Raw genomic sequence first — 60,948 nt, 5'->3', positions numbered from 1 at the left:
TGATCTGGAGGCCGAGCTGAATACGACCATTGCTGAGAGGACTGCGTATGAGGATTACATCCGTGTGCGCGGGGGAATGACCATATCAGATGCTCAGAGTCGAGTTGACGAACTGTGGGAGGAATATAATGTACTCCGGAGGAACAATGCGCTGGAGAGCTCGGCTTGCCAACAAGCCGTGACATCATTGCGGCGCTGGGCTTCTCGGTACAACATTGTTCTTTCTCGGCGCCCCTCCATAGAAAGATTCCTTCGGCATATCGCGCCAACAGATGCTCGCACTCCAGATCAAACCTCTGGTTCCCTTGTTCAAAATCCTACTCCCAGCCAACAACGAACTCCGGAACAGCCGGAAACGTCAAGACGAGAACGGGCTCAGGAGCAACCGGAATCGTCAAGACAGGGACGGACTGAAATTCGCCGAGGAGTTGTGACTATGAGCGAGCAAGATCAGCAGATGCTTATTGCAGAGACTCTTCATCGCCGAGGTGTTAGGACTTCTCGAGCTCGGGGAAGAGGCGTTGGGTCGAGGATAGCATCTCGTCGACCTGCTTATTCTTCATCTGCTCGGAACAACCGAAATCGGCTTCCAGAGGATTTTGCAGATAGGTGGCTTAACTTCAGCAACCCTGGACAGTAGAATAGTCCTTTGTAATAGCGTAACGCCATTTTGTAGGGTAGCGGAGTTGTGTGCCGAACAAGATTTGAAAATGAAATTTTGTTTTTGTTTTCGCTTCTAACACTGTGTATTTACAGCTTAGCGAAAAAATTTCATCGTACTTGTCCTCGGTCTTATGAAGTAAACTTCTTTGACCGGACTTGTCTTTGGTCTGATGAAATAAACATCTTTGACCGGACTCGTCTTTGGTCTGATGAAATAAACATCTTTGACCGGACTCGTCTTTGGTCTGATGAAATAAACATCTTTGACCGGACTCGTCTTTGGTCTGATGAAATAAACATCTTTGACCGGACTCGTCTTTGGTCTGATGAAATAAACATCTTTGACCGGACTCGTCTTTGGTCTGATGAAATAAACATCTTTGACCGGACTCGTCTTTGGTCTGATGAAATAAACATCTTTGACCGGACTCGTCTTTGTGTTCTAATTTGGCGATTTTCGTCGCCGGGATCGAACTTTCCCTTGTCCTAATTCGGCGAGTTTTATCGCGTGGATCGGACTTTCCCAGTTAACCGAAGTGGTCTTATGCAGTAAACCTCTTTGACTAGACATGGTCGTCCTCGGTCTTATGAGGTAAACTGCTTTGACCGAACTTGGTCGTCCTAATTCGGCGAGTTTTATCGCGTGGATTGGACTTTCCCTTGTCCTAATTCAGGCAAGTTTTATCGCGAGAATCGGACTTTTGTTGCAGTTCGTTTCAGACGAAGTGCTTGATTCTTAAGCAGAATTGTGGTCTTGTATCCTCTTTAGAAGCTTTGACACACAATCGTGGGCTTGTTGCAGCTCGTTTCAGACGAACTGCTTGTTTAAGCTGAATTGTGGTCTTGTATCCTCTTTAGAAGCTTTGACACACAATCGTGGGCTTGTTGCAGCTCGTTTCAGACGAACTGCTTGTTTAAGCTGAATTGTGGTCTTGTATCCTCTTTAGAAGCTTTGACACACAATCGTGGGCTTGTTGCAGCTCGTTTCAGACGAACTGCTTGTTTAAGCTGAATTGTGGTCTTGTATCCTCTTTAGAAGCTTTGACGCACAATCGTTGGCTTGTATGTTCTAAAAAGGGGATCAGCCTTTGAAGAACGAGATACCTCAGTTTTATTTGTAAGAGACGACACTCACATAGACAGACACAACGCACGTAGAGACAAGAACAAGTAAAAAACAAAGAAAACACATAAGACTGACTGACCGGACTGTCTCTTACAAATGGAACTTCTTGAGGTTGGAAACGTACCATGTTCGGGGTACTTGTGCTCCTGACGCGTGAGTCAATTTTTAAGACCCTTTGCCGAGGACTTCTGACACCCGATATGGACCTTCCTATGTGGGCTCGAGTTCGCCCAGCTTTTCTGCTCGGCTTACTTCGTTGTTTCTCAAGACGAGATCTCCCACTTGAAATTGCAGCTTCTTCACCCTTTGGTTGTAATACCGGGCTACTTGCTCCTTGTACTTGGCTGCTTTTATGCAGGCCAATTCTCTTCTTTCTTCGGCCAGATGTAGTTCGGCTCCGGTGTGACTTCGGTCATTTCGCCGGCCTCTGATTCCGGCTGCTGTGATTGCTATGCTTGATGGTGCCGAACTGATTGCTCGGCACTTTTAAGCGCAATCTGCGAACACACTTGCTCTTTTTCGATCACCTCGGATGACCGCTATCTCTCCTTTAGTGGAGAAGGTGTTCGGCGAGGATGCCTCTGATCGCTATGACCGGGCTTCTTTTTGTCTTCTCTAGATGAGCTGTCTAAAGACCGTTTTCGACGGTCTGCCTCATCGGCACGAGAAAACTTGTCCGCAAGGTCCCACATCTCTTGAGCTGTTTGCGGACCGCACTCCACGAGCTTTCTGTAGAGAGCTCCGGGCAGGATTCCATTTTGGAATGCCGAAATGACAAGTAGATCATTGAGATTATCTACCTGTAGGCATTCCTTATGGAATCTCGTCAGGAAGTCGCTGATCTTTTCGTCGCGACCTTGACGTATGGAAAGCAGCTGGGCCGAAGTATTTCGGGCTTCCGCTTTCTGAAAGAACCTCCTGTGGAAAGCATCCATCAGATCTCGGTAGGATCTAATGCTGCCTTGAGGAAGGCTGTCGAACCACCTTCTGGCGTTCCCGATGAGCAGCTCGGGGAACAGCTTGCACATATGGACCTCATTGAGACCTTGGTTCGCCATATTATACTGATAGCGTCCCAGGAAGTCATGAGGATCCACGAGTCCGTCATAGGTTATCGACGGAGTTCGGTAGTTCTGTGGAAGGGGAGTTCGGGTAATATCGTCCGAGAACGGAGTCCTCAATACTCCGTACATGGCGAACCCGACATTTCTTCGGTATGGAGGAGATGGAGTTCTCCTGTGATTCCGGTACCGAGGATTCTTTCTTCTGGAAGACATGACACTACTGCGGTAGTGACTGTCTCGTATGGAGGGAGAGGGAGAATCTGCCGTTTTTGTCCCCGGCTGCTTTTGGCTTTTTTGCAGGAAGGTTAAGAATTCCTCCTGCTTTTCCGCCAAAAACAGCTTGACAGCCTCGTTCAAATCGGGCTGCTGGGAAGACTCGGTGTGACGGCTTTTGGAGCGGCTTGTTCCTCCACCATGAGAACTGGTGGTGGATTTATCCCTAGGCTGTTTTCCCGACCTATGGGATGGATTGGCTTCCTCCTGGTTCTCACGGGCAGGAATACGGGTACTCTGCGATCTGGTATGCATTTTTTGGGTGGAAAAAATGGATCAAAAATTCGCTTTATCACAAATTTTGTTCTCTGTTTCCCACAGACGGCGCCAGTGATGATTCCGCGAATTTTTGATGATGATAAATGCTCGTAAAAATAAATTACGACACAGAGAATTTTACGTGGTTCGATTTACTGAGGTAAATCTACGTCCACGGGGAGAAATGGGGGCAGGTTTGTATTGCTTGATCTGCCAATTACAGCTTACAACACAGACTTGCTATATGATTATTTCTCTAGAGAGATTCTAACCCTTTTCTACCAGATCTAAGTTCTATTTATACATTGGACTAAGATCGTGGCTTACATCATCACCCTAGGTCGTGGATGTCGTGTAGGTCATGGCCTAAGATCGTGGCCTGAGTTGACGCCACGTGGTAGTGGGTGTGTTGGAAGTTGTGGAAATCCTGCATGGGTCCACTAACTCCTTGTTCGGTCGAATACTGAGACCGAACTGCTTTGGTTGCCGATCTGAGAGTAGAGCTTGATGCCGACCTGAGAGCAGAGCTTGATTGGTTGGCTTTTACCGAGCTGTAGGCTGAGGCCGAACTCTTTGGTAATGCCGAACTCCTCCGAACTCTTTGGTAATGCCGAACTCATACTCTTCCTTGGGCTTGTTTAGTTCGTACCCCATCACATAGATTCCTTAATTTTCTGGAAAAAAAAAAGTAGTAGTATGAAACTGGTAATCTTCATCGGATTGCTGCTAATGCATCACCACTTAGGTCTCTCAATGCAGGAGGATCCTTCTCTGAGGAATCACAGAAGGCTTAAAGGTTCGGTGCGGGCCCCGCCGCCGCCAGCCGCCTCCAAATCGTCTCGTCAGGGCGCGCCACTCGCTCCATTACCGCGGTTGGTAACTCCTCCTCCTCCTCCTCCACCGCCGCCGCTTCCACCACCGCCGCCGCCGTCCCCGTGCCTGAATTATTAAGTGTAATTTCTTTCACCGACACCAATGTATTGTTTTTTTTAATAATGAAATTTGCAATTTTTTTTACTTTTTTTCACTTTTTCTATAGCATTTTGTGATTCTAATTGACTCACACTACTAATTTTTATTACTACTACTGTATTCCTTCCCCCGTCCTACTTTAGAGGAGCATTTTTAAGTTCGACATGAAATTTTATATTTTGTGAATAAAGTGGAAAAAATTAAGTGCGAGGAATTAAAAAAGTAGAGTTTGATGTTTTTATATTTAGAAATATGTCATTTAGGACATCCAACAAAGAAAATGTGTTATTTAGAATGGGACTAAGAGAATAGTATATTTCTTATTTTAAAAAATTGAACTTTACAATTCACTAAATCATTAATTATATCAATAATCTACTCACTTTTTCTTTCTATCTCTTTTCTACTTTTATCAATTATGTATGCTCATATTATTTCAAAATATGTTATTTATGAGATAGAGAAGGGAGTACTATTAAAAGTTATATTCATATTTCATTAACTTTGACCCAATAGTTAAGTCTACACTTAACGTTACTCTTATTTCTTTTGTTTACATAATAGCTCAAATTAAAAGTTAGTTAGCCTTTTCAATATCTGAAAATTATTTTTGGTTGCTTATCATTTGTTTTGATGGCATATGCATTAGGAATTTTAAGCTTGGGCTATCAACAAAGTAATTCAGATATATTTGTAGCTCAAGCTCGATCTAAAGTCATCATTAGATCAAGTTTCACAATAAAATATAATGTTAAATCATTCGATTAAATTAAACTCGTAACTAAAATTAAAATCTTGAGAGTTCATTTTACATTTTCCAAATACAGTATGCTATTACTAGTATTTTTTTATAACCACGTTTTGAAAATCATATTGCTATATAATTTAAATCTTTAAATAAAATTCAGCTTCAAGGGAAGTGAAGAAGAGGAAGAAGAACTACCTTGTATCGTAATTCTACAAGATGGCATGATCGAGTATTTTATACTCGTTACTATATTCTTTCGATCGGATATGAATCAAGCAAAATCAATTGCCTTCGGATATCCCAAAGTTCCAACCCATCTTAGTAAAAAATAGATTGGTCTATTCTACTTTATATCGGGAAAATTGCAAAAAAGTTACTATGAAGTTTGGTCAAATTCTGGTCTATCCTTTAAACTTATCGACAGAAAAAACTATGAATTTTGGATTTGTTTAAGTAAACGACCCTAAATGGGGTACGCCAAACTTACCGGTGAGAATGTACGCCAGACTAAGAACTGTCGAAAATACCAGCCATGCTCGTAGTGCTGATAAATGGGGTACGGCAATTGCAAAAAGGATACACGCGAAGCCAGCAATTGCAATGCAGTGTGGCAGCTTCATACCAGACTCTTCTTGGAAGAGCGCGTAAAGAGCCGGCATATGATGTCAACGGAATCAACAGATCAGCTCAAGCCTTCGTCTATTCTGTTGGTCTTCTATCGAAACGGAACAAGAGTGGAAAAGCAAGTTACCTTAAGGGCACTGCCGGCTAAAATTGTTGGAAAAAGGGACGTCATTAATATGCCGCCCAACATTCATTGTGGGTGGTGAGTCCCCAAGTCTTGTAGAATACCAAGTGAAGTATAGTCCCTAAGTTGTGTAAAGTTCCAATTACATTTATTGGTGTACTAGATCCTTCTATTTCACCCTATAAATACTAGGGTGAATGAACTTTTGAAGATATAAGAAAAACATACAAGAAATATTCTCTTTCTACTTCCTATTCTCTATATGCCTTACCAACTTATCTATATCTCTCTCGATAACCATCTTTAAGATGGTATCAGAGCAGGAAATCAACAAAAAGCCTCAAATGGAGGTCAACCAAATACATACTCTCGAGCTATTGATCGAGACAATCTCAAATCTAATTGATTTGTACAAAACCAACCCAAATCAAAACCAAAAATGCTACCGAACGAAGAACCTCGGTGTGAAATCCAATCCTACTGCAGCATCAGCCACAAGCCCTTGCCTTCCTCAGAAAACCCCAAATCCCAATCAAGTCCAGCGAGTCTGCGAAACTGCTGCTCCGAGGAAGACCAGCGGCGTCTGCGAATCTGCAGCATCGGCGAATCTGCTGCTCCGAAGAAGACCAGCGAGTCTGCGAATCTGCAGCATCGGCGAATCTGCTGCTCCTAAGACCAGCGGCGAATCTGCCACTGAGTCTGCCAGTTTAGATGTTGGATTTACCGAGAGAGGCCAGTTTGGCACACTTGCAAGAGTACTTCAGTCAAATCCTCCTCCAAAAGCTGTTAAAGTTACTATGTCAAAGAGAATCCCCTTGGCTGGAGAGGAGCTTGCTGCCTATGAAGAAGAGCAAAACCTAAAAAGAAAAGAAGAAGCTCTTAAAGCTACTCTAATCAAGGAAGAGGAATCAAGAGCTACTCTTGGAGCAGAACAAGCTTTGGGTGATCCAATGATTATTGATGCTAAAATCAAACAGATGCAGGCATGTTCAGCGTCGCCAGCGGAGGGTGAAGGAGCGTCGCCAGCGGAGGTTTTGCGGTGGAAAATGAGGAAGAAGCAGAGGAGGCGCGAGGCCAACGCACCGACGGACAGCGCCTATCCACCTTCCTCGATGGAACCGTCGGACTCCCGCTGGCTCTTCTGCCGGTCAGCAAGTCCGGCACCGTCCTCAGCCTCGGAAGCATGTCGTCCTCAGCGTCCCTACCGTGAAATGACGACGCCTTCTCCGACAAGCGCCTATCCATCGAAGAGCATCGACGGCGGCGGCGGCTTTGCGATGAGAAACGGGGAAGAAGCGAAGGAAATTGAAGGGGAGGCGGAAATCAGAAAGGGGGCGTCTATGGCTGAATGGAGGAGAGGATGTGTTAATCAATCCCTCAATTTGCAAAAAGGCCCCCCCAGCTTGTTAGTATCCCAAAAAACACCCCATCCAAAAAATACCTCCAACAATCCCCCCCAGTCAAAGCCTTTATTTCAAACTAAGCCCCATTTGACCAAGAAATCCCAAAACCCACCCCAATCTGTCCCAAGTTCCAGAAAGACACCCCAAACTTTTGAAAAATCCAGAAATACCCACCCCAATTTCGAATTTCAGCCTTCTATCTCTTGTTCAAACTCATACCAAGCTCTAGCGTACTCATCATCCGCAAACTTAGGACCCAAAGACTACCACTGGATTTTTGATTGTGGGGCAACCGACACAATGTCTTTTGATGCATCAGACTTCCTCAATATTTCTCAATCCACAAAAAGTTTTGTCCAAACAGCTAGTGGGGAGTTAGCACAAGTAGAGGGGGCGGGAACTGTCACTATCTCACCAACTCTTCGCCTCTCGAACTGTCTTTATGTTCCTTCATTGTCCCACAAACTTTTGTCTGTTAGTCATGTAACAAGAGATCTCAACTGCAAATTGCTAATGCAACCTCATTTTTGTATGTTACAGGATATCAAGACGGGGACGATAGTTGGGCGTGGCACTGAGCGACATGGATTGTACTACGTGGATGAGATAGCCCAACAGAGTACTGCGATGCTAACTCACGGACTAACCGACAGACAGATTTGGCTCTTGCATCGCCGGTTAGGGCACCCATCCATAAGTTATCTTCGTTTGATCTTTCCTGAGTTAGTTTCTTCTACGCATGTTTTGAATTGTGAAACTTGTGTTTTAGCAAAAAGTCACAGACATTCTTTCAAATTAAACAACACTAGAGAAAAATCACCTTTTGCTTTGGTTCACTCTGATGTGTGGGGCCCTGCTCCGGTTACTGGAGGACAAGGCTTTCGATATTTTTTGTTGTTTATTGATGATTTTTCGCGTATGACTTGGATTTATTTTTTGAAAACAAAATCAGAAGTTTTCGAGAAATTTACTGAGTTCTATCGTCTTGTCCAAACCCAGTATAACTCTAGAATTCAAATCCTTAGATCGGATAACGGGAGGGAATATGTGAACTCTAGAATGAAAACCTTCTTCACCGAAAAAGGCCTTGTCCACCAAACATCGTGTGCGTATACACCAGAACAGAATGGGGTAGCCGAATGAAAAAACCGATACATTCTGGAGATCACCCGTGCACTCCTAATCGAATCCCACATTCCTAAATCCTTTTGGCCAGAAGCTATTGCAACAGCCGTTTACCTCCTCAATCGTCTTCCAACAGGAATCCTAAACTTCAAAACCCCCCTAGAGGTCTTCTCTTCCCAACACTCGATACCTTCATCTCTCAACCTCGAACCCAAAATTTTCGGTTGTTCCGTATTTGTTCACATACCCAAACATGATCGTGACAAATTCTCACCATGTGCAGTAAAATGTGTCTTCTTGGGTTATGGGAAAAATCAGAAAGGGTATAGGTGTTATGACCCGTCAACTGATCGCATGTACGTAACTATGAACTGCGACTTTGTTGAGAGTGAGTACTTCTATAGCCAATCTAGTGGTCAGGGGGAGAGTGAGAATCCAAGCAGTGACGCACTAAATTGGCTACCTCTGTGGGGAGAAACTATTCAGGGGGAGGATACTCAGGGGGAAAACAACCAAATTACCCTACCAAACCAAAATCCTGTTGTAGACAACGGTCCAACAGAGGAAGTTAGCAGTACCACTGGGCAGTCAAATCCACAGGAACAGAACATGCCGCTTCAGGACACTGCCAAGCTATCTGACCAGTCCTTGAATCCTGAGGTAAATGCTTCTGATCCCAATATCGGTACCCTACTTGAAACCACTGACAGTGACAGGGAAAACAGAAGTGGTACAAATGAGCCACCAACGGAACAAGAGAGAGAGCACGGCAGATTGCCCCAAAGAAGTACAAGGGGCATTCCTCCTCGAAGATATTCGCCAGACTGGAAAGGGCGGAAATCTAGATACATTATTGCCAATCTCACCCAGGGACACCTTACCGAAATGGCTAGGGCGTTCGAAGCTGCACTTTATGAAGAAGAAGAGATTCCGCAGTCCTTCGAAGAGGCAATGAAACACAAGCACTGGAGGGAAGCCATGAAGAAGGAGATTGATGCCTTGATAAAAAATGAAACGTGGGAAAAGTGTACTCTACCTCCGGGAAAGAAACCAGTAGGATGTCGGTGGATCTTCACCATAAAGAGGCATGCAGATGGTTCAATCGAGAGATACAAGGCAAGATTGGTTGCTAAGGGATATACTCAGGTGTATGGAGTAGACTACGAAGAAACTTTCTCCCCTGTCGCCAAACTAAATACAGTAAGAGCACTTCTATCGGTAGCTGCATGTAAGGAATGGCCATTATACCAGTTTGATGTTACAAATGCCTTCCTCCATGGAGAACTTGAGAAAGACAAAGAAGTCTACATGGAGGTCCCCCCAGGTTTTTGTGAAGAATTTGGAAAAGGACAGGTGTGCAGACTGAGGAAGACTCTCTATGGGTTAAAGCAATCCCCCAGAGTGTGGTTTGGAAGATTTTGTCAGGCAATGTTCAAACATGGCTTCAAACAGAGCCATTCAGATCACACGCTATTCCTAAAGAAGAGGAACGATAAAATGACATGTCTAATAATCTATGTTGACGACATGATCATAACAGGAGATGATGCCGAGAAGATCCAAAATCTAAAGGAGAATCTTTTCAAGGAGTTTGAAATGAAGGACTTGGGAGCTTTAAAGTACTTCCTAGGAATTGAAGTATTGAGATCTGATGAATCCGCGAATTTCTGATGTTTGTAAATGCTGGTAGAGAATAAAGACTACGACACAGAGATTTACGTGGTTCGATTTACTGAAGTAAATCTACGTCCACGGGAAGAAGGGAGGGCAAGATTGTATTGCTTGATCTGGGATTACAGCTTACAACATAGACTTGCTATATGATGTTTTATCTCTAGAGAGCTTAACCCTTTTCTATCTGATCTAAGTTCTATTTATACATTGAACTAAGATCGTGGCTTGCATCACCACTAATGATGGTTGTGGATGTCGTGGAGGTCATGGAGGTCCTGCATGTAGCGTAGGTCATGGCCTACGATCGTGGCCTGAGTTGACACCACGTGGTAGTGGGTGTGTTGGAAGTTGTGGAAATCCTGTATGGGTCCACTAACTCCTTGTTCGGTCGAATACTGAGACCGAACTGCTTTGGTTGCCGATCTGAGAGTAGAGCTTGATGCCGACCTGAGAGCAGAGCTTGATTGGTTGGCTTTTACCGAGCTGTAGGCTGAGGCCGAACTCTTACTGAGACCGAACTGCTTTGGTTGCCGATCTGAGAGTAGAGCTTGATGCCGACCTGAGAGCAGAGTTTGATTGGTTGGCTTACACCGAGCTGTAGGCTGGGGCCGAACTCTTTGGTTGTGCCGAACTGAACTCTTTAGTCATGCCGGACTGATACTCTTTAGTCATGCCGAACTGATACTCTTTCTTGGGCTTTAGGCTGATGGGCCGTCATTGCTGTTGGGCTTGTTTAGTACGCACCCCATCACTACCCCCCCCGAAGGGCGAAGTGAATCACTTCGGCGAAGTGAGTCACTTCGGCATTCTGGATAAAGGCAAGGGGGAGGCTGAGAAGGAGGCTGCCGCCGTGGCTGCCCAGGGGGAGGCTCTCCGTGTTTACACGGAGAAACTCTTTTTGAGCAGCCAGTTCTCGGCCTTTGTCGGTAGTCTGGTAAGGCTAATTACCGATAAGGGCGAGCAGGGGGCCGACGTCGTGCTGCCTCTGTACAGCCGAGAGATAGCAGCTCGGCTTCAGAATCTGCCGCTCCTTGAGGAGCTCGCTTCATCCTCGGTCCTGCTTTCTGCAGACCGAGTCCGGAGTTGTCGAGCTGATCGGGACGAGAACCTGGAGGCTATCTTTGCCTCCGTGGGACCCGTTTCACCCGCTTCGACTTACAACGGAGAGGGTGAGGCCGAGCCGCTGGAGCTGGAGGCCGAAGTCGAGCGGGCCGGGCATCCGGAGAAGGAAGCCGATCAGGAGGCGGAGGCGAGGCCGGCAGGATGCGAGGCCGAGGCTGAGGTAGCTCAGGAGAAAGAAGCTGAACCAGACCGAGGATCCGGAGACGAAGCTGGCGGAGTATGATTTCGTCTCCCTTCTCTTAGTCTAGTTTCTTCCTTGTAAAATGGCCTTGAAGCCCTCCTAGTGTAAAAAATTTTCCTTGTGAATGAAAAATTCTCTACACTTGTCTTCGTATAGCTTTTCGTACTCGCCTTTATTCCTGTTGTATTTTACTATCTGCTCGGTACAGCTGCCGAACTAATATAGCTGCTTTGTACTCAAGGAGACGGAGATACTTCACTGGAAACGGCTGTACTCTTCGGCTTTAGACGAAGCTGAGAAAAGAGCTATAGCCGATCAGACGAAGAATGACGAGCTTCTGGCTCGTTTAGTGAAGCTGGAGGCCGATAATAAGGACTTAGAGTCCGATAAGAAGGATCTGGAGGCCGAGCTGAATACGACCATTGCTGAGAGGACTGCGTACGAGGATTACATCCGTGTGCGCGGGGGAGTGACCATATCAGATGTTCAGAGTCGAGTTGACGAACTGTGGGAGGAATATCATGTACTCCGGAGGAACAATGCGCTGGAGAGCTCGGCTTGCCAACAAGTTGTGAAATCATTACGGCGCTGGGCTTCTCGGTACGACATCATTCTTTCCCGGCGTCCCGCAATCGAGAGATTCCTTAGGCATTTCCCGCCAACAGATGCTCGCACTCCAGATCAAGCCTCTGGTTCCCTTGTTCAAAATCCTACTCCAAGTCAACAACGAACTCCGGAACAGCCGGAAACGTCAAGACGAGAACGGGCTCAGGAGCAACCGGAATCGTCAAGACAGGGACGGACTGAAATTCGCCGAGGAGTTGTGACTATGAGCGAGCAAGATCAGCAGATGCTTATTGCAGAGACTCTTCATCGCCGAGGGGTTAGAGCTTCTGGGGCTCGCGGAAGAGGTGTTGGGTCGAGGATAGCATCTCGTCGACCTGCTTATTCTTCATCTGCTCGGAACAACCGAACTCGGCTTCCAGAGGATTTTGCAGATAGGTGGCTTAACTTCAGCAACCCTGGACAGTAGAATAGTCCTTTGTAATAGCGTAACGCCATTTTGTAGGGTAGCTGAGTTGTATGCCGAACAAGATTTGAAAAATGAAATTTTGTTTTCGCTTCTAACACTGTATTTACAGCTTAGCGAAAAAATTTCATCGTACTTGTCCTCGGTCTTATGAAGTAAACTTCTTTGACCGGACTTGGTCCTTGGTCTTATGAAGTAAACTTCTTTGACCGGACATGGTCCTTGGTCTGATGAAATAAACATCTTTGACCGGACTCGTCTTTGGTCTGATGAAATAAACATCTTTGACCGGACTCGTCTTTGGTCTGATGAAATAAACATCTTTGACCGGACTCGTCTTTGGTCTGATGAAATAAACATCTTTGACCGGACTCGTCTTTGGTCTGATGAAATAAACATCTTTGACCGGACTCGTCTTTGGTCTGATGAAATAAACATCTTTGACCGGACTCGTCTTTGGTCTGATGAAATAAACATCTTTGACCGGACTCGTGTTTGGTCTGATGAAATAAACATCTTTGACCGGACTCGTCTTTGGTCTGATGAAATAAACATCTTTGACCGGACTCGTCTTTGGTCTGATGAAATAAACATCTTTGACCGGACTCGTCTTTGGTCTGATGAAATAAACATCTTTGACCGGACTTGGTTTGTGTTCTAATTTGGCGATTTTTGTCGCCGGGATCGAACTTTCCCTTGTCCTAATTCGGCGAGTTTTATCGCGTGGATCGGACTTTCCCAGTTAACCGAAGTGGTCTTATGCAGTAAACCTCTTTGACTAGACATGGTCGTCCTCGGTCTTATGAGGTAAACTTCTTTGACCGAACTTGGTCGTCCTAATTCGGCGAGGTTTATCGCGTGGATCGGACTTTCCCTTATTGCAGTTCGTTTCAGACGAAGTGCTTATTTCTTAAGCCGAATTGTGGTCTTGTATCTTCCTGAGAAGCTTGGACTCACAATCGTTGGCTTATTGCAGTTCGTTTCAGACGAAGTGCTTGTTAAGCTGAATTGTGGTCTTGTATCCTCCTTGGAAGCTTGGACTCACAGTCGTTGGCTTGTTGCAGTTCGTTTCAGACGGACTGCTTGTTAAGCTGAATTGTGGTCTTGTATCCTCTTTAGAAGCTGACTCACAATCGTTGGCTTATTGCAGTTCGTTTCAGACGAACTGCTTGTTTAAGCTGAATTGTGGTCTTGTATCCTCTTTAGAAGCTTTGACTCACAATCGTTGGCTCGTATATGTTCTAAGAAGGGGATCAGCCTTCGAAGAACAAGATACCTCAGTAACATTTGTAAGAGACGACACGCACATAGACAGACAAAACGCACAGATAAAACGCACAGAGACAAACAAAGACCAAGCAAACCAAAGAAAGCACATTGACCGAACAGGACTCAAGACTGACTGACCGGACTGTCTCTTACAAATGGAACTTTTTGAGGTTGGAAACGTACCATGTTCGGGGTACTTGTGCTCCTGACACGTGAGTCAATTTGTAAGACCCTTTGCCGAGGACTTCTGACACCCGATATGGACCTTCCCATGTGGGTTCGAGTTCGCCCAGCTTTTCTGCTCGGCTTACTTCGTTGTTTCTCAAGACGAGATCTCCCACTTGAAATTGCAGCTTCTTCACCCTTTGGTTGTAATACCGGGCTACTTGCTCCTTGTACTTGGCTGCTTTTATGCAGGCCAATTCTCTTCTTTCTTCGGCAAGATCTAGTTTGGCTCTCAGTCCGTCATCATTTATTTCTGAGGAGAAATTTAGAGTTCGGGGACTGGGTACGCCGATCTCAACCGGAATCACGGCTTCAGTGCCGTACACCATGGAGTTCGGCTCCGGTGTGACTTCGGTCATTTCGCCTGCCTCTGACTCCTCCTGCTTTGATTGCTATGCTTGATGGTGCCGATCTGATTGCTCGGCACTTTTAAGCGCAATCTGCCGTCTTGCTCTTTTTTGATCACCTCGGATGACCGCTCTCCCTCCTTTAGTGGGGAAGGAGTTCGGCGAGGAAGCCTCTGATCGCTATGATCGGGCTTCTTTTTGTCTTCTCTAGATGAGCTGTCTAAAGACCGTTTTCGACGGTCTGCCTCATCGGCACGAGAAAACTGGTCCGCAATGTCCCACATCTCTTGAGCTGTTTGCGGACTGCATTCCACGAGCTTTCTGTAGAGAGCTCCGGGCAGGATTCCATTTTGGAATGCCGAAATGACAAGTAGATCATTGAGATCATCTACTTGTAGGCATTCCTTGTGGAATCTCGTCATAAAGTCGCTGATCTTTTCGTCGCGACCTTGACGTATAGAAAGCAGCTGAGCCGAAGTGATTCGGGCTTCCGCTTTCTGAAAGAACCTCCTGTGGAAGGCATCCATTAGATCTCGGTAAGATCTAATGCTTCTTTGGGGGAGGCTATCGAACCACCTTCTTGCGTTCCCGATGAGCAGCTCGGGAAACAGCTTGCACATGTGGACCTCGTTGAGACCCTGGTTCGCCATGTTATATTGATAGCGTCCCAAGAAATCATGAGGATCCACGAGTCCGTCATAGGTTATCGACGGAGTTCGGTAGTTCTGTGGTAGGGGAGTTCGGGTAATATCGTCCGAGAACGGAGTCCTCAATGCTCCGTACGTGGCGAACCCGACATTTCTTCGGTATGGAGGAGATGGAGTTCTCCTGTGATTCCGGTACCGAGGATTCTTTCTCCTGGAAGACATGACACTACTGCGGTAGTGACTGTCTCGTATGGAGGGAGAGGGAGAATCCGCCGTTTTCGTCTCCGGCTGCTTTTGGCTTTTTTGCAGGAAGGTTAAGAATTCCTCCTGCTTTTCAGCCAAAAACAGCTTGACAGCCTCGTTCAAATCGGGCTGCTGGGAAGACTTGGTGTGACGGCTTTTGGAGCGGCTAGTTCCTTCACCGTGAGAACAGGAGGTAGTCTCCCGAGGCTGTTTCCCAGAGCTGCGGGCTGGACTAGCTTCCTCCTGGTTATCGCGAACGGTGTTACGGGTGTTACGTGATCTGGTACGCATTTTTGGGGTGGAAAAGGGTCAAAAATTCGCTTTATCACAAATTTGGTTCTCTGTTTCCCACAGACGGCGCCAGTGATGAATCCGCGAATTTCTGATGTTTGTAAATGCTGGTAGAGAATAAAGACTACGACACAGAGATTTACGTGGTTCGATTTACTGAAGTAAATCTACGTCCACGGGAAGAAGGGAGGGCAAGATTGTATTGCTTGATCTGGGATTACAGCTTACAACACAGACTTGCTATATGATGTTTTATCTCTAGAGAGCTTAACCCTTTTCTATCTGATCTAAGTTCTATTTATACATTGAACTAAGATCGTGGCTTGCATCACCACTAATGATGGTTGTGGATGTCGTGGAGGTCATGGAGGTCCTGCATGTAGCGTAGGTCATGGCCTACGATCGTGGCCTGAGTTGACACCACGTGGTAGTGGGTGTGTTGGAAGTTGTGGAAATCCTGTATGGGTCCACTAACTCCTTGTTCGGTCGAATACTGAGACCGAACTGCTTTGGTTGCCGATCTGAGAGTAGAGCTTGATGCCGACCTGAGAGCAGAGCTTGATTGGTTGGCTTTTACCGAGCTGTAGGCTGAGGCCGAACTCTTACTGAGACCGAACTGCTTTGGTTGCCGATCTGAGAGTAGAGCTTGATGCCGACCTGAGAGCAGAGTTTGATTGGTTGGCTTACACCGAGCTGTAGGCTGGGGCCGAACTCTTTGGTTGTGCCGAACTGAACTCTTTAGTCATGCCGGACTGATACTCTTTAGTCATGCCGAACTGATACTCTTTCTTGGGCTTTAGGCTGATGGGCCGTCATTGCTGTTGGGCTTGTTTAGTACGCACCCCATCACTACATGCAGGACCTCCATGACCTCCACGACATCCACAACCATCATTAGTGGTGATGCAAGCCACGATCTTAGTTTAATGTATAAATAGAACTTAGATCAGATAGAAAAGGGTTAAGCTCTCTAGAGATAAAACATCATATAGCAAGTCTGTGTTGTAAGCTGTAATCCCAGATCAAGCAATACAATCTTGCCCTCCCTTCTTCCCGTGGACGTAGATTTACTTCAGTAAATCGAACCACGTAAATCTCTGTGTCGTAGTCTTTATTCTCTACCAGCATTTACAAACATCAGAAATTCGCGGATTCATCAAGATCCAAGCACGGAATATTCCTAAGGCAGAAGAAGTATGTTCTTGACATGTTAGCAGAAACGGGCCTACTGGACTGCAAACCTGCTGAAACGCCAATGGTACCCAACCATGGATTGAAGATTGTGGATGGAGCTAAGCCTACAGACCGTGAAAGATATCAACGGTTAGTAGGTAAACTTATCTATCTCTCTCATACTAGACCCGACATCACATATGCAGTTGGAGTGGTCAGTCAATTCATGCATCAGCCTCAGGAAGACCACATGGATGCTGTCCTGAGAATTGTGAGATATTTAAAGGGAACAGTCGGTTATGGGGTATTCTTAGAAAAAAAGAAAGACTTGGAAATTGATGGATACACCGATGCAGATTGGGCAAGCAATCCAGTCGATAGAAAATCCACTGGAGGATATTTTACCTTTGTTGGAGGAAACCTAGTCACTTGGAGAAGCAAGAAGCAAAAGGTTGTAGCATTATCAAGCGCAGAAGCAGAATTTCGAGGGATCAGAAGTGGCCTGATGGAGATACTTTGGCTTAGGAGGTTGTTAACAGAAATTGGCTTCCCACCAACACGAAAAAGTCAGCTTTTCTGTGACAATAAAGCTGCAATTAGCATTTCAGAAAATCCCGTGCAGCATGACAGGACTAAACATGTTGAGGTCGATCGTCACTTTATCAAAGAGAAACTTGAAAGTGGGATTATCGAGTTCCCATTTGTCCGATCCGAGGAACAACTGGCAGACATTCTCACCAAGGCGCTGAGTCCTACAAAATTCAAAGAATTCATTGGCAAGTTAAGTATCGGGGATACCGTTACTCAACTTGAGGGGGAGTGTTGGAAAAAGGGACGTCATTAATATGCCGCCCAACATTCATTGTGGGTGGTGAGTCCCCAAGTCTTGTAGAATACCAAGTGAAGTATAGTCCCTAAGTTGTGTAAAGTTCCAATTACATTTATTGGTGTACTAGATCCTTCTATTTCACCCTATAAATACTAGGGTGAATGAACTTTTGAAGATATAAGAAAAACATACAAGAAATATTCTCTTTCTACTTCCTATTCTCTATATGCCTTACCAACTTATCTATATCTCTCTCGATAACCATCTTTAAGAGATGTATCCGACATTGATCATGAAGAGATTAACATACTGCTGCGCCCACGTAATAGTATAGGCTTCGTCACCTACACCACAGAAACCTATCTTAGCAAAACAACACCTTCGTCTCTTCGAAATATGCTCATTATTTGCTCTTACCGTAGATGAATCCTGCAAGGTCTCTATATCTAATATGCCTCTTTCCTCCATATTCGTGAAGCTTGGCTACCAACATATTCGCATACGAAGATATCGCTGTCGCTAAAATTAGTCCTACCACACCACCAATCCAACCCAACGGAACCATAATCGTGCCAGAATATCCCAGCACGGTAGGCACTGTTTATCCCCGTTGTAAGCACAACCTGTAACCATGAATCTACACGCGAAATATGAAAAATAAGCCGGAAATGAATAGATAACCGGACGAGCAACTATAATCAAATCTGGCTCAATCACATCAAAGATCACTCTACAGGATGATGATCTAAGGGATCCCCCAAACAAACTGCCCTCATATGCATAAACCAAACCATAAGCAGACAACAAAATTCGGAAAATCAAAAGATCTTGAGCCAAATTGCTAATAGAACTGCATTTCTTATGATCAAAGCATAGACAAATAACCATCAAGGATATCAATCACTCACCCCGTTTCATAAAAGTATAAACAACTTGAGATTAGTCCGACCACACCATCAATCTAACCCAACTGAACCATGATTGTGACAGAATATCCCAACACGCAGTCCCTGTCTACGCGCGCAACATGAAAAACAAGCCGGGAATGAATATGTCACCGGACTTTTTCACTACTGAAGCAACTTAAGTTCAAATTTGGATTCAAACATATGAAAGTATCACTCTGTAAGATGATGATCATATGGAATCCCCCAATCAAACTGCCCTCAGATGCATAAACCAAACTAGAACTCGAAAAGCGAAATTCGGAAATGAAAAGCTCTTCAGCCAAATTGCTAACAGAATAACATTTCTTATGATCAAAGCATAGACTAAAAATCAAAGTACTACACAACGAAATCAATCACTCAATCCAATTCACAAAAGGCATAAACAGCTTGAAAAAAACGGATAACATATCAATTTCATAAACAATAAATAGAATAATTCCACAGATTTGAATACGAATTAACACTATGCACACATCAAATTCAAGAAGTAGAAGATAATACAACAATTGCACACATCAAATTCATGAAGTAGGAGATAATATAACAGTGTAAGGAGCTAAAATCGAGAAACCTTGGCTAATTTGATGGGCAGTATCGGAAATCTCAACAATCACAGAATCCTTAGAAGAGCCAGAGCGGCTCAAAGCGGACCACCATTACCTCGTCTCGCAAAAGCGCCGATGTAATACCACCGTCGTCCGCCGCCGAGCCGGAATTGAGGCGCAATCCACCTTCAAAATCAGCATCAAACACCATATCCACAAAGGCACACAGTGAGAGTGGAAACAAGCAGGAGCAATGATTACAGTATGATTAAATGTCAGAACTCGTCACACTTCAACGCAATTTGGTGATTTCATAGATACGAATTGACGTTTTATTTCTTGATTTTTTTATTAACTGAAAAAAGGAAATTAGCAGTAATCTCAAATCTGAATAACTACGATTGTTTAGTTTAATTTGTTTTTTACTGTTGCTGCATTTAAAAATATATATAGTTTATTTAATTTTTGAAAACAAAATTGTTGAAGTAGATGATCCGTATTTGTCTGAGTTTTATGGGTAGTGATAAATTAACAAAAACAGTATATACAAAATAGGATATTTTAGGTATTTTAAATTGTAATAAATTTATAATGATTCATGAAATTAATACATTACATATTTACCCTTACATGATCATTTAGGAAATTAATAAATTTACAAGTACAAACTTAGGAAAAAATTATTTATTTCTTACTCAGTGTATCTAGACACTAATATGTAATCTATATCTGTCACGCCCGCATTTTCTAAGGATAGAAAACACGGTTGATCGCGACTAGGGGAGGATTAAAGAAGCGGGGAAGAAAGGGGAAAACAACACAACTCGACCATAACTTGAAACAACTGGGAATAGCTCGAATAAAATCAGAGTATCTCAACAATCAACAACTCAAAAATGAATACTACCTTAACGATACAAGAACTCAAAAGAAAAGACAACTACTTAGCGGAAGCATTTGAGAGAAGGAATATGCCACGTGTGATGACATGACACATTCTAAACACTTAATTTCTTCAACGGTCTTGCTCAACACCCACCGCACCCGTCACGCTCAACCTGCAATTTTTAAAAGAAAAGCAGGGCTGAGTACTTGATGCACTCAGTGGACTCATGCCGAAATCATTTTATAAAAAAGTATTTATCATGCCACCATTGAGTGACCTCGGGTTTAACTTTGAAAATGCCCGAGACACTAAAATCATTTCCATAGTAAAACTCGTGACTGCAGTCATTTTCCCATAGATGTCTACCATATCTGATCCATTGATGACAAGGAACGTGGCCACATTCCAAGTCACTAGACCGGCCGACCCAAAAGACGGCTCACGATCTCCATAGGTGTACACTAGCCTGAATAGGGACTCACTCCCTAGACAGACCCGAATTCGATTATCCATTGATGGCAAAAGCCACATCAGATAGGTTCCATAGAATAAAACAAAACACGGCATGACAAATATTCATATCATTTTCACATAAAAATATACTTAGGGCATAGCCCTTATTTAAAAAGAAAGCCCAGCTCCAGTTCTTAATCTGAAATGATTTCCTTTCCCTTGATTATCGCGTCTCGCTTGCAAGGAATCACCTTTAGCATTTAAATAACACATAAATCATACACAATGAATCAAGTAAATAAATAAGATGCATGCACCCTAATTAAAATCGTTTATCTCGTTTCTCGTTTTTCGATTATTCGGCGGCCGCCTAAAGTTCCTCTGTTGGCTCCTCGTATTTCCACCACGAATTATATTTATTTCGGACTTAGGATAAAATTATTCATTCGTCGAAATATTCCGGAATTAATTAAATAGTTCGTCATTATTAATTATCGGTCCAAAGATTTATTTAAAAGCCCAAGACTTAATTGTTTCCCACCTTATATTTTCAAATTAAAAATTTAAAGCCCCAAACCAAAAATATAAGGGAGCCCAACTAACAAAACATCCAATTTACTAATGTGGCCAAACTAGCTTTTAAAAACAAAAGGGCAGGCCCAAGAAATCCCTTTTTTTACACGTATACTCCCTCCCTAATGGCCCCACATACACCAACAACAATTTATCCACCTTACTGCAAAAGTAACAAAACATATCAACTCTCCTTCTCTAAACAAAACGTCGGCTTCCCTCCCTCTCTCTCTCTACTGTATTCTTCTCCAACTTGCAGCTACTGACGAAACGAAGTTCCAATTTCACCTCCCTCGCTTTCGATTTTTCTCACATGAAAACGAAAACTCCCAATTAAAGAGAATGCCCCAAAACAGAAACCGTTGAATCTCCGATTCACTCCACGCCGCCAGCCGCCGCTGCTGTCGCGTACCCACCGTCGCCGTCGCTGATTCGTCGCTGCCGTTGTCCAGCCTTCGCCGCATCAGTAGCTCCGACGCCGCTGCACAAAGCCGCCGGCTACTGCTCGACGGAGTTAACGGCGCTGCTATAGCTTCGCCAGCCGCTGCGGTCCGCCGGGTCAGGCTGCTGCCGCCGCCGGGAGCCGCTGCTCCGTCGGTGGTCGTGCAGCCCCGAAACCACCCCGACGATAAGTTCTAACAATTGTGTGTTCAATCAACATTAACTTTTCTTGCGTTTTAAAGCTTGTAAGGTTAGAGGGGAGTTTGATTGGTGGTGTAGGATGATATGTTGTGAAAAAAAAATGGTAAAAAAATTTCAGGCTTTAGAAATTATACCTTCGTGAGTAGGACTTGGTTGTGGAGTTCACAAAAGGGAGGTCCTTTGAACACGAGAGTTTCGATTTCTGTTTATAGCAATCTGATGTTAGATTCTGAAATAGGAGTAATTTAGGTACAAATCGATGGGAGAATTGTTTACCTCGAATTGAAATTGAGCAGAATGGGTCTTGGTTCTTCTTGCTTGCGGAGAGCGTGTAGAATAGGGAAGATAAATTGAATTGGAGATTTAAAATAGAGGGATGAGTGGTTTGGATGTGAGAGAGATTTGGGGAGAGAGGGGAACTGTTTGTCCAACGTGGGGAAGGAGAGAAATTTCGAATTCTTACTTTTTTTTTTAATTAAATTGAATTTGTTTAATATTTAATTGCAGATCACGGAGGAGAAAAATCTCTATAGAATCTTTATTTAATATTTCGGCTTCTTAAAAAAATAAATTTCATAGGCTCTCAAAATAAAACGGAACGATAGTTGGCTAAAAAAATTTCGACAGTAATCCAAAAACAACTTAAAGGAATAGGGAAAAGTCGGGCGTTACAATATCTCCACTAAAAAATTAAATCGATCTACTTGTATAATCTATATCTTCACTAAAAAATTATGAAAAAACACTAAATAGAGAGTATATAAATAGTTAAAAACAAGTTAAAATCTTAATAGTTATTCATGTCTAATTATTTTATTTTTAAATAAATTTTAAGATGGTAAATTATAAAAGTGAATACATGTATACTTAATTTCTCATTATTAGTATCACATAATATTTGATGATCATTAAGTCAATTTCATTGTATACACTACATCGTCACGTAAAAATCATGAAACAAAAATTAAATATGAAATATAATAGTGAAAAATAAATTAAAATTGATAATAGTCATTCGCGTCCAATTATTTTATTTTTAAGTAAATTTTAAGATTATAAATTATAAAAATGACTACAAGTATATATATTTAATTTGTCAGTGTTAGTATCACTCAACTAATTAGTGATCACTAATTCGATTTCATTTTATACTCTACATATTCCTCACGCAAAAACCATGAAATGAACTTAGATGTGATATACTCCATGATAGTGAAAAAAACAAATTAAATTGACAATAGTCACTCACGTCCAATCATTTTATTTTTAAATAAATCTTAAGATTGTAAATTATAAAAATGACTACTTGTATATGTACTTGATTTCCCATTGCTATTATCATCAAACTAATTGATAATTATTAAGTCGATTTAATTGTGTACTCTACTTTTTCACAAAAAAAATATGAAATGAAATTGTATACTCTATGACATAATATAGTATAAAAAACAAATTAAATTGATAATAGTCATTCACGTCCAATTATTTTTAAAAAAATAAGTATGATGATTGTTCATGGTAAAGATGACTACATGTATGTATACTCTATTTCACAATACTGGTATATTACCCAATTAATTGTCTATCTTGAAGTTGATTTCATTATATACTCTACATATTCGTGCATAAATCATGAAATGAAATTAAATATGATATATAACAGTGAAAAACAAATTAAATTGATAATAATCATTCACATCTAATTATTTTAATTTTAAAAAATCTTACTATTGTAAATTATAAGAAGAACTACATGTGTTATATAGTAGTACTTTATTTCTCAGCGCCAATTCGATAAAATCGATTGATGATCATTAAGTCGATTACATTGTGTATTCAACATCTTCATGCCAAAATCATCAAACAAAATTAAGTATGATAATATATAATGGTGAAAACTAAATTAAATTGATAATAGTCATGCACATCTAATTATTTTATTATTAATTAATTTTTAAGATGGAAATTATACATGTATATATACTTTATTTCTTAATACTATCACTCAAATAATTGATGATTATTGAATCGATTTTTTTGTATACTCTACATCTTCACATATAAGTCTGAAAATAAATTAGATATGATATATAACGGATAAAAAATAAATTAAAATTAAAATTTTCATATCTAATTATTTAATTTTTAAATAATTATTTTATTTTATATAATTTTTATAATTGTAAATTAAAAAAATGAGTACATGTATATATATAATTTCTCTTTGCCATGGAATAGCTTATTGATGATTGTTAATTCGATTTTCTTGCATCCTCTATATTTTCCCGTGAAAATCATGAAAAAAATTTGATATAATATAATATAAGTAAAAAAGCTAAATTAAAATGATAATAGTTAGAAACAAATTTTAGAAATTTAACGGTATCATTCCATTGTTAAATGATAATACTCTCTCCTCTCCAAAGAATATGCACTTTGGGTTCGACACGGGTTTTAATGTAAATTTGGTAAATTAAGAGAGAGGTAGAGAGAAAATGTAATTAAAATATTGTTAGTGGAGAATGAGTCTCACACAGTAGCGCGTATCTACATAAGAACAAGGGAGTACAGCTGTACCCCCAAAATGTTCTGGATTAATATAAAATGTAGTCTTGCATTTTCAAAATCTATTAATAGCTCAGTGGTAAATATGCAATATTTTTGCATGGAGGCCTAGGTTCGAATCCTCGCCACATGCGCTACTTCTTTGAACATCTATTTGTATTAGTAATTAATGCATAATTCTTCTTTTCTTTTCAACTCAATTTGTTAAACTTCTATTTAGTTTTCTTAAATACTTAATTTTTAATTGATGTTCTCTCATGCTCTTTTCAAATTGAAATTTTTTTTATTCGTATTTACTTTTAAATAATTATTTAACTTCCATTTGTATTAATTCAATACATAATGCTCTTTTTCAACTCAATTTGTTGCACTCCTATTTTTCTTAAATACTTTATTTTTAATAGATATTCTCTTCATGCATCTCTCCAAACTTTTTCTAGAATTTGTATTAATTCAATATGAACTAACATGCTCTTTTCAAAAAAAATTTTATTTGTAGTATTTAGTTTCCAATAATTACTTTATTTTTAATAGATGTTTATGAAATTAAGTAGCGTTAGTAAAAATTTAAAAAATTAACCTCTATGTAAAATATTCCGAACAAAGCATCGATATTTATATTTCTAGTGAATAATTTATTTATTTTATTTAATATGAAGTTTTTCGATGAAAAAAGAAATTGTATTTGAAAAGTACAGAAAATTTGTGAAAGCAAAATAAAGTGAATATAAAGAATTAGCCGAATTTTGAAACTTTACAACGTTGTAATTATTTTTCGTACCCTCATATCAGAATTCCTGGATCCGTCACTCCCACCTCATTAGAGAGAAAATGCTTTCCAAAATTAGAAAATACATATTACTGTGAGACGGACTAAAAAGGAAATAGTGCATATTCTTGTGGAATGGATATAGTATTAGTTAGATAGAAATTTTAGAAAGTCAAAGAAGTTCAATTTATGAAATTTACTTCTATTTTTAAACGATATAATATTAGTCAGACTGAAAATTTAAAGAGTCAAGAACTTCAATTTATGAAAATTTCCCAAATAATGGAACGTTTTTATTGCCATGATTGTTTATAACTTCATACCGTATATAATTGCTGTAATTTAGTAGTGTTTGACTTTACAAATATAATAAAAGGGTAATTTAGTATAAAAATAATAGTTAATAAAAAAACCGGTTCAAACAAAATTCGGTTTAAAATTTAAAGGCATTTTGTATATACAAATTTTGTTAATTTATCTTTACTCGAGTTTTATTTGCAGTAAATTGCGTCTATTTTTTTGCATGTTATATACACGTATTTTGATAAAAATAGATCATACAAAGATCAAGGATCATTTTATATATTATGCTATTAATGGGCTATTGATTTTGATAAATAAATTAAGAAAGTTGTGGTTAGTGTATAACATGACAGACTATTAAATTCGATTATTTTTATATAAAAAAAGACTTTCTTTTGAAATAGAACATTTATAGTGGGGCAATTCAATATATATTAACGTATCGTATACCCGTACAAGTGATGTAAGCTTTATTAAAATACAATACAATGGTGTGATGAATTTTATTGGTCATTTCATTAGATTATTTTATTCAAGTTAAAATAAATTATAACGTTTGTCTCGTATTCCGAGCTAAGCTTCCTAAATCTTAATCGTAACATCATTTTCCCTAAAAATTTAATTTTACTAAATTTAAAAGAAAATAGGTAATGGAATTTAAATCCTATATTTATATATTAAGTTTATGATAAAATATAAGATTTATTAATTAAAATAGTAAAAACAAAGTGCGAATTTAGTGGTGGATATTTCAAGAATCCTTTTATAAAAACTCTTGATTTTATATGTTGATTTTTAAAAACATACATGTTTCAATATTTCTTTGCCAGTATGTTTGATTTGGTGTCCCACTAGAGATTTGAGGATCTGGTATATTATTAAATAATCTCTACCTATCATATTATTTAAAACAACGGTGCACCACCAATTTTCCCCTCATGTCATCAACCACAAATATCTTCACAAATCACAATCATGGAGTTGAGAATCTTTTATTTGTTTACAATACATTTTCTCTTTTATTGGGAAAGGTTGTTTCTAATAAAGAGAGTTTATAATGATTCTTGTTAAAACACATGTAGTATTATCAAACAATTGTGCACATTTGAACCTTGCTACTCAATTATTAAAAATTGAGTCATTAGGCACCTGAGTTTTAAAAGGTTGTGTGACATATATGGAACCATATTAAAATTAGTGTTCAACAATCAATAAAAATTAAGATGCCTATTTTCCCAGAAACATGAAATACTTTGTCAGCTTAAGAGGACAGAAGAAGACACATCTCATTAGTTATTCCAGGTTCAACAACAAACTTTATACTCCCTCCGTCCCAAGTTATTAGACTCGTATACCACTTTGGGATGTCCCAACATACTTGAGCTATTTCTATTTATGGTAAAAATCTAATTTATTACCAACTTCACTTACACCACTAAACAACACCTCCTAAATTCTTGTGCCAAAAGAAATGAGTCTAATATCTTGGGATGGATGGAGTACTAGTTATCATGTCCAAACAACGAGGAGCGAAATCTTGACTACGAGACAAGAAGCACGAATAGAGCACTCTTTGTGTGTATCCTTATTGTGTCGAAACAGCAATTTTCATTAGCCAATTCACACAGATACTACCTTAGTCAGAGAAAACGGATGCGAAAACTGGCTGGTCGACGCTGTGGTAGTAAGTAAGCCACTTTTGCAATTGTTCTAACATTAAAAATTCCCTAACCAAATCTGCATTTAACTTTGGACATAATATGTACAATTGATTAGTAATGTCTACTTCCTGATTAAGAGTAAGCAAGCCGCCATTCAAACTGCGCTAGTGTGTTCAAGAATTCACAGAAGCACATTCGCTAACAGATGCAGAACACGATTCTATGTGTCCATATACTTATAAGGCGCTGGAAATCACACCTTACTCTATGTTCGGACCTGGGCTTCTGTAAACACGGTTTTATACTGTTATACCATATTCAAAGTTTACCAACATATACTCAGATTCTATGCTTCTAGTGAACAGGACATCTTCCTAAGGGATGCATTACTAAAGCTCATCACTGCCTCCCGCTTCTCTTATCATTTGGTCTCGAAGATACGACGACTACCAAATACCTAGCTCACAAATTCAAGCCAACACTTCATAGTTAATCTCTCATTCTAATTATACAGATATCATCAGCTTAAACCAAGCAATAAAGGCAAGTAACAATCCAAAATATGCACAACCCAAACTGCTCCATTCCATGGTTCAAGACAGCCAGAAACTACATAATCCATCACATTATATACTATTACAAAACATAAAATAAAGCAAGCACATATCAAACTCTACTTCTTAGCATCAGGTGTGCCATCTCCAACAACAACATTGATCTTTTCATACCTGAAATCACCCGAATGCACAGTGCATTTCCCCGGGATAGTCAGCACAGTCTCCGAGCCATTCTCGAACAATGCCCACAGGAACATCACAACCAGTGCCAGCAAAGCCCCACATCCTGTCAAGAAAACCAATCCAGAAATAAAACCAAGAGCACAAATCTTTCTCTTCTGTGCCAGCTTCTCCCTCGAAAATGCCCTCGGATTCAATGGCTGTGAATGCAGCCACTGCGGAACCTCCCTAGTCCTGAAGTTCCATGAATACACACTGCTAGTCTGCATTGAGTTTCCAGTAGACGAACTCAATCCAACAACAACCTCTTCACTTCTCCACATTTCACCCAAATCAACCTTATAAACCAACAGAGGACTGTAAGGCCTAGCAATTCCAAATTTGCTCAACCTAACCTCAATCCTCTTCGAGCTCGAATCGTAATCAATCCAAGAATGCAGCTTCACTCCACTCTTCAAATCCAAGCCAATCGACGAGACATTGCTCGTCTTCACCGAAGCGAGGCTTCCGATGTCAAGACCGACGTGGTTCGCGTTCAAATCCCCCACATTTTCATCAACCGATGTGTCGAATTCGACCCCGAGAAACCGATTTTCCTTCGAAAGACCGAAACGTTCTCCGGAAAATGTGGACTGGAAGGTTCTGGGCGCGATCAGAAAGGCCAATCCATCGCCATTGTGAGGCGAGATTGAGAATGTGAAATCAGTGGAGAACGAAACGGGCCTTTTCGATTTCGAGGTCGGACTCGAGAGCCTAATGGGCCTTTTATGGACGATCAAACCGGCGCTGGGAGAGGAAATTGTGGGGTCGGTAAGGCGAATGAAGGAGCTGTTGTTAGTGAGCTTGGCGTCGCCGATGAGGACGAGATTCGAACCGAGATGTGGCTTGTGGGGGATGGAGAGAGAGAGCTGGATAGCTGAAAGCAGCGTGGAAATGAAAATCAGAGAGAGTAGTGGATGAATCGAGCAGGAAGGGGTCGGCAATGGGCGGAATTCGAACATTTTTCCTACAGCGGAGAGGAATTAGGGTTTGGGTTGAATTTGGGGGAAAATGAGTACTCAATCACTTTGCATTTGGAAGATAGTAGAAAGAAGGTAGATATAGATTTTGTGTTGCATTTACAAATCCCTCATTTATTATTTCCCTAATTCCCGATTAAATTTCACCTTGACTCAACATAAATTTTACTCTCTTGTCCCACAAAGATTGTCCTATTTTTTCATTTTCGAACCACATCCACTATAACCAATAGATCAAGTTCGGAGTCATAGCGATATAAATAAAAAAATCAATACTAATCATTTGAAAAAAAATAGTAGTAGTAGAAAAAAATAATAAAAATATACTATATCATATTTTTATATATTATTTTAGAGACATTTTCCCGTGCGTGCTTGCAATTGGCCTCTAAATTTTTACAGAAGGAGACAATAGGGTGACGGATAAAAATAAAAAATGTAAAATGAGATTAATAATGAACATCCCAAAATGATAGTAATATAAGATATTTAGTGGCAGTAGGAGTGGTAATTTCATAAATTCATTAGTTTAGTTATTTATATTGTCATATTTTCTACCGAATTCTTTTATATATCTCATTTGGTTACTTAAATATTTTCTCCATTATAACGTCATATTAAATGTTGTTTATCTATCCATGTAACGACACATTTAATGTGTTGAAGGAATGTTTTGGACCACCGTTTTCGATAGTCATTCCTGTCGATTTTCAATTAGAGTAGTGATTTAGGCCACCCGCGTGATTTTCAATTAGAGTAGTGATTTAGGCCACCCGCAACGCGTCACGCGGGTGGCCCGTAATCCGTCACGCCGGGACGAGACGGCGGCATGACGCGATGCAGCGCCCCGCCTCGTCCCCAGCTCGCCGAGCGTTCCGTCCCGCCGAGACGGAAACTCTGGCGGAGGCAGCTCCGGCGGGTTCGACATCAACGCGTTCGGCGACTGGGGGGCATGTACAATGTCCTGGGTGGTGGTTCCGGTTCGTCGACGTCGGTGGGTACCAACCACCCCATTTTGATGTGGATGTATACGCCCGTCCATCCGCCCCCAGGTATTCGCAGGGATTATCCTAGATTCGGGAGGATTATTCCGTTGAACCCACTCCGGAAGAAGGCCTAGGCGGTGGAAGCTCCAGGGCGGAGGCGGACGAGGATCTAGGCCGGCATCCGTACAGCCCCAAAGAAACGCTGGCGGTGTACAACGCCTGGATTAGCGTCACGTACGATCCCATCGTCGGGAATCAACAATCCCGGAAGTGCTTCTGGGAAAAGGTCACCGAGGCCTACCACGAGATAAAGCCGAAGGGGTCCCGCCGCTGCACATATAAGATGCTCCGCGCTCACTTTGACCGAGTCGACAGAGAGGTCAAAAATTTTGCGCCATCTACAAGAGTGAAGCGGCTCATTACCAAAGCGGAGCCACGGGAGCCGACATTCTGAGGTCGGCTTTGCGAGTCTATTTCGACGACACCGCCAAACAATTCAAACATGTCGATGTTTGGGAGGTCGTCAAAGACGACGAAAGGTGGGCCGACGGTGTCCGGTCCAGCTCGGGCTCGACCTCGAAGCGCACGAAGCACACGACGGGTGGCCAATACTCGTCTAGTGAGGGCGGTTCGGGCAGCTCCGCACAAGAGTTTGCCTCGCAGGAGGTTGAGGGCACGGCAGACGATGCCGGGGGGTCCTCACGTGGGCGCCGTCGGCCGCAAGGGAGAAATGCGGCAAAGGCGGCTAGAGGGAGGAGGGGCCGAGCCGAATCAAGTCAGGCGGGGCTCGGGCTCGGGGCACCCTCGAACTCCCTAACGTCTATGTACATGACCGCCACGACGCCTCCCCAATACCAAGCCTATCTTGCCGGAATTGAGTTTATGGCAAGACAACTTGATATTCCGCCTCTAGGTGGCTTCAGTGCACCTCCACCGCCTTCGGGGGATGATTCGCCGGCGGATTAGTTTTTTTTATTTTCTATAAAATTATATTTTAAATTATGTAATTTTTATTTTTTTAGGATTTTAATTATGTGTTTTTTTAAAAAAATTTGAAGTTGCATTTTTATTTTATGTTGTAATTTTATTTTATTTAATAAAGTGTGTTTTTATTAATTGGATTTGGTTGGAAATAAAAATAAAAAATGAAATTGAATGAATATTAATTTAAGAGACGGTTAAGGGTCGGATAAGAGATGGAGGGTTGCAGGTTCCGTCCCTTAGTTAAGAGATGAAGTAAAAAAGTACAGTGGGGTCCATGAATAGTAATTTAAGCGACATATAAGAGACAGCGTTGCAGATGGCCTTAGAGCCATAATGTCTCCATGCCATAATACCCCTATGATTTTTTGCCATAACTATTTTTTAAATTGAGACTATTTTAACCTACCATTAATAATGCCATGACTATTATTATTGTTTCCAAAAAATATGATTGTATTTCATAATTTTAGGAATTGTTTAATACTATGAAAATAATTGGATGAGACTACTACTCACGTTTTACATTACTATTTTATTGTATCATATATCAACTATTTGAGATTTAAAATTAAGAATATAAATAATCATTAACTCATTCTATTAATATTATCTATATTTAAAGAGTTAGGAAGAAAAATACTAAAATGGCTTTAAAATTTTAACAACATATGATTAAATGATCTGAGTTGTAATATTAAAAAATTAAAAATTTAAAGAAAATAAAATTTTTGAAATGTGAAAAATTAAAATTAAAATTATGAAAATTTTAAAATCAAAACCGCAAACTCATCAAGTATTAATACTCCATATCATATACGATCAATTTTAATTTCTTGCATGATATAGCGAACTGAGCTAAGAATTATACTACATATTTATACTAGAAAAAAAAGTATTAACTCTATAACTTATAAATATTAAATAGACTTTTAAGAACATGTGATTTTTTTTTATCGATGTCTGATTTTCTAAAAATTAAGAATTTAAATAAATTAATATTTTAGAACATGAAGTATTAGAATCAAATCCGCATACTCAATCAATCTGTATGATTATCAAATTTTAATTTGTTGCATAATATTGTGAATGAGCCAGTATTTTGTAAAAAAAGAGAGAAAACTTTAAGTATATACCTTCATAATATTAAATAAATGAGTTAAGAATATGTGATTATTTTTTATTGAGATTGGATGCAATGTTTCAAAAATTAAGATTTTAAAAGAAATTAAAAATTTTAAAAGTAAAGAATTTAAATTATAAAATTCTTAAAATAAAAGCACTAAACTAATTAGTAATATTATATATTAAAATTTTAATTTATTGCATAGTGAGTGGAGCCAAGAAGTCTATTTTATTTATCGATAACCGATTATAGTATTAAAAAAATAAAATAAAGAAATTGAAATTTAGAAAATTAAAGAATTGAAATAAAAATTATTAAATTAGTAAAATTAAATTTTAAAACAAAATTCAAATCAAAATTATGAAATTCATAAAACTAAAATCATAAACTTAACTAATGATTTAAGAACATGTAATATCGATCTTCAATTATTTTGATGAAAAAAAAATTATGAGCAGCATGTAATTTTTAATTTATCTCATTTTTCATGTATATCTTCAATTAATTTATTATTAAATGTTTGGCTATTTTGTATTTATATTTTTAATATAAGTATAGGTTTTATTAATAATATTAAACCAAATATCAGTTAATTTAAGTTATCATCATTTGCGAATCCTATGTGAATCACTATTAACTTTTAAATAAATTTAGATTTGTTGTAACTAATTAGTTAATTGAGGGAATATTAGAAGTATGTCATAACTCATAATTATAGGGATAGCAAATCTTATTCACTTTGATTAGAAGATGTAACGGTTATAGGAACAAGAATGTACATATACAAACCATAAATTTAATAAGAAATTAAATACAGTATAATAAAAAATTACCATTTAACCCTCATTATGGCATTGCCATTATGTCTCCAAAACATTTTTCTTCCATTTAATAGTAAGATATTAATGCTTTTTAAATGGCTTTTAGTACTAAGTAATATTTTGTCTTTGATTCATGAATCTGTGATTGATGGAGTACGTACTAAGCAAGCCCAACAGCAGTAAAGCCCATCAGCCTAAAGCCCAAGAAAGAGTATCAGTTCGGCATGACTAAAGAGTATCAGTCCGGCATGACTAAAGAATTCAGTTCGGCACAACCAAAGAGTTCGGCCCCAGCCTACAGCTCGGTAAAAGCCAACCAATCAAACTCTGCTCTCAGGTCGGCATCAAGCTCTACTCTCAGATCGGCAAAAGCTGCTCGGCAATAATTCAGCAGTTCGGTCTCAGTATTCGACCGAACTAGGAGATAGTGGACTCATGCAGGATTTCCACCTCCACTACACCCACGATCTATTTAGTGGTGTCAAGCAGTCATTAACTCATGCAGGATAGTGGACCCATGCAAGATCGCCACGATCTCCACGACATCCACTACCTAGTAAATGGTGCTGCATGCCACGATCTTGGTTCAATGTATAAATAGAACCTAGATCAGATAGATAGGGTTAAGTTCTAAAGAAGCTCTCTAGACATAAAAGATCATATAGCAAGTTTGTATTGTAAGCTGTAGAAAACAGATCAAGCAATACAACTCTGCCCTCTTTTCTTCCCGTGGACGTAGATTTACCTCAGTAAATCGAACCACGTAAATCTCTGTGTCGTGATCTGCATTTTCCTGCATTCATCACCATCAGAAATTCGCCGATCCATCACTGGCGCCGTCTGTGGGAAACAGAGAACCAAATTTGTGATAAAGCGAATTTTTGACCCTTTTTCCACCCCAAAAAAATGCATACCAGATCACATAACACCCATAATACCGTTCGTGATAACCGTGAGGAAGCTAGTCCAGCTCGCAGGTCTGAAAAACGGCCTCGGGAGACATCTACCTCCGGTTCTCGCGAAGAAGGAACAAGCCACTCCAGGAGAGATCGCACCGAGTCTTCCCAGCAGCCCGATTTAAATGAAGCTGTCAAGCTGTTCTTGGCCGAGAAGCAGGAGGAGTTCTTAACCTTCCTGCAGAAGAGCCAACAACCGGAGAAGACAACGGCGGATTCTCCCTCCTCATCCAGACATGAAAGTCACTACCGCAGTAGTGACGTGTCTTCCAGGAGAAAGAATCCTCAACCCCGACATGTTCCTGTTCCTCCTCGGTACCGGAACCACAGGAGAACTCCATCTCCTCCGTACCGAAGAGATGTCGGGTTCGCCATGTACGGAGCATTAAAGACTCCGTTCTCGGACGATATCACCCGAACTCCTTTGCCGCGGAACTACCGGACACCGTCAATGACTTATGACGGGCTAGTGGATCCTCATGACTTCTTGGGATGCTATCAATATAATATGGCGAACCAGGGTCTCAATGAGGTCCATATGTGCAAGCTGTTCCCCGAGCTGCTCATCGGGAACGCCAGAAGGTGGTTCGACAGCCTTCCTCAAGGCAGCATTAGATCCTACCGAGATCTAATGGATGCTTTCCACAGGAGGTTCTTTCAGAAAGCGGAAGCCCGAATTACTTCGGCTCAGCTGCTTTCTATACGTCAAGGTCGCGACGAAAAGATCAGCGACTTCCTGATGAGATTCCATAAGGAATGCCTACAAGTAGATAATCTCAATGATCTACTTGTCATTTCGGCATTCCAAAATGGAATCCTGCCCGGAGCTCTCTACAGAAAGCTCGTGGAGTGCGGTCCGCAAACAGCTCAAGAAATGTGGGACATTGCGGACCAGTTTTCCCGTGCGGATGAGGCAGACCGTCGAAAACGGTCTTTAGACAGCTCATCCCGAGAAGAGAAAAAGAAGCCCGATCAAAGCGGCCAGGTGCTTCCTCGCCGAACTCCTTTTGAAAGAATTCAAAGGGCACCGGTACAAGGCAGATTGGGGCCACGTCTCAATCCTAAGAAGCCGCCCGCTCAGTTCGTACCATTAAACAAGTCAAGAGCGGAAATTTTCGAACTACATTCCGATATGTTCGAAAAACCAAAGCGGATGACGAAATCAGCCGCGCGGCGACCTCAGGATCAATATTGCTCCTTTCATCAAGCCCACGGTCACGATACCGAGGAGTGCCGAAATTTGGCTGCAGGTATTGATGTTCTTGTGAAAACAGGAACGTTAAAAAAATACCAAAGCAAGCAGCCGAAAAAGAACAAAAGGCAGAGAGGTGCGAACTGCAATCCTCAGGATCCGAAAAGGCATGAGGATCCCGAAGACGACGACGAGCCGCAATATGATGGAGTAATCCAGACTATTGATGCTCTCCCTGCCGGGAAGACTAAGTCGTCCCTAAAAGCAGAACGCAGAGGTTCCAATCAAGAGGAGCCAACACATAAAAGGCTGAAGAAAGACGAAGTGATTACATTTTCAGATGCCGATCCCGTCCCAGCCATCTCTCCTCACCAAGACGCTATTGTCATTCAAGCCGGAGTGGCAAACAAACTGATCCACAGAGTATTTGTGGATACAGGAGCGTCAGTCAGCATTCTTTTTAAAGAATGTTTCGATAAAATGGAAGTGGATCCACCTCGGCTCAGTCCGGCTCCACTTCCTCTGAAAAGTTTCGCCCAGGAGGACACCCGCCCTGAAGGTATTATCAGCCTTCCGATCACGGTGGGGAAAGCGCCTACAAGCTCCAATACGATGATCGAGTTCTTTGTGGTGAAAGCTCGGTCCCCGTACAACATCATCCTGGGGAGAGACTGGCTCAACACAGTTCGGGCCGTTTGCTCTACTTATCACCTCACCATCAAGATCCCCACTAAAGGTGGGATAGCGATCATCCGAGGTGATCAAAAGAGAGCAAAAGAATGTCTGCAGATTGCGCTTAAAAGTGCCGAGCAATCAGTTCGGCACCATCAAGCATAGCAATCACAGCAACCGGAGTCAGAGGCAAGCGAGATGACCGAAGTCACTTCAGAGCCGAACTCAATGACCGTTCAGTTATACGAAGATGATCCATCCAGAACGGTCAAAATCGGCTTCGCAGGAACGCCTCTACTCCGGGAAAAGACCATTCAGCTCCTCAAGGAGTACAAAGATGTCTTTGCATGGTCTCCGTTGGACATGACCGGAGTGCCCCCCGAGGTAATCACTCATCGGTTAAATATTGATCCTTCAATCCGGCCAGTAAAACAGAAGCAAAGACTCTTTGCGGCAGAAAGAAGCCAAGTCATCCATGACGAAGTCCGCCAATTACTAAAAGCGGATGTACTATTCGAGGTGAAATATCCTTCTTGGGTGGCCAATCCTGTGATGATCAAGAAAAAAGAAGGAGGATGGCGGATGTGCATAGATTTTACCGATCTAAACAAGCACTGTCCTAAAGATTGCTATCCCCTTCCGAATATAGATAAAAAAGTAGAAGCTTTGATCGGCTTCGAAATTTTCTGTTTTCTTGATTTATACAAAGGATATCACCAAGTGTTGATGGATGAGAGTGACGCTCCGAAAACAGCTTTCATTACCGATTTCGGCATTTTCGCTTATAAAAAGATGTCATTCGGTTTAAAGAATGCCGGAGCCACTTATCAAAGGATGGTAGACAAGCTTTTTCGGCACCTAATCGGAAAACAGGTTGAAGTGTATGTCGACGACATAGTTGTCAAAAGCAAAAGCACTTCGGAGTACGAAGACAACCTCAAATCCACTCTCGACGTGCTCCGAAAAGCCAACCTCAAACTCAACCCCCAAAAATGTACCTTTTTGGTAGATTCGGGAAAATTTCTGGGTTGTTGGGTTTCAAAGGACGGACTCAAGGCAAATCCCTCAAAAGTTCAAGTTATTCAGAACATGGCGATGCCGAAGTCCATACACGATGTGCAAAGACTAACTGGATGTCTAGCCGCATTGAATAGATTCCTTTCCCAAGCAGCCGAAAAGCAACTGCCGTTCTTCAAAGTGTTAAAAAAGGCACCAAAGTTTGAGTGGGGAGCCGAGCAGAAAAAGGCTTTTGACGAGCTCAAAAGTTATTTAGCCGAGCTTCCAATTCTCTCTGCTCCAACAGATGCCGAAGTGATTTTCTTATACTTAGCGGCATCCGATCAAACCATTAGCGCGGTGCTTGTACGAGAAGAAGGCCTAAAGCAGTTTCCCATCTACTTTACAAGCCGAGCATTAAGAGGTCCAGAAACAAGGTATCAACCTCTGGAAAAAATTGCTCTGGCGTTAGTAAATGCAGCAAGGAGACTGCGGCCATACTTCTATGCTCACAAGGTATGCGTCTTAACCGATCTGCCTCTTCGGCAAGTTTTGACCAAGCCAGAAGCATCAGGCAGAATCGCCAAATGGGCCATAGAGCTGGGAGAACACTCAATCGAGTACCTACCTCGAAAAGCCATCAAGGGACAAGCCTTGGCAGATTTTCTTGCAGAAGCAAAGTTCGATCAAGCAATTCCTGTTATTGCCGAACAGAAGAATTCTGAAAATGCCGAACTAGCACAGCCCTTGGAATCCGAAGTAGAGCCGCCGGACTGCTGGAGCGGATTCGTAGATGGAGCTTCAAACAAGATGGGAAGTGGAGCTGGTATTTTACTTGTCGCTCCCGACGGACACGAGGTAACCTACTCACTTCGGTTCCTATTCCCCACTACTAATAATGAAGCCGAGTACGAAGCCCTCCTGGCCGGACTCCAGTTAGCGCAAAGTCTGCTCGTCAAATCTCTCAAAGTCCATTGTGATTCACAAGTCATAGTAAATCACATGTTGGGTACAAGTGAAGCTCGTGACGAGAGAATGAAGAAGTATTTGGACAAAGCGCAAAGCATCAGCCGAAGTTTCTCCTATTTTCGGATAATCCGCATTCCCAGAGCGGAAAATGGCCGAGCAGATACCTTAAGTAAGTTGGCCTCAGATCCGAGCTCAAAGGCGGAAGAATTAATGCATCGAAGCATTGATGAAGCCGAGGTACATTCAGTATCCAGCTCGCCGAACTGGATGACGCCGATCTTGCAGTATCTGGATCAAGGACAATTGCCCGAGGATAAGAGAGAAGCTCGGAAGATCACGTGCCGAGCACTTCGGTACGAACTTCATGAAGGAGTCCTCTTTAGAAAGTCTTACCTCCAGCCGTTATTGCGGTGCGTAGGACCAGAAGAGACGAACTACATCCTCAGAGAAGTTCATGAAGGATCGTGCGGTAGCCACATCGGAGCCAGAGCTTTAGCTAAAAAAGTTCTGAGATGGGGATATTATTGGCCAACCATGGTACAAGAGGCAGTGCAGCTCGTCAAGAAGTGTACGAAGTGCCAAATTCATGCAAATGTCCCAAGGATGCCGCAGACCGATCTATACACTATGCAAAGCCCTTGGCCTTTCATGCAATGGGGCATAGACATAGTGGGACCACTTCCTCAAGCTCCTCGGCAAATGAAATTCCTTATCGTTGCCGTGGACTACTTCACGAAGTGGGTGGAGGCTGAACCATTAGCTACGATAACGAGCTCAAAGGCATTGGACTTCGTCTGGAAGAACATAGTGTGCCGATTTGGCATACCCCACATCCTCATTTCGGATAACGGGACTCAGTTCACCGACAAGACGTTCAAGAATTGGTGCCAAGAGCTGAATATTCAACAGCGGTTCACTTCGGTCTCTCATCCACAAGCAAACGGACAAACGGAGGTAACAAATCGTATCCTGGTGAAAGGGTTAAAAGCTCGGTTAGAACAAGCCAAAGGACAATGGGTAGAAAATCTCCCTCAAGTCCTATGGTCCTACCGAACTACACCCACAACCTCCAACGGTGAAACTCCGTACAGTCTTGTGTACGGCACTGAAGCCGTGATTCCGGTGGAGATCGGCATACCCAGTCCCCGAACTCTAAATTTCTCAGCAGAAATGAATGACGACGGACTGAGAGCCGAGCTAGATCTTGCCGAAGAAAGAAGAGAATTGGCATGCATAAAAGCAGCCAAGTACAAGGAGCAAGTAGCCCGGTATTACAACCAAAGGGTGAAGAAGCTGCAATTTCAAGTGGGAGATCTCGTCTTGAGAAACAACGAAGTAAGCCGAGCAGAAAAGCTGGGCAAGCTCGAACCCACATGGGAAGGTCCGTATCGGGTGTCAGAAGTCCTCGGCAAAGGGTCTTACAAATTGGCTTACATGTCAGGAGAACAGGTACCCCGAACATGGCACATTTCCAACCTCAAGAAGTTCCATTTGTAAGAGACAGTCCGGTCAGTCAGTCTTGAGTCCTGTTCGGTCAATGTGCTTTCTTTGGTTTGCTTGGTCTTTGTTTGTCTATGTGCGTTTTGTCTATGTGCGTTTTGTCTATGTGCGTTTTGTCTGTCTATGTGCGTGTCGTCTCTTACAAATGTTACTGAGGTATCTTGTTCTTCGAAGGCTGATCCCCTTCTTAGAACATATACAAGCCAACGATTGTGAGTCAAAGCTTCTAAAGAGGATACAAGACCACAATTCAGCTTAAACAAGCAGTTCGTCTGAAACGAACTGCAATAAGCCAACGATTGTGAAGTCCAAGCTTCTAAAGAGGATACAAGACCACAATTCAGCTTAAGAATCAAGCACTTCGTCTGAAACGAACTGCAACAAAAGTCCGATTCACGCGATAAAACTTGCCTGAATTAGGACAAGGGAAAGTCCGATCCACGCGATAAAACTCGCCGAATTAGGACAAGGGAAAGTCCGATCCCCAAATTAGGACAACGGAAAGTCCGATCCGAGCGATAAAACTCGCCAAATTAGGACACAAACCAAGTCCGGTCAAAGAAGAATTTACTTCATAAGACCGAGGACAAACATCAACTTACCCCGTACCTTTATCCAGAATGCCGAAGTGATTCACTTCGCTTTCCGGGGGGGGTAGTGATGGAGTACGTACTAAGCAAGCCCAACAGCAGTAAAGCCCATCAGCCTAAAGCCCAAGAAAGAGTATCAGTTCGGCATGACTAAAGAGTATCAGTCCGGCATGACTAAAGAATTCAGTTCGGCACAACCAAAGAGTTCGGCCCCAGCCTACAGCTCGGTAAAAGCCAACCAATCAAACTCTGCTCTCAGGTCGGCATCAAGCTCTACTCTCAGATCGGCAAAAGCTGCTCGGCAATAATTCAGCAGTTCGGTCTCAGTATTCGACCGAACTAGGAGATAGTGGACTCATGCAGGATTTCCACCTCCACTACACCCACGATCTATTTAGTGGTGTCAAGCAGTCATTAACTCATGCAGGATAGTGGACCCATGCAAGATCGCCACGATCTCCACGACATCCACTACCTAGTAAATGGTGCTGCATGCCACGATCTTGGTTCAATGTATAAATAGAACCTAGATCAGATAGATAGGGTTAAGTTCTAAAGAAGCTCTCTAGACATAAAAGATCATATAGCAAGTTTGTATTGTAAGCTGTAGAAAACAGATCAAGCAATACAACTCTGCCCTCTTTTCTTCCCGTGGACGTAGATTTACCTCAGTAAATCGAACCACGTAAATCTCTGTGTCGTGATCTGCATTTTCCTGCATTCATCACCATCAGAAATTCGCCGATCCATCAGTGATATTCTTTAATCAGCATATATTATACGCATAGACTCGTGTGAAAATCTGTAGTCTGAACTTGAAGTTAATTTTTTTGTCTCACTTATCCAAAAACCACATAATTAGATATCCAATAAATTTCGCCACGAAAAAAGTTCAGCATTTAAATATTTTTTATAATTAAGACTAGTGAATTGGGCCAAAATTCAAGCTATCAGGATTTTAAAGCCTATAAACAGAGATGATGGGTCCAATTTGTTGGCTTATCTGACCCTATTTTAAAATAAAAAAAAATATCGTTTTATGTACTTATTTAGAACAACTATCTAGCTTAGTCTCAAATCTCAATTTCTCTTATTCTGGTCATTTCGTTTGACGTTATTTGAATCATCTCTTTTAAATATGAAATTAACTAATCGATATTAAATGTGTTATTTTTATTATAAAAAAAAATGACTCAAAAATGATAGGACAATTTGAAATAGAATACTACTCAAATAACTTGAAATAAATTAAAAGCCCCCCTTTTTATACAAATTTTTTGATACAAAAGAAATGTGTAAAGCCAAAATTTAGCAAGCACAATTTAGAACAGAAACAATGACATAAAATAATGAAATGATCATAAAAACAAAAACAAGTATAACGGATGAGGATGAGGATGACCGTGAAAAACAGAAGTAAGAGCATCTGCAATGGCGGATGTCCCGGCGGACGTCAGACCGGGCATCCGCGCGGGACGTTCGCCATTGGATCGGGAGAGGCGGACACGGACGTCCCGTTGCGGATGTGAGGTATCCACGGCCTTCCAGCGACGTCCGTCGTGACGTCCGCCATTGTGGTGCCACGATGGACATCCCAACGAACGTCATGATTTTCGAATTTATTTATTTATTTTTTAAACTCTATATATACGGCTCGTTGCAAACTCTATATATACAACGAGACCCCGTTTGGCTAGCGGCAAACTATACAGATTCAAGGATAACATGTACTTTGTTTGAATCGTTTTTTGGTTTGGGATGTTTTTTTTTGGTGAACTATGTATTTTTTTTAATTTAAATATGTATGTTTTTTTTAAAAAAAATGGTTGCATTTTTTCCGCATTCGTGTCGAAATTTTAATTTCGTAAATTGCATATTTGTGAATCTGTGAATTTTTATTATTGTGGATGTCCGTCGGGATGTCCTTGGGGATGTCCGCCATTGTGCAGTGGGATGCCCTTATGACATGTCAGTGCAGTGGGAGGTCCTTATGACGCGGCAGGAGGTGTTTTTGGGAAGTCCACCGGGACATCCGCACCATTAAAGGGCAGTACAGTACACATCTTGACTTTATTCGCCGTCATCATATGCCAGAGAAATCGGATAAACTCAGTTAAAAAGAAATAGAAAACACATGAAGGTAAGTTAGTAACACAATAACTAAATCAATTCTCTAAGTCGAGCTTGTTTTTAATCAATCTCTTCAGAACAATTTAAATCATTTAAAATTCTTATATTCTCTTAGAAAGTTGGTGTAAGTAAATAAATCATAGCATTATTATTTATAGAAGTCATATATATATATAAAGGTAAGAAAATTTGAAAATTGGATAAATAAGATTTTGAATTGTTGCTAGACAGAATATATATAAGGCCACATAATTTTGCTACAGATAGTGTTTTTCATATGTCCTTTACAAATATAAAGTGTAGTCCAAGAGGGAAACATTTGGCCTACATATTTTCCTATTTTGAAACCAGTGTTTCTTGTCCAAAATTCTTTCATTTCAACTGACAAAACCATCATCCCTTATTATCTCGACTATCATCAATTATTCGTACCTTTGCCCTAGAACAAATTAGCTCATTCAACAGAATAAAATATTAATATCCTAATTAATTAAAACTAATATATATAAACATTGTACCTATTTAAGTCTTGACAATAAAAAAACACCGTGAAATCAGTGTATATATAAAAGCAAACGTTTTAACCAAAACCACAACAGAGAAAAATTAGCAAAAATAGCAAGACAAACACAAAGGATTAAGTTAAAAGAACTTCCCTTTTTTCACAGGTTCTCACCCAATGGAACATGAAAATCTAAATTTCATTTACAGCTAGGCAGCTGTATTATACATATATGCATAACATAACATAATCATTTTCCTTCACTGTTTTTTCATTTACTAAAATATTAAAGCCAGATAGTAATAATCATATATCCCTTAACTTTTCTTATTTTAGAGATATGTGGTGAAAAAAACACTGTTCCATTAATAGTAAGCAAATTAATTAACCAGGACTTTCAAGAATTAATGTTAATTAGATCTGCATAATATAATAATTATATACATGAGATTTCAGTCACCAAATTTGTTGGATCTTCCTCACCATGCAAATCTTTGTTTAACAATTTCATTCATTTTCACCTCATGAAAATAAATTCAAGAGTGAGAGATAGATTTATTGATAAATTGAAAAAGGCTCGAGCCAGCAAGCAGCGAGCAGAGGTTCAAGACAAGCGGCTAAATGTCAAGCCGCAAAAATCGAAAACAGAAGAGTACAACGACATCTCAGTGAAACACCAACAGACAGGCTAAACGCTAAACACTCAAAGAGCCAAAGAAACATTAACAGCAACAACACAAACCTGGTATCAATCTTCACTTACTTTGGTTGGAGCCAAATATTGAGTAAATGGGGCCGAAAACACGAACCTAGAGACGTCGTTTCGTTGCATGATCTTCACCAGATCTTCATGTTTGGAGCTACCAAAGGATGAATCCAAAGAGATGGCATGATCCAAATATATGAATTCTAATTTAATATATTATAAAAAGATGGTATATTAAATATAATGAAAGAAAAAGAAAAAAGAAATAGTGTAATTGAGTTGGGATCAATGCGATCCCTTTGGACGCCTCCTTTAGTGGCTGTAAATTCCCCGGCAACGGCGACGGCGACGGCGACGGCGGAGGAGGGAGCTTACATCTCCACACTGTGTGTGGTGCGTGTGTTTTGGAGAAGAAACATAAGAAAGTGGCTGAAGAGTACGTCAATATAAAAGACACTAACTATTTATTTTCTAATATTATTTATTCACTTTTGTAATAAAAAAACAGCGTCGTAGATATAGTACCATGTTGAATTTATGTAAAAGTAAATTTTTGGATATCATAATGATTATGTAGCTTTGTTGGATTTAGTGGAATCAGGACAAATTTTATAAATTTATTATGTACATAAAAATATTAAAATACTAAAATAATTATTAGCTTAAAAAAAAGCTAAAATAATTAAAATATTAAAATTGGGCACATGGGCCACCGTAATCAATAATTATTAAAAATTAGTTGAATTAAAGACATAAAATTTGAAATTGAATAAAAATATATCAAGAAATTCTTCAAAAAAGATAAATCTAAAATTTTAAAATTCCCATGCTTTTGATACGAATCAGGTGGCATCAATTTGTGTTAATTTGATTTGTGGGATGTTGAGATATCATGATTGAACATACTATTATTTAAGTTTCTTTTACTATTATAGAGTTATTTTTTAATGTAAAATCGAGTTACCTATAAAACAATTCCACGTCCAAACAAAATGTGGTAATTTATTAAACGTGGGTCAGCAATTCTTCTTAGAAATCCCCAAACTAAACAAGTTGGGTGGAAAAATTATTATCATAAATTATGAATGTAAATGATTGTTGTTACATAAACTAATTTTCTTTAATGATGGCAATGGTCCCATCCATGTTCATGTTCCTCTCCCCACAATTGAAAGCCACACCAAACTTTTCTTTTTCCCTTTTTTTTATTTAAATCACTAAATATAAATTATAGTCTTTTTCCATGTGTTTGTGTGGTATGGGCTGTAAATGACAATTAAATTATATTAGAATTTTGTAGTCTTGTTAATGATGTTATTATCATAGATTGACCTGAATCACATACAGTTAAGAGATCTCGAAAGATAAGATGAGGTTTATATTAGTCCCTTTTTAATGGTCAACGAATCATGAAATTATGTGGCTGTATCATTTTCTGATTTAGGAGGATTTATTTATCTTGAATTTTCATGATTTTATCAATTTTATCCTAACCTTTCACCATTAGGGATTCATATGTTAAAACTTAAAATCATACCAACTATTTAAGATTTTAGAAAATGTATTTGTGTAATGTAGATCACATTATTTCCAACCCAAACCATAGCATTAGAATAGTTATTCTGCAAGCTGTATTTATCATATTAGTTGATTGATGGATGTCCTTGAGCTCCCATTAAATTTAAACCAAAAAGTACTAAAGGGAAAAAAGATGAAATGCAATCATGCTAAGTTGTATGACAAACTTTTTCAAAGTCAAAACATGGATTTGGTTGTTATAAAAATGAGGAGTACATTATATTACATATAATACACATCTAATGATTTCATAAATATGGAGTATATTTTACAAAGATCAACAAATGGAATTTGTTCATTTTAACAATTGCAAAATTCCTTTTGGAATGTTTTTGTCTGGCCAAATTTGATATGACCTATGGGCGTCACTTGTTGACAACATTATTGTTACATACATTATTTTGGTTCTGTAGCATTTCCCCTTTTCTATCATAATTTAAACAAGTTTTGAAATCTTCTAGAAGTAAATATATACCCTAAATAGTAAATACTCGAGGGTGAGATATTGAGAATTGTACATATATGCATGTATACAAAAATTAGTCTATCTCCTATTTTTAATAAATTTCTCTGAGATCTCCTCTCTATTAAAATTCGTATCGTTATTATCAAAACTTTTGATAGTGAACATAGTAATATAATAGTATATACGATAAACTTTATATGAAGATGTTGAATTGTCTGAATATCGTAAAAAAGAGAGAAAGTAATAGATACCGAATTGTCTTATAATACTCTCTTCGTCTCATATTAATGAAGACATTTCTTTTGAACATGAGGTCTAAGAAATAGATCCTTATATTTTAGTGGAAAGAGAATAAAGTATAAAAGAAAATAAAGTCATAAAAAGTATAGAGAATAAAATAGAGATGATATAGTTTTTTTTATTAAAAAAAATACCATCAATCCCATATTGGATATGACTCAAATAATTTGGATTAGAGGGAGTAATAAACATTAAAAGTTTTTAAAAATCGTCAGTTTTATGTCGCTATTTTTTCCACACGTGATCGGTTTTTCTAATTATAATTCCCCTGAAGATGAGTAATTCATTTTATTACTATAATAAAACCAATAAATAAGGAAATTGCATCTAGGTTGCTATTATTTATTTAATGATCTTTGGTAGTAGTGCTCCGTTAGTTCAATTAAAATCGTGCCGACTTGATGAGATATATTTATCAAAAAGAATTATTCATTCAATGAGGCCAACTGAAGTAGCAATCTGTCACTCTGCCCTTTTTGATGTAATTTATTCCTATCATTAAATTTAAGGGTGGCCACCATGATTTACAAACCTCAAAACAAAATCCAAATATTGTCCGATGTTATTTGAGTTGTTTATTATATGTGATTTTAAAAAAAATAATCTTTAAGAATCAAGTGAACACAGAATAAAATAAAAGAAAAAAATATATAAATAAAAAAAGAATATAGTTTATTAAAAAGTGAAATGAATCAAGTAATTTGAAACAACTCAAAATAAAATACAGACTCTCAAATAAATAGAAGGAAAGAATACATCTCATAATTTGTGATTAAAGTTTTAACCTGAAACGTGCAAGCCAAATCTTCTTAATTTACCCTTTAACATAACATGTCATCATTAACCCTAAATCCTAATTAAGCACTCTTATTTTGTCTATTAGTGCTCAAGTTAGATTTGTAAATAATATACACATGGGAGTAACTAAACAACTTTATGTACCAAATTATTGAAAAAGTTGTTGCAATGTCATGTGTTTAAGCTAATTAGCCATCAACCATGATTTATATTTCGCACGATTTAAAATGTGAAAGACAATTAAAAGGAAAATTTAAAGTGTGTGTGAATGAAAAATGTATTTACATGTGCGGACTATATAATTAGATGAGTATAATCTATGTATACATATACATATATATTATTTGTTAGCTTTTCAATTCTACTTGTTCTTCTGTTGCGTGTTTTTGTGTGTTTTGTCTTTGTTTCATTTTCTTTCTTTTAATTTGTCTGAAACGATGAGTGCTTTCTTATGTATGTTTTATGTGATTGTTGTCAAAACTTCTCCTTCGAATTAGAATTGTTGCACTGTTACCACTCATCTCTAGTAATGAGGTTGGTGAATAACATGAATATGTTCATTATTCCTTTACTTCTATTTTCTTGTTTTCGAATTGCCTTTGGATAGTATTCTATTTATTGATATGTTAATTTCGTTATTTTTTTTAACTTATATTCTAAATTGTTCTATATACCAAGTCTCTTTGGTTTATTTCATAATATTTACGAAGATTAGGTGAACCTCCCAATTAATGGGACGAATGAGTTGCGTGATATGATAAGTCAACCATAAAATCAAGCACAATATATTCAAGAGTAATAAGTACTGGGAGTATTATCTAACAACTTTATTTTATTTTTAAATTTAAAACAAACCTTTTATTTTAGTACCGATCGACGACATAATAATTGGGCTATTTGGGTGGGACAAATACTCTTTCACCAAATATACTTTGTCTAGAGTCTAGACCTATGAATATATAGATCTCCAAATTTATTTTGTTTTTTATTCTATTTTGGTAAAATTGAAAATATAAACAAAAAATCATTTAGTTATAATCCAAATGTATGAAAATGTAATTAGATAATTTCTAGTAACGGTTAGAGATATTTAGAAAAAACTTATGACAATGTCGAATGTTGTTTAGAACTTCCGTTTCGATTTAGAGCTATTGTAAGAACTGAGATCATTTTTACACTAATAGATGAGATTGGATAGAACACTTGTTTTTATATAAGCTGATTTTGTTACTCTTTTGTTTTTATTTTTATTCTAAATGGCTCATAAATTACCAATTAAGTTGCTCGTTAATTTTAACACAAATCATTTAATGATGATATGTTGATAAACATAGTAACTATATGCACACTAGTGAAACATCAATGGACCACTAGCACGCTTTTTCTTGTGGTGGTTCATTCTTGGCCCCCACCTCCCACATTAACTATTTCATCTAACTACATTAATATTTTGTACTCCTACCTTCTTCAATGCCAAAAATAACATATTACAAACTTACATTGGTTTAGATTGAAGAAATATAGTGGAATACTTATATATTCCTTTTGTTTCCTAAAAATAAGAATTTTTATAATGATATACGTTTTAATACAAAATTGGTAAAGTAATAGATAGATAGAAAGAAAAAAAATGTGTTTGTGGAAATGGTGGTCTCACCTCATAGAGAGAGAAATTTTCTAAAATAGAGTGTTTTTACTTTTAGGAAACGGTCTAAAAAGAAAAGAGTTTCTATTTTTAAAAAACAGAGAGAGTAATATTTATAATGGTGTGGCAATTTTAATCATGAAGTGACTTTCGTCTTTGGAAAAATAGAGTTGCCAGCTAGAGATGACATGTCGCTAAATGAACGCAACGATATTGTTATGTGTTGTGTTTTGTGTTTGAAGCGATTATACTAGTTTGTCTTATAGAACGATTTTGTGTTAGTTTTAGGCTGATGTATTGTTAATATTCTTTTATCACGAATCCGTTTTATTGAACTTGATTAATAAAATTTTATCTAGACCAAACGAAATATTATTCTTGTTTTTCTTTTTTGTTTGACACAAATATTATTCTTGTTGTTTACATGTATGTATATATATAACATAATAACTAGGTGAAGGTACATATGTCTCATCTTTATTGTGCATGAATATAACTCCCACGAATCCTTGCAACCCATTTGGTGGAGCATTTGGCCTTTGGGAAAAGATGTAGTATTATAAAACTTTTCAAATTTTTGTTTTCTGTTTGCATATTATTTATTCCTTTGATTATTAATAATGACATGAATATGCATGTTGTTTAAATCAACGATTTTTCCCTATTATTCTAGTGGTTGTGATGAATCCCCAGTATATCATACTAGTAAATTGACAAAAAAAATATGAAATTCAGTTAAATTTTGATTCGTCTTGCAATTTTTAAAATTAACTAGAAAAACTATGAAGTGTAGATTTATTCTCAATTATCATAGGTAAAAAATTTGATAGTCAACGTGCAATATATTGTTCAGGGTTTTCAACCAAACGACACCATTTTTTCTACGAATGGACGACATAGTTTAACTCACTGGCGCGATGATGTCCACGTATGATTTCTCAACCCTCATGCCACACACATTTTCATAAAAAAAATTCTCCGTGGATTAGTTAAAGATAAATACATACTTCTCATCTAATGCTTTAAACAAAAACCTCATCTAATGACAGATTTATGAAAGCAACCGTTTTTGCTTTTTAAGATTAAGTACTCTATTGGTCGATTGTTAATCTTGATAACTTAATTACAAACGTATACGCATGTAAATATTGATAATTTAATATCAAACGTACACGCATGTATACTTATCTTTTTTGACGATATATAGTCAATGTCACATTTTCCGTATCACATTCCTAAATTAACTATTTTAAGTAATATAGTTGGTGCAGAAATAAAATTTATTATAATATAATTACATCATAATAACAAGTACTTATTTGAAAGTTTAAAAGTTTGAAAATTTAGGTACCCTACTTATGAATTTATTAAATCTAATAATAAAATTTTATCTTATAAAATGATCATAATTACAAAAAAAATAGTAATATACACTGATCTGATACAACAAAATTTTGATAATAAGTACAAAGTTCAATGAAAGGATATAACATTAATATCATTACAAAATTAATAAAAAGAATGTGTGAAAACTCATATAATACATGAAAAATATGACAAAAAAGATTACCATATATTGAATCTCATCCGTTTTTTGAGGCATTATCTTCATTTTCTGAATCCACATTCATCAATATAATTAGTGTAAATTTGACCCTGTATCATATTAGTATTCAACTAGGGAGACATTTAGTAAAATAAATGCCCCTCATGATCAAATTTATTGACGTTTTGGTTATTTTCAATTTTGTAAAAATAAAAGTCACACTATTCACTCTTTGTTAACTACAAATTCATGGCTTATTAGCAAATAACCTATGGAAAAAAAATACTCTCTCCGTCCACAATTAGTAGTCTTATATTTTCTTGTATGAATTTTAAGAAATGTAACTATGTCAATCGAAAACGATAGTAGAATATGAGTCTCACTTTTCAATATTAGTTTATACTAATATAATGTAAGGAAAATGTAGTAGAAAGTTGAGTTTATGTACCATTTAAATACATGTGAAATGAAACTCTTTTTGTTAATTTTTTTTAATTAGATAAAAGGCTAAAAAAAATCGCAATTTCTATTGTGGAAGGGAGTACTAAATTCGTGCAGACTACTTTAAAATTGGTACGCAGATTGAATGAGATGAAGTATGATGTATATTGCCATTTTATCAATAATTCATGTTTCTCTTATCAAAGTATGATAAGTATCATATCTATATGTATATTTATAATTTATATATATCCAGCTAATGAGATTCATGCACATTGAGGTTCAACAATCAACGTCAATAATTAGCATTCTACATCACTACTCAAAACTTTGAAATCGACATGCATGTTGCAATTTAAGTAAATCCCATGATTGAAAAACACTCAGCCATCTTTTTTTTATATAAATAAAAATGCTCAAGCCTAAAACGGAGGTACAAAGTCATTTACTTAACTAAAAATTTGTAAATGTATAGCTTGGCCGGTGGGTGCTTTGTCATGTGTTTTCGATTCAGGCATTAGGTTTTGGGGTTTAGGAGTCGGCATACTTGTGTGTTGTCTATTTACTTTCGTTTTCTTGTGTCCGTCACTGTTTTTTATTTATTTATTATTATTATTATTATAAATGAGAGAAGAACGTTTGTTTTTGTTTATGCGTTAATTTTGTTATTTTTTAATTGTTACGATTCTAAACTGTTTCTATACCGTTACTTGATTGATCGCCAATTTTGGCTGGACATTTATTTTGAGTTATAATTGGTGGTAAAGAATATGTGGTGTTGATCCATGTTTGATTGATGAAGTGGAATGTGCAAAATGAAAGTAAAAGCTAGTGAAAAAGGACCACAATGGCAGAGCTCTGTCTCCCTTCATTTAGAGTTGCATGGAATTTTGATGCCATAATATTAATTTTGTATAGTACTCCCTCCGTCCCACGTTATTTGAGACGTTTCTTTTTTGCACGAGATTTAAGAAAGTTGTATTTAGTGAGTTAAATAAAGTAGAGGAAAGAATAAAGTAAGAGAATAAAGTAAAAAAAAATATAAAGTAGGTGAGATTAGATGTTTTGTTTTTAGCAAAAAAAAAATGACTCAAGTAACTTGAGACAACTCAAAATGGTATACGACTCAAGTAACTTGGGACGAAGGGAGTATGAACATATGCCATGTGAACTCATTATACTTTGGAGGACCACTTTTCTTCTTACTTGTTTCACTCGAACTCGACGTCTTATGTTAGACTGTTTCAAGTTTATATTATTATATCAAAAATTGGTGGTATATATGGTTAATTTGAGAAACACTTGAGTTCGAGCACGCCCTCGTACGTTACATACGAGCATTCATTATTTAGTGTTTTTGGATATTAATTGGGATACTAATTAGGTATTAAATCAAAGTTTGATAAGTGTTTTGTTATGCGTTTAAGAACTGAACTACACAACGTGGACCAACCCTTCAAGTATAAGTATATTCGATTAATCCTCACATGAATAATAATAATAATAATAATAATAATAATAATAATAATAATAATAATAATAATAATAATAATAATAATATCTTGCTTGCAATTTCTAGAAGTACTAGGATGACGTGTGTGAAATAAGACCACAACCTATGTCAAGTTGCCAAGGAATGTATCATAATTTTAGTTATACTACTAACATGAACATCTATATATTTTTATTACATACAGATATGTAAGTGAATCGTACTCCTAATAATTTAGTTTTGTGACATCCATCTACATAATTGCATTTTACCACATCTAATAGTCCTCATAAAGTAGTTTATTTTGCAAATAACTTAAACATAGTAATTTTTGTATGATATGTACAATACCGATAAGGAAACTATCATATAAATATACGGCACATATTTGTAAAATGCTACTCATTTTTATCTTTGAAAACATATATATAGTATAGTAGTAATAATAATAATAATAATGGGTTATCACCTTGTAATATCTCCCTTTAAAACAAAGAAAACTTGTAGTAGTAATCCCTAATACAATAACATCATGAAAGCTTCACCCACACATTCAAATAAAAGTCTCCACATTAAAGCTCAATTTTCAAAAGGGCTGTAATCGAAATAATTAAGCGTTTTGGGACAACAAAATTCAAACTAAAATTTGAAAATAATTAATTTTTAAGTAAATTCAATTAAATTTAAAAATTGATATTATGTACATGTACAATTTATGTACAATTTAAAAATTGATATTATGTACATGTACAATTTTTAAGTATGATAGAGTGTTAAATGCATGTATATATAGAACTATCTACGCAAGTAGAGATACATGGTGTAACATAAATACTGGATTGAGCGTATATAAAGGAAGAATATCATTTAACAGATGTTCAAATTTTAAAAGGCATCTTTGGCTTAGATATGGGTTAGAGAAAAGAGTTAAAATGCAAATCCATCATAAAATTGAAATCACCATCACAAATTTCAATTTGTGGGGATCTGATGTCCGACTATTTTTGTAGTTGCCTCCTTTACTATCTTTTTCCTTTTTTTATTTTTCCCTTGATGATTATGTATGTTGTCCATAACTACTTATCAATTGAAGTTTTGCAAGAAACATTAGTATATGTGCACTTTGGTTGGTTGGGAAAATGAGAGCAAAGTATTTTTTCTTTCTTTCTTAATAATTGGTTGTTTTGTAAGCCATCTATACATGGATCATCATAGTCCCACTCCCATTATATCTCAGGTTTTCTTGTACCCTCATAAACTATACCAAGTTTGATATTCTATTTAACTTTAATTTCATCTCCTAACTTTATAGGGTTTTTTTCTAATAAAATTAGTGTGATTATTAACCCATTAATGTCGATAAAGATACAATAGCAAAATCTTAGAAACATTATTTTGATAGCTCGATACCCCAAAAAGGTTATGGGCTCAATGCAACAGAAAAAAATGGGTGTGGTTTAATAAAAGAGTGAACTACGAAAATGGTCCATGAACTATGAGTTTATCTCGCTCATAGTCCATGTACTTTAAAAATATCGTCAGACATCCCTGGACTAAAGGTTTATCTCACATTTGGTCATTTTGCCATTTTTTTATACGAAAAACCCTTTTGAGCATTTGAGCAATTTGGTCTTTATACACTTTTAACATTTTAAATCTGATATTATTTCAGTGATGCACTAAATCTGATATTATTTCAAAATTATCATTCTTCTTCCCTTTTGCCATCCTTCACTTTGTTTCTTTATTTTAATATTAGATTTAATTTATAAAATTAAATTTTAAATCACTATTTTTAAATATCAATAAATTTTTATTAATTATTAAAATTATTAAATAACAAAATCTAATAGTTTTAATCAATATTTGATAGTGTCTAATATTTAATCAATAAGGTAAGCCGACGACAACTTAGTTTTAATTAATATTTAATAGTTTTAATCATAAATAGATCATATAACACTATTTATTCTGAAATAAATATGCATCTAATGTAAGACTAATATAATTTTCGTTTGTTTATTTGAAAAAAATCAAAACTAACTAGAAAATTTCAACAAAAATACTCCTATAAAAAATTTTTATTAGTATCAAATATTTAGTCAACTTCATAATATTTAATCACAATCAATTATAACAACCGAACGAAGGCTAAATAGAATAACTCTTATTTTTCCATCATGATTAATATTATTTTTCTGTACTTCTTCAATTCAGCTGAATATTATATTAAATAACAAGAATTAATAGTTTTAATCAATATTTATAGTGTCCATGAATGAATAGTTTTAATTAAAAAAATTTATTGATATTTAAAAATCTAAATTTAAAATTTAATTTTATAAAATTAAATCTAATATTGAAATAAAGAAACAAAGTGAAGGATGGCAAAAGGGAAGAAGAATGATAATTTTGAAATAATATCAGACTTAGTACATCACTGAAATAATATCATATTTAAAATGTTAAAAGTGTAAAAAGACCAAATTGCCTAAATGCTCAAAAGGGTATTTTCGTATAAAAAAATGACAAAAGGACTAAATTTGATATAAACCCTTAGTTCAAAGATGTCTGACGATATTTTTAAAGTCTAGAGACTATGAGTGAGATAAACCCATAGTCCAGGGACTATTTTTGTAGTTCACTCTTCATAAAAAAGTACACATTCATTTTATGGGAAAGTAATTAAAATAGTGAGTTCAAGCTGTCTACGTTTATGTTTGTTTATCGCTAATATCACACACCACCAAGACAAATATTCTAATTTTCTGAGAAATATGAAATGATTTTTGTTTTCTTTGAGATTATTTTTGATGAAATGAAAGATTAAACAAATTTCGAGGATTGAAGTGGAAAAAATACATAAAAATGTTAAAATAGTTAAGAAGGAGCCCAACTTGAAGAAATAGTTTTGGCCCAAATAAATTAAAGAGTACTATTGGGCTGAAGTCCCTAATCCAATCAAACTCATGTTTTTCATCACAAAATCTTCCATTTGCTACCACTTTTTTGCGAGCAACTACCCGGGCTCGCTAACTTTCGAGCATAATAGAGTGTGCTCGAAAACTTTTTAGCATAATAGCGAGCAAGAACACTAACAACGACCAATTTTCAGAAAGGGAATAAAATGTGGAGTTTTGCGACCACACATATAGTGCTCGCAATCATGATAAACGGTGCACACATATATGCATGTGCTTGCAATATAGCTAGCAAAGTACCTGTGCTCGCATATTATAGGTGCTCACTAAATACTTAATTCTTCTCATTTTCCTCCATTCCCACACGCCCACCCTTATAGCCCATGTAACTCATATTCTCTCAATCCTATTTTTTTCATTCTTCCCTTTTATTGTCTACGATTTGGAAGTGTTTCATTTTTCCGTGGTTGGCTCAACTTGATATTTTCTAAGTATTGAAAGATAACATTTTTATTTGTTTGTTCTTCTAAATTTATGGGCTAAATTATTATACTTGATTTATTAGATATTCTTTTAAATTTGTGGGCTAAATTATCATACTTGATTATAAAGGTGAAACTTTTATTTGTATGATGGAATGAATAAAATTCTGGAAAGATAGTGAAATGAATAAAACAATCAAATTATTACATATAAAATTACAAAGAGAAGTATTTTACAAGATATTTTGTGATCCTATTTCTGTACTTCAGTGGTGTGCATGTAACTTGAACAATTTGCTAATAAGGTTTAGCAGTAGCGCAGAAACAGTCAATTCTATTTTCAGTAGTTTTGCTTGTTAATGAGGACCTAGTTATGTAACCCTATCCTAGTTCCCTAGTTATATGATGCTTGGTTACAAACATGTTTGATTCTTTTGCATCAGCGTGGAAGAGAAGCTGCCAAACCTAGAGAACGAGAATCGTATTCTGCAGTAGGAGACATTGACCGTGTATCCGAGAAGCAACCGAACAGGGTTTGGCAAACCTTTTGTTGATGTAAGCAGTCTTCACAATCCCCATCTGCTGGCCTTTTGTTGATGTAAGAAGTTTCTAAATTTCAAAATGCTCTAATTTACCATTTCCCTTTGGAACAGAAAAGTACGAGTGCCCTTGCCCTATCATCAACTGGTCAGAAATCTCATGTAAGTTTCTGTCCCATGTATGATGTGATAAGTAGTTAAATTTATGTTCTGTGAGTTTCCTGCTATGTAAATCACCCACACCATCCAAATTTATTGCACCCATCCCCCACTGTTTTTCTGATAGCCGCAAAGAATCAGGTTTTTCTTCCAAGTAAATATTAGTTAACATAACATTATTTCTACTAGTATGATCTTGATGACTTGGCTTACAAGATGAGGACGCAGGTTGGTTCTTCTCGATGTTGATGAAGAAAATGGTCGAGGAAGAGAATAATGTTTAAGGGGAGGAAAATAGTAGTGAGGGAAAATGGTACGTACAGTGAGGGAAAAGTGTAAAACAATATTATTAATTTTATGAAATTTTTTAATGTTAACTTTTTATTCTCATTTCATTATGATTTTTTATTTAATATATTATCCAGATAATAATTTGTACAAAATAATATTAGAATTTATAATGAATAAACTAATTTGCAAGCGCAAAATTTATGATGAATTTACTAATTTGCTAGCACTTTTGTGCTCGCAAAAGAGCCGAAATTCCAACCAAAAATAGTCGAAACCTTGCGAACAAAATTGAGGTGCTCGAAAATTCGCGAGTACAATCGCAGTGCTAGAAAACTTGCGAGCAAAATGGAGGTGCTGGCAAATTTTCGAGCACGTATATGGCTTGGTCGACTTCGCCATTTAGCGAGCACAGTGGTGCTCGAAAAAGAATTTATGCTCGCAAAACTGCTCACAAGTTTGCTACAAGCGTTATAGCGAGCACAATTGGTGCTCGAATTGTGCTAGCAAAACTAGCTGTTGCGAGCATTTTATTACCCTTTTGCGAGCACAAGGGTGCTAGCAAATGGACGCTTTTTATGTAGTATTCGATTGATACAAGATGATTCATATTTACTTTTGAAAGAGTGAAATTCAATATATGACTTGTTAATGTTCTTCTAGTAAAATTATTCCTCAATAATAAGAACAAATATATAAGGAGTTTAAAGCACAATCTTGTTGGTGAGATGATTTTTCTCCGATTAATGACATACCCAGATCAGCTTGAGGGGTCAATTGCCGACCCATATATATATATATATATATATATATATATAGGGGTGTGATAAACTGCCAAACCTCTATAATACAAATTATACAAACTTTAATCTTACTCACTTAATATAATTAATCAATGGTTAATATAAGAGATTTTTCTAATGTCAACATTTCCTACAAATCTGTACACTCCGTTGATATCGAACAATCAGAATTTGTACACCCCCGTTGACATAATTTGTACACCTTTTTGACATCAGCCCCGTTGACAGAATTTGTACACTCCTTTGACATTAGCCCCTGTTGACAGAATTTGTACACTCCGTTGACATCAGCCCACGTTGACATCAGCCACCATTGACAGAATTTGTACACTCCGTTAACATCAGTTTGTATAGTTTATATTATAGAGAGTTTGTATTTGATCACACTTATATACCGGGGAAAATTGCATTAAACCTAGTTTTTGCGACGCCATTAACCCTATTAAATTCAGCCTCTAAAGTACTGTCAATTTCATTCTGCGACGACTCAGCTCCATACTTCGGAGTTGAGGTTCAATTCAATTTTCTATCTCTATCCATTATTAATCCTCATTAAATGAATTAAAAGAACTCAAACTGAATTCTTATTTCCGATTTTGAAGCAAATTAGAATATTTTGGGACCCATCATATTCAACTACTTTCAAATATGTCAACATTAATCCAATTATTATTCCTCATTTCTCTAAATTAAAAAAAAAAATACTCTTTTCAAAAAAAACCTTGTTCGGCGCACCAAAGCAAAAGCGGTTGAAACAAAAGTGGGCCCGTAAAGGCAACAGGGCTACAATTACATTCCAACCCCTAACCGAAACGACACCGCAGAACCCGATGTTTACTTAATCCGTCGTCGTATCATACCCCACTTGTGACATACTGAATGAAGGACTCAGATGTCATTATGAGAAAATCTTGTTACAAAACCGTCCAAAGAGAAAAACTCAATTTTTTAGCTTCGAAATTTCATTTTGCAGTTACAAAAAGGCTGTTAGGTACGATTGCAGTTCAGAACTCGCAGCGGAGGAATTCAATTTCTTCCTTTTTCGGTGAAAGTTTTTTCCGATTCCAGAGATGATGAATGGAGAGCAGCAGGAGGAGGTATTCATGGAGGAGGATGGCGGCGGAGCAGAGTTGGCGGCGGCGAATGGGAAGGTGCGAGGGACGTGGTCGCCGCAGGAGGACGCGATTCTGAGCGGACTCGTGAGCAAGTTCGGGGCGAGGAATTGGAGCCTGATCGCGCGGGGAATCCCCGGGAGGTCGGGGAAATCGTGCCGCCTACGCTGGTGCAATCAGCTCGACCCCGCCGTCAAGCGGAAGCCCTTCACTGGTAGTATTTTGTGTTTTTTGAATGGTTTATTGATAGATCGACTGTTTATTTTGGTTTTTTTGTTATAATTCCTGTATGAGTTTGAGTCATTGTAAGGCGGATTATTGTATGAAAGTGTTTGGAAGGGTTGCGTTTTGTTTAGGTTTGCAGCGATTGAAAAACAGAGTGAAATCGGTGTTATCGAATTAGTGTGTGTAAGATCTAGTCAGATTGTTGTGTTTCTTAGTTGTTAGTATATCATATGTGTGTGAGAACTCTAGTTGAACTCAGTAACTTACGGTGATTAATTATTGTGCTTCTTTGAGTTGTGATTTTTGAAAATCATGAATCTAACCAGTGTATGGGGATAGTGTTAGTTTAGAAATTTGAGTTCATTGCTGAGAGAAAGAGGTTATAGTTAAGCTGCTAATCTGTTTACTTCATTGTGAAAATCAAGTGCTCTTTAAAATTTGAATGGCATTTATATCTAGTGTGACCATTTACCGGCAGAAATTAGCTGAATCAGTTCAACTGGTTTAAGTATTGAAATGATAATCTGAGCTTCTTTGCTGAGAGCAGTGAGTTGACTAGAAGAGAAGTTGTGGTTGCTTAATTTCTTAACTCTGTAAATATCAAAGAGGGTTTCGTATGTTCTCCTTTACTTGTTTATCAGGGAACAATATCACACTTGTTGTTTCTAAATTAGCCTGTATGTATGTCAAGGAGGGTGATGATTGATTGGATGACATACTTGTATGAATTTGTAGGAAGGCTATTAAGAAGCATTTTGCATTATGCTTTGCATATGCTCGCAATCGAGCCACATTGCACCCCATTCTATCTGAAGTTCTCAATGTGAAGTTGTGCCTCTTTGCTTGTTATTCTGGAGTTAGAGTTGTGAATTTTCTTTATGTTTACGAAGTTCTAAACTGGCCTAAATTGAGTACTTGTACTAGTTGTTCTTTTTTAATTATCTTTTGCATAAATGTGTGTTTGTGTCTGCATGCATTGGGAGAAAGGGAGTGTTGTGTGAGAGTTGGGATGAAGCTATTCTTCTGTGATTCTGTCTGTAGCTTTTAGCATTTCACTTCATAATTAGGCTGTGGAAAGCTGTTTCATTTTCGCATATTGTTCTAAACAATGAAGTAATCATGTTGTGTTTGTGCATCTGCAGATGAAGAAGACCGTATAATTCTAGATGCACATGCAGTTTATGGAAATAAATGGGCTTCCATTGCAAAACTTCTCCCTGGGAGAACAGATAATTCTATTAAAAACCATTGGAATTCTACATTAAGACGTAGGTGTTTGAAATCCACGAGATCACCTCCAGCTCCTGGACAGATGTTGCAGGATACCGGCACCAACTGGATGCAGGCATCTATAGAAGGATCCTCAACTGGTTCGCCTCTTACCTCATTCAAATCAGAAACTCTGGTGATGTTCTATCAGCCAAATTCACCCACTCCTGAACCAAATGAAGCCATTGTATCCGATGGATCTCTAAAGTCATCGAGGACATCAGAACTGGAGGATATGAGATTGATGGAAGATCAATCAAACGAGGGTGGAGGGAACGCATTGACCTCCCTTCATCGCTCTGCTCAAGGGGAACAACCTGCAATCTCGCGTCCAGTTGCAAAACTTGGGGCGTTCAACCCCATTTACAACGACACACTACTCGCAGGAATAAGAACTGCACCAGATTCAGGACTATGCGGGTTTGTTGATGGGGAGCACGTGATTCCATCACAATGTGGGCACGGTTGCTGTTCAGCTCCCACTGAGCATCCTTCTCACAGATCATTGCTGGGACCAGAATTTGTGGAATACGAACAACTCCCTGCCATCTCGAGTCAGGAGATGATGTCCATGGTGACGGATTTGAATAGCATTGCCTGGATCAGAAGTGGCCTTGAGAATACAGGGAGGCTTTCAGCCGATGCAAGGAGCTCTGTGCTTATGAACATGGATGAGAGGATGAGAAATGATCATTTCTTATTTACTAGTGTGACGAGCGAAGCAAGGCGGAGTCAGATGGCAATGCCAGCGTTTAATCTGCGAGCTCAGCTTGAAGGCATGAGTTGATCATGTCTTTATCTGGAAAGGTGGAAGCAATTTTCCAGCATCTTCTCTCCCCAATTCTTTGGAGAAGATCAAGAAATTTTGTTCGATGATATATCAACAGCAGTCTCTTTATCAGTCTTCTTCTACTAATGTTAATGTTCTTGATGTATAGTCTCTCTCTCGTTTCTAACATTTGTCTTAATTAGCAGACACCCCATCAATTTATTTCGTTGCTTATGAATTGTGTTTGTTTTCATCAATTCACCATATAACAGAGATGCATGATTACATGCAAATGCTGGTTCGACCAGGAATCGGTGCAGGGTTAGGTTAACAGGAACCGTTAGAAACAGTCCGAGTCGGACTGATTTCCTGGCTCGGCCCGTCAGGTACCGGTTTTGAAATATTGAACCGGAATCGGCTGTTTTCATTAAAAACCACCGATGTTCTACGCAAAACCATCAGATTTTCAGTTGAAAAAAGATGCAAAAATTAGAAAAAAACTTTTATTGCATCGTAGAACTGGAACCGTTGATCTTGGTGTGGTAATTAAAAAGATCATAACTTGTAAGGGGCCCATCTGATGAGATATGTATCAGAGTAGTTAATTTGAGATAAGAAATTGGGTTCAAGAACTGAATTAAATCATGATATAGAATGATAATATTTTTTTAAATATGGTGTTTTGATACATATGATTAAATTGAAATAAATTGACCAAACATTGATAAAATATAGTTTTCATTTATTATGTGATTACATTGATTCAAACCTCTAATTTACTAATTGTAATAGTAGCGGAAACATCTTATCAATTAAGATGTGATTTAGGCCATCCACAACGCTATCACTATACCGTTCATTAACCGTCCATTAAAACACTATTTGTGGGCCCTACTGTATTTTTTTACTCCATCCCTTAACTAAGGGACGAAACCTGCAACCCTCCATTCCTTAACCGTCCCTTAAATTACTATTCATTCAATTTCATTTTTTTATTTTTTCCCACAAAATTCAATTAATAAAAACACACTTCATTAAAAATAAAATAACATTACAACATAAAATTAGTAAAAAAAAACATAATTAAAAATCCTAAAAAAATTAAAAATACATAATTTAATTTCCTCCACCAAAGTTTGCCCAAATGTGCTCAATGAGATCATCTTGGAGTTGGGCGTGGGCGAATGAGTCACGTGTCCTTGCCCGAATAGACAACCGTTCTTGTATAGACGGATGCACTCCACTTCAAGGCGGACTACTGGCGGTTTAGCTTCCGGGGGCTTCGGGGTCCAACCAATTTCCCGCCTCGGGTCCTTCGTCTTGGACAATCATGTTGTGCAAGATTATGCACGTATACATGATGTCGACCATGTTTTCCATGAACCACGAACGAGACGGGGCTTTGATAATGTTGAAGCGCGCTTGGAGAACCTCGAACGCCCGCTCCACATCCTTCCGAGCAGCCTCCTGCTTC

The 60,948-nt window shown here is 38.2% G+C and overlaps 2 protein-coding genes and 2 long non-coding RNA genes across 6 annotated transcripts; 1 reads left to right on the top strand and 3 right to left on the bottom strand.

The window, feature by feature from the left end:
* Positions 1-17,501: 17,501 nt before the first annotated feature.
* Positions 17,502-19,741, bottom strand: LOC121774140. 2 transcript variants are annotated; one of them, XR_006044935.1, is made up of 3 exons: positions 18,320-19,741; positions 17,829-18,048; positions 17,502-17,755 (listed from the first exon to the last, which is right to left on the bottom strand). It is a non-coding gene; the product is annotated as an uncharacterized LOC121774140 (long non-coding RNA). The 2 variants fall into 2 exon arrangements; XR_006044934.1 differs by having other exon boundaries at positions 18,933-19,738.
* Positions 19,742-19,903: 162 nt separating this feature from the next.
* Positions 19,904-21,903, bottom strand: LOC121773786. Of its 2 annotated transcripts, none has more exons than XR_006044849.1 (3): positions 21,737-21,903; positions 21,595-21,662; positions 19,904-19,964 (listed from the first exon to the last, which is right to left on the bottom strand). It is a non-coding gene; the product is annotated as an uncharacterized LOC121773786 (long non-coding RNA). The 2 variants fall into 2 exon arrangements; XR_006044848.1 differs by lacking the exon at positions 19,904-19,964 and adding an exon at positions 20,845-21,453 and having other exon boundaries at positions 21,737-21,896.
* A 5,416-nt stretch (positions 21,904-27,319) lies between these two features.
* On the bottom strand, positions 27,320-28,582 carry LOC121775435 (L-type lectin-domain containing receptor kinase VIII.2-like). Its single transcript, XM_042172517.1, has one exon. It carries the CDS (start codon positions 28,494-28,496, stop codon positions 27,432-27,434), a length of 1,065 nt encoding a protein of 354 aa, XP_042028451.1. The 5' UTR covers positions 28,497-28,582; the 3' UTR covers positions 27,320-27,431.
* Positions 28,583-57,079: 28,497 nt separating this feature from the next.
* On the top strand, positions 57,080-59,712 carry LOC121773297 (transcription factor MYB1-like). Its single transcript, XM_042170128.1, has 2 exons — positions 57,080-57,425; positions 58,579-59,712. Exons 1-2 carry the CDS (start codon positions 57,170-57,172, stop codon positions 59,490-59,492), a joined length of 1,170 nt encoding a protein of 389 aa, XP_042026062.1. The 5' UTR covers positions 57,080-57,169; the 3' UTR covers positions 59,493-59,712.
* The last annotated feature ends 1,236 nt before the right edge of the window (positions 59,713-60,948 follow it).

Source organism: Salvia splendens, chromosome 17 (assembly GCF_004379255.2).
Source record: "Salvia splendens isolate huo1 chromosome 17, SspV2, whole genome shotgun sequence".
NCBI lineage: Eukaryota > Viridiplantae > Streptophyta > Magnoliopsida > Lamiales > Lamiaceae > Salvia > Salvia splendens.
Note: the sequence above shows the minus strand (reverse complement) of the source record. Positions and strands in the feature narration are given on the sequence as shown.

Coding starts and splice junctions, on each gene's coding strand:
- LOC121775435 (XM_042172517.1), bottom strand. CDS start 28,496: ATGTTCGAATTCCGCCCATTGCCGACCCCTTCCTGCTCGATTCATCCA.
- LOC121773297 (XM_042170128.1), top strand. CDS start 57,170: ATGATGAATGGAGAGCAGCAGGAGGAGGTATTCATGGAGGAGGATGGC. Junction 57,426..58,578: donor CAAGCGGAAGCCCTTCACTG/GTAGTATTTTGT, acceptor GTGCATCTGCAG/ATGAAGAAGACCGTATAATT.